Source organism: Hippocampus zosterae, chromosome 2 (assembly GCF_025434085.1).
Source record: "Hippocampus zosterae strain Florida chromosome 2, ASM2543408v3, whole genome shotgun sequence".
Classification (NCBI taxonomy): domain Eukaryota; kingdom Metazoa; phylum Chordata; class Actinopteri; order Syngnathiformes; family Syngnathidae; genus Hippocampus; species Hippocampus zosterae.
The window spans coordinates 32,820,393-32,892,481 of record NC_067452.1 but is presented as its reverse complement, the minus strand read 5'-3'; the positions used below and the strand labels follow the sequence as shown (position 1 = coordinate 32,892,481).

At 42.9% G+C, this 72,089-nt stretch overlaps 3 protein-coding genes and 1 long non-coding RNA gene across 6 annotated transcripts; 2 read left to right on the top strand and 2 right to left on the bottom strand.

The window, feature by feature from the left end:
* Nucleotides 1–12,987: 12,987 nt before the first annotated feature.
* Nucleotides 12,988–14,267, top strand: LOC127596868 (forkhead box protein E4-like). The gene has a single exon (XM_052059838.1). It carries the CDS (start codon nt 13,378–13,380, stop codon nt 14,026–14,028), a length of 651 nt encoding a protein of 216 aa, XP_051915798.1. The 5' UTR covers nt 12,988–13,377; the 3' UTR covers nt 14,029–14,267.
* A 1,154-nt stretch (nt 14,268–15,421) lies between these two features.
* tmem201 (transmembrane protein 201) lies at nt 15,422–30,059 on the top strand. The gene is made up of 11 exons (XM_052059779.1): nt 15,422–15,669; nt 17,381–17,501; nt 17,594–17,788; nt 17,861–18,040; nt 18,685–19,022; nt 19,094–19,291; nt 23,937–24,154; nt 25,396–25,458; nt 26,181–26,471; nt 27,193–27,312; nt 28,277–30,059. The coding sequence occupies exons 1-11, from the start codon at nt 15,569–15,571 to the stop codon at nt 28,420–28,422; spliced, it is 1,971 nt and encodes a 656-aa protein (XP_051915739.1). The 5' UTR covers nt 15,422–15,568; the 3' UTR covers nt 28,423–30,059.
* LOC127596878 (uncharacterized) lies at nt 18,137–19,925 on the bottom strand. Of its 2 annotated transcripts, none has more exons than XR_007961575.1 (2): nt 19,761–19,925; nt 18,137–19,358 (listed from the first exon to the last, which is right to left on the bottom strand). It is a non-coding gene; the product is annotated as an uncharacterized LOC127596878 (long non-coding RNA). The 2 variants fall into 2 exon arrangements; XR_007961574.1 differs by having other exon boundaries at nt 18,137–19,260.
* Nucleotides 30,060–41,303: 11,244 nt separating the features above from the next.
* On the bottom strand, nt 41,304–60,976 carry LOC127596855 (carbohydrate sulfotransferase 11-like). Of its 2 annotated transcripts, none has more exons than XM_052059816.1 (4): nt 60,429–60,976; nt 46,039–46,115; nt 45,584–45,748; nt 41,304–43,517 (listed from the first exon to the last, which is right to left on the bottom strand). In XM_052059816.1, exons 1-4 carry the CDS (start codon nt 60,520–60,522, stop codon nt 42,837–42,839), a joined length of 1,017 nt encoding a protein of 338 aa, XP_051915776.1. In that variant the 5' UTR covers nt 60,523–60,976; the 3' UTR covers nt 41,304–42,836. The 2 variants fall into 2 exon arrangements, with proteins under 2 accessions (XP_051915776.1, XP_051915777.1); XM_052059817.1 differs by having other exon boundaries at nt 45,584–45,745.
* Nucleotides 60,977–72,089: the final 11,113 nt, after the last annotated feature.

Genomic DNA, 72,089 nt, shown 5'->3' with positions numbered 1-72,089 from the left:
GAATGAATGAATGAAAATAAATACAAAACTCAACAATACACAACAACAGCAGCAGGAGTGGTAGTGTGGCTGAGGCTTCTATTGCACACAGGACACATATTGGTCCACCCAGGACAGGCAACCTACCACCCCCTTGCAAGCACCTTAAATGGACAAAAAAAACAAAACAATGTAAGACAATCCAAATGCTAATTGATTGTGATTGCTCATGGGTTATTTTCACCAAGGAAATTGCTTCTTTGTTAGCAGCATTTTACTTCATCTTTCTTCATTTCTAGATCCATCCATCTATTTTCCGATCCGCTTATCCTCACATGGGTGGCGGGGGTGCTGGAGCCTATCCCAGCCATCTTCGGGCAGTAGGCGGGGGACACCCTGAACCGGTTGCCAGTGAATTGCAGGGCACACAAAGATGACCAACCATTCACGCTCACACTCACACCACGCGACAATTTTGAGTGTTCAAACAGCCTGCCATGCATGCTTTTTGGAATGTGGGAGGAAACCGGAGTACCCGGAGAAAACCCACACAGGCCCGGGGAGAACATGCAAACTCCACACAGGGAGGTCGCAGCTGGAATTCAACCCGGTACCTATGCACTGTGAGGTTGATCATTTCTAGATTTCTAAGAAAATATTTCTTAAATCGCGAGTCATTCTAACTTTGTAGAAGTCCGAGTTTTGGTCACAAATAACAAACAACCCCACCACACAAACTCCTGGGTAGTATTTTGAATTCCCTCACAGATTAGGTTAAAAAAAAGTTCCTTGTTCCTCACCTTCCTTCTTTTCCTTCTTTTTTGTCTCACTCTCGGTCTCTCTCATACACACACATGCACACAGTTGGATGTGGTTGAGTGGATATGTATAGAAAGTTAAGCCTGTGCGCTTAAGTAGGTGGTTAAATCTCCCATTAGCATCAGAATGGCCAAATATTCCTGCCGTAAGTCAACATTGGTTCAGTAGTCAGTACTCATTGGTGGACTGACCAAAAACTGAGCACGCTTCTTACAGTTGCACTTTGTCAATAGTTCCACACATATTTGTGTAGCTTTCATATGCATACCCGATTTGCAGGCATTTAGATTTGAACATTTCTGAAGGTTCTTCTATAGCTAGTTTTGCGCCTAGCTGTTTAAGCAGCGATCATGATTTTTTTTTATGTAGGTGGCTAATGTCAAGTGACTGTCCGTATTATCCTGTTACGTCACAATGAAGTAGTTCACATTTGGCAAAAAAATAAAATAAAAATTTGCCCAAAAAAATTATCCTGAAGACATTTTTAGTGTTCCGATTGAAGTCTTTTGCAAGTCCACAAACCAGCACAACAAAATGGCAGCGCTGTTTCCAGTTATGTCCAGAAGTATTTCATTGACTGATTTTATGTTTTTTGCCCATATGGGAATAATTTTTAAGCTTTAATTGAACCCTTTCAGGGACAGCGGTTACTAGAGTGGACAGCTATTCAAATGTTGTTTTCTCTTATATTCATGACTCTTAATGTCACAGTTGTCCATCCAAGGTGATTTTTTTTCATGCCTAAAGACGAATAAAAACACAAAATTGTCCACGAAAGGGTTAAGATGTTCCAGCAAAAATATGCAAATCACCAATTTGTAACTACTCCCATACTCAGCTGAGTGCTTCCATTTTCAGGGGCAATTGACCAAATTGTAAATCTAAAATCAAACCCAGCAGTTTTTGCTGTTTCTCCTGCGAGGTCTCCCACACGTCCAGACGCAAGTTAGCTGATTTTTATTCCCCTAACCCCAGTGTGTGTCACAGCAGAAGCATTAGTGACGCTGCAATATATCTTTTATATCGAATACAGAGAAGTAACTCAACTTCCAATTAAAGCGTCAACTTTAGGCTTGTCGTTTCCCTGGCATATCGTCCGATTGGCTTTTGAAGTTGTCCTGTGTACTCCAAGTGTGTCACGAGGAGGCAGCATGCGGTGGTGTGCAGGTTGCGTGCCCTTTCCAGCAGGGTCCCAGCTGCGGAGCGCATTGGTGAGCGGCCCTCCATATGCTAAGGTCTGGGATGCGGCCCTTCAGCGTAACGCTCCAGCCTGTGGAGGGCGGTTGGGGGGGTGGGGAGAGGCGGGTAGCATTGTAGTAGGAGGACAAGAGCCGAGTAAGACCCAGCAGGAGAGTTGAGGGGCCTTTTCTAAAGAGCTACCAACTGGAGCTCCCTTTTCTCACAGCCCGTTCACGTCGTGTATTTCGCCTCCTCGCCCGCCTTCTTTCCACAACCCCCCCCCCCCCCCCTTTTCCTTTTCCTCATCAGATTGATGCGATGGGCCAAATGTTCTTGTCTTCCAATGAAAACCACACACACACACACCCCTCCAACAATCCATGGTGTGCCGGAATCTACGTTGCTTTGTTTTTCAGTCATCTTGTGTACATCCAAGTCACTCACGAGAGGTTGACAAAAAGACGGAAAGGCGCCGTGGATAAAACAAAGCATATTTGGTTTGCCCATCACACAATACTTCAGATTTGAATATAGTGCAGATCATCAGTCTTCAATGGCGCCTCTGATGACGTGTTGTTTTTATTGCTCCTCACATTAATTCTAAAGAACCCCGGGATATATTTTCCTCTTTTTGTTTTGGACTTCAAAGTTCGTTCTGGGACATGTAAGAAAAAAGAAACAGCGTAGTGACGTTGGCCATTGTTTTGAAGTTGTTTCCCAACCTTAGCTGTGGAGTCACCACAGGGGTTTTTCTTTCCATGACTCAAACAAAATGACGCAAAAAAAAAGTTTAAACAATCACTGAAAAAGTGACTAAAAGATTAACCTAAATCACTTCTCCTTATTGTTTACACATAAAACAACAAACATGCGATGAATTCATCAGAAAAATGCCCAAAACATTGCATTGATGCAATATAAGATGTTTATATACAAACAAGATATATATACAGAACGTTAGCTTTAAAACGACTTAACGACATCTCTGCTGATTTGTAGTTCTCAAGAACATTCCAACACATGTACTGCACCTTTGTGTTCAGCCTGAGCCGTATAAGTCTGATCAGTGGGAGTCTGCTGCCCTCTGCTGGTCAATGCTAAATATATTTTAAAAAACGACGCCCGTTCAAATCTACGGGTCAATGAATGATAGACAAGAAATCAGAAAACTTGTTTTCAAGTCAAAGATAGATAGATAGATAGATAGATAGATAGATAGATAGATAGATAGATAGATAGATAGATAGATAGATAGATAGATAGATAGATAGATAGATAGATAGATAGATAGATAGATAGATAGATAGATAGATAGATAGATAGATAGATGTGCAAACTTTGTTACTGAAGGGACACGTTTTATTTTTGAAATGCACAGATGGGCCAGCTCATTCACAGAAGAGGTATAAAAATAAGATGTCACATATTATTTTAATAATAACAATTTTAATTCTGTGTTAATAATTTTGTCACGTTGAGCCCGAGGCGATGAGAAATCGCCTCGTGCACAACAGAAAAAACGAGGTGGATCCCCGGAGAAGCAGACAACGAAAAGATCTTGTGAAAACAAAGGGGTTTTAATAAAGAACAAAAGGAGCCCGAACAGGGAAAACGGTAACAGAAAACGCTGGTCAAATAAGGACCAGGGAAAAATAAGGAAGACAACCGAAAACGCTCGCGAAACGATAAAGGGCGAGGAACTACCGAGATAACAATATGATCACAATAAGAAGTACGCAAAGATAGAGGCCGTAAGGCAATAGGGCAGCGAGAAATTGTCAAACGACGAGAATAGCAAATAGAGCGCAATGGCACGGTAAGGAATTCTCCGGCAGTGAGGTGACTGCCGGAGTCGCCTAATAAAGGCAGGTAATCAGCCCGAAATAACGGGCAGGTGTGCCGAACAGGCGGAGGGAAAAACCCGCCACCTGCTGGCGAGCACGCGACGTGACAAATTTAAGTATTTTTAATTAAGTGATTTAAAAAAATAAGTGGTATGATGGTAAATATGTTTTTGCTTACCAATACTTTTCATTATATTATTTACATTAAATCAATTACTGGCAACTGATTTTGAATGAAATCAATGAACTCAAATCAGTTACAAATGAATAAATACATTTTCATTAATTAATTTTGGGGGGAAAGACGGCTAAATGAATGACGGCTAAATTTTACAGGATTCTCGATAATGTCAATGTTCAGTGGGCCGGATAAAAGAAAAAGCCCGTACAGTATGTGGTTCTTGGGCAATCCTTTGCCAACCATATTTTCGATGGATGCCGTCCACTTTGGTAATCAACAAGCTGTACAGAAAATGACTTCAAACTATCATCTAGAATTTTTGTCAGTTATGATTTAAGCAGCTTGGTATTCGTTTCTTGGTGCGGCCCCTTATCATAAGATCAACTGAATTCCAACATGGAGCAGCCAAGCTGAGTTCATCATTTGCCATTGTGGGGCCAACCATTTTACGTTTTTTTTTCCTTTTTTTTTTTTACACCAACAGGATGATGGCGATCTTCAAGAGGGCATCACAATACTAATTGACTGTTTACTGCGATTTTGATTTGATACTGATCGAGTAATAGTTGTTTACATTTCAAAAAGGGCCTTTGGCAAAAGCCTGCTTGTCAGGATATTCAGGACCGCACAAAGCAATACTTGTTCGTGGAGGAGGTATGGGTTAGCTGCAGTGCCAAACAGCAAGTGTCTGAGTTACGCCGAAGAAGGAGAATTCGATCTGCTATTTAAATAGCAGTGTGAAAGCTATGAGGTCGCCATGCTTAGAATGAAGTATGCAGCAAATAAGCTTTCAAATGATTGAATGAATCAAACATATGTTTTGATCTTGACATAATATTCATCATTCGTTTTGTTGCATTCATGAATTTCTCAATAGGGATGGGATGCGAAAACCAGTTCCTGTCCAGAGTTTCAATTTCTTGACATCTTTTGCCGTTCTTATCAAAAAAATTCCCTTATCAGTTCCCGTCCATCAACACGTAGCAACGTTCTTTAGTTGCACAGCTTGCCAGAAACATGACATCGAACGCTCACTCGAAAGTTTGTTTACATTTTACAAGAAAGGATAACAACTTGCAACTGCTAGCAACTTGGACGGGATGCTGGTTCAATATGATGCCATTTTTTTTTGTCATGATCTGTTTTTGTTGTTCAGAATTGCATTTGTCTTTGTCTCATGTTCTTTTGTGGTTCATGTCTTGTCCAGGGTGTATGTCTGTCTTCGTCGTTTTTTTGTATTTGCTGTCTTGGTATAAGTCAAGTCCAGTCCAGGATTGGCACCAGGATTTTTTTTCTTTTTTTCTTTCTTTAGCAAAATAAGGGCTTGACCAATATGAGGCTGGGCTGAAAAAAATATATACATTTTTTAATGACTTACTTGAAAGATTGTCAAAGATTTTTGAGAATAAATGTACTGTATAATACAAAGTAGTGGTGCATGGTAGAGACGTGTATTCTGAAGGCGGGCAAGACAGATTTCTTATGGGGCTGGAGCCCCATAACCCCCCACCCCAGCTGTAGCCGTGTGCATACATTTATGTCATATTCTAATGCTTCTTTGTTACTTTGAATTTTGTTGATAGACTTCATGTTGCCCGACCATTCTTACCATCCATCGATTTTCTGATCCGCTTTATCCTCACAAGGGTTGCGGGGGTGCTGAAGCCTATCCCAGCCGTCTTCGGGCAATAGGCGGGGGACACCCTGAACTGGTTGCCATCCAATCGCAGGGCACACACAGAGACGAACAACCATCTGCGCTCACACTCACACCCAGGGACACTTTAGAGCTGTCAATCAACCTGCCATGCATGTTTTTAGAATGTGGGAGGAAACTGGACTACCCGGAGAAAACCCACGCAGGCAAAGGGAGAACATGCAAACTCCACACAGGGAAGCCGGCACTGGAATTGAACCCGGTACCTCTGCACTGTGAGGTCGACGCGCTAACCCCTTGATCACGGGCCACCCCTATTATCACCATTTTAACTATATTTTTCTAGATTCAAGCTTTTCCGATTCTAAAAATGCCCCAGGTTTACATCCATCCATCCATCCATCATCTACCGCTTATCCGGGGCCGGGTCGCAACAGCTTTAGCAGGGAAGCCCAGACTTCCCTCTCCCTAGCTATTTCTTCCAGCTCTCCCCGGGGGATCCCGAGTCGTTCCCAGGCAAGCTGGGTGACATAGTCTCTCCAGCGTGTCCTGGGTCTTCCTCGGGGTCTCCTCCCGGTGGGACATGACCGGAACACCTCACCGGGGAGGCGCTCAGGAGGCATCCGAATCAGATGCCCAAGCCACCTCATCTGGCTCCTCTCGATGTGGAGGAGAAGCGGCTCGACTCTGAGCCCCTCACGGATGACTGAGCTTCTCACCTTATCTCTAAGGGAGAGCCCTGACACCCTGCGGAGAAAACTCATTTCAGCCGCTTGTATCCGGGATCTCGTTCTTTCGGTCATGACCCATAGCTCGTGACCATAGGTGAGGGTTGGGACGTAGATCGACCGGTAAATTGAGAGCTTCGCCCTTTGGCTCAGCTCCTTCTTCACCACGACAGACCGATACAACGTCCGCATCACAGCAGACGCTGCACCGATCCGCCTGTCGATCTCCCGCTCCCTCCTACCCCCACTCGTGAACAAGACCCCAAGATACTTGAACTCCTCCACTTGGGGTAAGATCTCCTCCCCGACCCGGAGGGGGCACTCCACCCTATTCCGACTGAGGACCATGGTTTCAGATTTGGAGGTGCTGATTTTCATCCCAACTGCTTCACACTCGGCTGCGAAACGCTCCAGTGAGAGTTGGAGCCAACTCTCAGAGTTGGAGAGTTTGAAGGAGCCAACAGCACCACATCATCTGCAAAAAGCAGGGATGTAATACTGAGGCCCTCAAAACGGACCCCCTCAACGCTTCGGCTGCGCCTAGAAATTCTGTCCATAAAGGTTATGAACAGAATCGGCGACAAAGGGCAGCCTTGGCGAAGTCCTACCCCCACTGGAAACGATTCCGACTTACTGCCGGCAATGCGAACCAAACTCTGACATCGGTGGTATAGTGACCGAACAGCCCGTATCAGGGGGTTCGGTACCCCATACCCACGAAGCACCCCCCACAGAACTCTCCTGAGACGTCGGATGGTGGACCAGAATTTCCTCGAAGCCGTCCGTAAGTCGGCTTCCATGGCCTCACCGAACTCTTCCCACGCTCTGGTTTTTGCCTCGGCGACCACCGAAGCCGCGGTCCGCTTGGCCAGTCGATACCCGTCAGCTGCCTCTGGGGTCCCACAGGCCATAAAGGCTCGATAGGACTCCTTCTTCAGCTTGACGGCATCCCTTACTGCTGGTGTCCACCAGCGAGTACGGGGATTGCCGCCACGACAGGCACCAACCACCTTACGGCCACAACTCAGATTGGCCGCCTCAACAATAGAGGCACGGAACATGGTCCACTCGGACTCAATGTCCCCCGTCTCCCCCGGAACATGGGAAAAGCTCTGTCGGAGGTGGGAGTTGAAACTCCTTCTGACAGGGGATTCCGCCAGACGCTCCCAACAAACCCTCACTATACGTTTGGGTCTGCCAGGACGGACCGGCATCTTCCCCCACCATCGGAGCCTACTCACCACCAGGTGGTGATCAGTTGACAGCTCCGCCCCTCTCTTCACCCGAGTGTCCAGAACATGCGGCCGCAAATCCGATGATACAACTACAAAGTCGATCATCGAACTGCGGCCTAGGGTGTCCTGGTGCCAAGTGCACATATGGACACCCTTATGTTTGAACAAGGTGTTCGTTATGGACAATCCGTGACGAGCACAGAAGTCCAATAACAAAACACCACTCGGGTTTTGATCGGGGGGGGGCCGTTCCTCCCAATCACGCCCCTCCAGGTATCAATGTCATTGCCCACGTGAGCATTGAAGTCCCCCAGCAGAACAATGGAGTCCCCAGCAGGAGTACTCTCCAGCACACCCTCCAAGGACTCCAAAAAGGGTGGGTATGCTGAGCTGCTGTTTGGTGCATATGCACAAACAACAGTCAGGACCCGTCCACCCACCCGAAGGCGGAGGGAGGCAACCCTCTCGTCTACCGGTGTGAACCCCAATGTACAGGCACTGAGCCGGGGGGCAATGAGTATGCCCACACCTGCTCTGCGCCTCTCACCGTGAGCAACTCCAGAGTGGAAGAGAGTCCAACCCCTCTCGAGAGAACTGGTACCAGAACCCAGGCTGTGTGTGGAGGCAAGTCCGACTATATCCAGTCGGAAATTCTCTGCCTCACACACCAGCTCGGGCTCCTTCCCTGCCAGAGAGGTGACATTCCATGTCCCAAGAGCTAGCTTCTGCAGCCGAGGATCGGACCGCCAGGGTCCCCGCTTTTGGCTGCCGCCCAGCTCACATTGCACCCGACCCCTTTGGCCCCTCTCATGGGTGGTGAGCCCATGGGAAGGGGGACCCACATTGCCTCTTCGGGCTGTGCCCGGCCGGGCCCCATGGGTGTAAGCCCGGCCACCAGGCGCCTGCCAACGAGCCCCACCTCCAGGCCTGGCTCCAGAGGGGGGCCCCGGTGACCCGCGTCCGGGCAAGGGAAACCTAGATCCATTTATTTTTATCATCATTGGGGTCTTTTGAGCCGTGCTTTGTCTGGCCCCTCACCTAGAACCTGTTTGCCATGGGTGACCCTGCCAGGGGCATAAAGCCCCAGACAACTTAGCTTCTAGGATCATTGGGACACACAAACCCCTCCACCACGGTAAGGTGACGACTCACGGAGGGGCCCCAGGTTTACTAAATCCCTAATTTCGATTCTGCCACAAATTTTGATTTCTGCGATTCTGTCCCTTAGGTTTCTAGTCCCAGTCAGTTTCTGACGGGTTTTTCTTTTAATCATCACCAAGAGTCCATACGTTCATTTTTTTCCATCTGACCTTTATTTGAACCCTATTGAGCCAGCTATCTGGAAACTCCACATGGTGGCCAACGTAAGCGCCTAAAAAAAGAAAAAGATTCCACCTCCTTCTTCAATCTCAATCCTTTTTCCCAGCTAAACAATTCCAAATCTGTCCGCCAGCTCCTTCACCTCATCCAGGTGTTTTCCAATTCTCTTTCCCCTAATTCCTGTACACTCAGTCACTTTTACTACCCAACCAAAATGGCAATAGGCTGATGAGACCCAGGAACCTGTTCCTGCTTTTCAGCAGCTGCATGCTCCTGTTCCAGCTCCTAGGCAGCTTCAGGTTCCCGCTCCGGCAGGGCACGCCCTACGTCTGACACTCGTCCCTGCTCCGGGTGCGCACATCATGCTTCACCTCATGTGTGGCCGCTGCATGGTTAAGTGGTGCGCCACTGTTATTATTGTCATATTTTGGCTACGACATTCGTCAAAGGAGAAGTATCTGTGCTTGGTGTTTGCGTCTTCTCGGCAGCACGCCTGTGCCAGCACAAATTTTCATTGGGGAGGGATGTCGGCGCCATTGACTGTTGGGGCTGGACATACCTGGGGCGGTTGTGTTTTTTGCGCCTGTAATGGGCAGCATTTGTCACAACACCGTTTTGTTCAGTGGAGATGTCGGCGCTGTTGGATAGTCGGCGTTGGTGCGGCTGGATGGATGGCTGCTGAAGTTGAGGATGAGGAGAGAGGAGCGTTGGCGCAGAGCGCCAATGCGTATTTGGAACCAAGAGTCGCCGCTTGGAATTGAAATGGATTTCCATGGGACAGGAGAAGTGAACCAATCTCTTTTTTCGTCAATGGATGCTACAGCTTCCTGTTGACTTTGAAACTTAGCTTGTAGCCGACGTGTGCACATTTTGAAGATGACGTCTGCGATCCACTGGTTAAAGGACACTTTGAATCTCTCCTCTTTCATCTCAAACTGCTTCAAACAACAAAGCGTGTGACGGAAAAGTGGTTAGGACTGCACGACTGTCTGTGTTTTATGTTTTGTGTTGTGTTTATTTATTTTACTTTATGTGAACTGTTTTGTTAAGCGCTTTGTTACAGCTGCTGCTGTTGTGAAAGCGCTACATAAATTAGCATGTATTGTATTGTATATTGTGTTATTGATATTTCAACGTCGTGTTTGCTTTTCTTTCATGTTGTCTTGAGGTGCATGTCGTGTACAGTCCAGGGACCGCCTCCGCGCCCTTTGGGCTTGTTTCGTGGGCATCCCATGTGCCAGACATAGGATGCTTTCAAAAAAATATATATATATTCTGTCTGAAACCTTTTGGTAGTGACGCCAGAAAAGGGGTTCATTAATGGAGCATTGAGCAAAGACTGTGTGCAAGCAGTGTATCATGTGAATTGCAGTCTCATCGTGCAATCACTTTGTTATTATGAATGTTGAAGAAAACTGCCATGACTCGAAATGTATAGATCGAATTCCACCCATGAAAGTGGCTGGTGGGAGTGATGGCCTTCGCCACCACTGATGAAATTCACTTGCGCTTGGCGAGCACTCAGGTGTTTATGTCAAGCACCGATTATGACCTTTTTTTGAATCACACACAACAATGTGCCCCGTAAAGGACCTACTCCAGATTTTCACTTCCTGTGTGTGCATTAGATCATGGCGTCCCAATACTTATGCCCATAACATTTAGGTTGTTTCATTAAATCTTCCTTCTCCATCAAGAATAACTGGTTCGAACAAGTTGATCCGAAAAAAGATACCACTTTCGCCTTTGGATTTCAGACACACACGATGATAGCAGTTGTCATGTAAATCAATACCTCCTACTTTTGTTTTGATTGTCATTGTCTTGTGTGTGCAACATAGGAAGACGTTCTACAGTAGAAACAAAACTGACTTTCTCTTCTTAACGCGAGTCTTAAACGGAAAATAACTTAAAATAAGCCTTCGCATTTCTTGACGGGCAACTGCTCACATATGTGCAGTATGTTGTTGTCCTTCACACCTAAATGAAAACATGGAGGAAATAAAGTCGACTTCACTGTGTTATTTTTATGTTTGGGGAATCACATTGTGGAACACGTTACTAAAATGAAAGTTACAAACTATGGTCGCTTCTTTGACTGAACAATCTGCTTTTGGAATGGCTGTTTTCGCGGATTAAATCTGGGTAGTCAAGTTAATTTTTCAACACCGTGTCAGTGTGTCACTCTCTGCTACACTCCGCCAAGTCATATATTTAGACCACATTTGAACCCTGATTTAATGTGTGCAAAACAATTTATCGGCCCAGCGTTAAATATTATTTTGATGTGCGTAAGCACTGATAAGATAAGATAAGATATCCTTTATATGTCCCACACTGGGGAAATTTACAGTCTACAGCGGCAAAATTGGGAGTAGAAAGAAGAAAGACGAAAAACAAAGTGTTTGCATTCACAATAAAATGTTTCAGTTTCAATGTACACAGTTCAATTAAGTGCAATATCGATATAGATAAGGTGGCTGTGCTATTTACAATTTTTTTTCCACGTAATTTTATTTTTATTTTTTATTCAGCAGTCTGACAGCAGTCGGTAGGAACGAGCGGCGGGCGGTATCTCTCCTTCTTGCATCGCGGGTGTAACAGTCTCTGGTTGAAGGAGCTACCCAGTGCTGTCAGGGCGGCCTGGAGGGGTGGGTGGGGGGGACTTTCCATCATAGCTTTTAGCTTAGCTAGCATCCTCCTGTTGCCCCCACCTCCTCCAGAGTGTCCAAGGAGCAGCCCAGGACAGAACTGGCCCTCCTGATCAGTCACTCCAGTCTCTTTCTGTCCCGGGCCAAGATGCTGCCTGACCAGCAGACAATGCCATAATGGATGGCCGAAGCCACCACCGAGTCATAGAATGTCTTAAGGAGTGTCCCCTGAACCCCAAAAGACCTCAGTTTCCTGAGTAGGAAGAGTCAGCTCTGTCCCTTCCTAATCAGGGCGTCCGTGTTGGTAGACCAGTCCAATTTATTGTTTAGAAGAACACCTAGGTACTTGTAGGAGGTCACCCTCCTTGTTGTAGGCCCAAGAATGCAGTACGTGTTATTTGTTCGGCGGTGCGATATTATTGAGATTTTCTTTTTTTCATAGAACTGATCGAGAAAAAAAAAAGAAGCAGTATTGTCTTGGAAAAAGTATTGTGTGTGAAACTTTTGATTTGTTGGCTATTCTATTTGTTAAAATGAACGAAACACGTAAATATGCTGTGTGTGTCAATGTTTTCATTTGATGGTTAGCCCTGAGGCATATGAGTTGAGACAAAGGTTGCCCTGAACTGGTTGCCAGCCAATCGCGGGGCACACAAAGACAAACATCCAAAAGGTCACGCAGAGGCACTATTTCAGCGTTCAATTAACCTGCCATGTTTTTGGGCTGTGGGAATAAACAGATTAGTTTTTCAGTTTTTGGGGGATGAACTCACTCATCCCCCAATCAATCACCAGTTAGCAGCAGATCTTTTTTTTTTGTTCCAACACATACACACAATGAATTAGCTTTCTACTTTGGTCAAAAGGTCAATTACAAAGCACAAATGAGACAAATCATGAAACGAGGTCAAACCTAAAAGCACCCAGGAATAAATCAAGTACAGTATTCCCTTTTCAAAATGTGATAGCGTTTATTGAAAAGGGTCTCTAAAACGGTTGAAGATTTACTCGAGTTTAAAAGGTCAACGTTTCCGTACCCCCAATAATTGCTCTCACCAGTTAAGAGCTCATGTTTTGATGTTGAGTGGATGTCGAAATAGTTTATAATATGATTGTCTGCTTGCAGAGAGGAGCAAACGAGCTCCCATCTTTGAAGTTAATTGTCTCCAATATCTTTTTTTGCTCTCCTGGGAACAATTTATTGTATGAGAGCGGGAACAAGACTTGAGAAAACACTCATTGTCTTAAAAAAAAGGTGTGTGTAGGTACCAGCATGTACTATTTACCTCCAAGTAAAACATGAGAAGTGCATGGATCTATTCCCCCACCAAAAAATACAATAAATAAAAGCTCACCAGTGATGGGGAAACTGAGTTGGTTAAGAATTAAAACAGAAGAATTATAATTTCTTCAGTCAAACACATGCATACATTGCTGAGTATGTGTGAGCGTGTGTGTGCACACTTCTTTTGCACGTAAAAGTTAAAAAGAAGAAACCCGTGGACCGTCAATGTCTTTGATCAAGACATCCCCACCCTCGAACTAGACCGTGGGAACCTGTAGAGACATCTCGCGTCAAATATAAACAAGCAATTTAAAGAGGGGCCGCAACTTATTAAGGGCGGGTCGAGTGTGCGGCACCTGTGCTCAAACTTTATTTACCGCGCATTATTCCCTGTGGGCTTCGAAGACGCGTTACGCCACGGCAAATCGAGCAAAATTAGCAAATCGATACCGGACATCAGATTCACTTCGACCCGGCCTGTAAACCAAAGGTACCGGGCATGGAGGAGGAAAATTGCCGCGGGAAGAGGCCGCCCTATTCGTACGCTGCTCTCATCGCCATGGCCATTGATAACAGCTCCTTCAAGAGGGAAACTCTAAGCGGCATTTACGACTACATCACATCCAACTTCCCCTTTTATCAGAGCAACGAAAAAGGCTGGAAAAACAGCGTCCGACATAATTTGTCCCTGAATGACTGCTTCGTCAAGGTCCCAAGGAAGAGCTACGGGAAGAGGGGCAACTACTGGACGCTGGATCGACCCTTCGAGGACATATTCGAGGAGAGCAAGTTGCGGCGTCGTCGTCAGAGCGTGAGGAGACCTCTAAGTAACCTGTCGAGTTCGACCTACCCGAACTACCCGACGACGTACAGGAGCTCCTTGTGGACCGTGAGCCAGCCCACCTCCCCGCAACCGAGTTTCTACCAAACGGGTCAGCTGCTTCAGCACCACACCGGCTTCAGCGACTCCCCTCCGGTGAGCCCCTATTTAATGCCGCTTTCCTTCCCCTCTGTGCACTTCCCCGTCTACCACCAGCAGCCGGTTCTGCTGCCGCAGGACCTGTATCGGCACGGCACCGTGAACTCCACCTTCGACACGGAGATGGGGCAGTGGGTCTACCAATATTTCCCCGGCATGGGGCAACGTTGAGCAATTTGAGCAGTAAATGACCATTAAATGCTGACCCCCTCGGAAAATCAGTAGAACTGCCAAATGTTATTTTTGTATTTTTGTGCTTGGATTTTCGAAATGTTTTATAGCCAACTTTGTTCATATTCTGATGTTTATTTATGTTCGTTGGCTTCTGCGCAACGGTTTAAGCACACTTAAAAAGGTTTACTTGATGTAAAATTCATCGTCTGTTGAATAAACGTGTTTTTGGATAGTTACGGTTTACCTTTTTTGAATCACGCAGACCATCATTGAAACCTGTTACACACTTTACATTAATTTCTTTCTCTGTTCAACGTTTAGCACTATTAGACGGGTTAGTGGGGTATTAGTATTTATATTATTTTTCGGATTGAATGTACGAAAGATAATTGCAAGGTACAGTAATACCCCCCCCCCCATTCAAAAAAGGTCTATATACAGCCTAACCTCAGATTGAGTTTAATTTAAACACCGAGACAAGGAAGACGCAAATGCGTAACATTGGTTTTACTGAGTCCACAAGCAAAATACTCCTCCTTCAAATATAATTCCTTTTAAAGGAAGAACTTTGTGAGAGAATGCAATTTTCTTTTTCTTCCATGTTACCTTAGGGGCTCCGCAATATAGCTTGATTGATTCGATTCTTAATTATAATACAATGATTTAAAAATGTAATTATTGCAGCAAATATTTGAAATTGTGTACGTTTCATGATTGAAATAATCAAGTATCACGAATATTATTTTATTCGTCATACAGTTGATTCATTTTGACAATTCAGTCACACATACTTTGTCAAAATAACAACGAATGACAACAGACAAAAGAAATACAGTACAGTATATACAATCAATCAAGACATTCATTTCAATTACATCATAAAGAAAGATGACTCAGTAACAACATTTAAGTAAATGAACATTTTTAAACAAGTTATTTACAGATTTGAAATAAAAAACGCTGTTCATGTCAAAAGTCGTTTCGCTTTTCATATCTTTGAGGAAATGGGAGACTCAAATACAACAATCATGCTTCATCAAAAAATAACCTTAACGCATGGAAATTGGCTTTGTGAATATGAAATTTCCCTCACAGAATAACAAGACCAACAACATTGCAAATTTCTGCAACTTTGTAATCAACACAATATTTTTTTGATAATATTTTTACCTTCAATATGTATAATATTTTCCCCAGACCTTGCAGGTACTGTATACGAATGAGACAACCATAGAAAAGATGAGTTTCACGCTCTTGATGAATCTTAAATCTAATCTTAAATTAGTTGGTTATATGTTATGAACTAACTTCATTTTATACATGTGGAACAAACACGTTTTATGAACGTAGTTGGAATATCGGATCCTATTGGAAAGCGGCCTGGCGATGACGCATTTCCGTTTCCGTCACATGAGCCCTGACAAAAGGGAGGCTTTGTTGCCCCGATTTGATTTGGGGTGTTTCATACACATTAAAAACACTTAAACACAGACACGTCTACAATTTCTTTTTCCAAGCGTTTTTTTCTGTTCGTGCAATGGAGACGTTCAACGACCTTCTGCAGCTCTATCCTCAAGTGCTGTACAGCGCCACAGCGTTCGTGGCCGGCGGCGTGCTCATCTACAAGCTTGCTAACAGGTAACATGGCCCGACTTTGAACGTCCACTCGTTCTAACATGCAAATAACAAAGCTATTATTTTGAACATTAAGTTATGTTCATGTAGCTCAATAATGACTCTTTGACTGATGTTTATATTACCTTGTAGATTTATATGAGCTTGCGTCCTGTCACCATGATCGTGTGGAGATGAATTAAATGAGTGATTACCAACCAGTGTGCTGTCGCACATTAGTGCACCGTGAGAGGTGATCAAGTGTACCGTGGGAAAGTTTCCATTGCCAATTATTTAGACAGAAAAGGGTCCGTCAATGTCTTTGATCAAGACATCCCCACCCTCGAACTCGACCGTGGGAACCTGGAGAGACAACTCGCGTCAAATATAAACAAGCAATTTAAAGAGGGGCCGCAACTTATTAAGCGCGGGTCGAGTGTGTGTCACCTGTGCTCAAACTGTGCCACGATGAGAAAATCGATACCGGACACGTCCAAAAATGTTTTGTCAATCCATCTATACCAACCACATATAGTAACAGTCATAATACAATACAATGCAATACATGCTGATTTATATAGCGCTTTCACAACAGCGGCAGCTGTAACAAAGCGCTTAACAAAACAGTTAACATAAAGTAAAATGGTAAACACAACACATAACATAAAACACGGACAGTCGTGCAGTTCTAACCACTTTTCTATCACACGCTTTGTTGTTCGAAGCAGTTTGAGATGAAAGAGGAGAGAATCAAAGTTTCCTTTAACCGGTGGATCAGAGACGTCATGCTCAGAATGTGCACACGTCGGCTACAAGCTAAGTTTCAAAGTCAACAAGAAGCTGTAGCATTCATTGACGAAAAAAGAGATAGGTTCACCTCTCCTGTCCCATGGAAATCCATTTCAATTCCAAGCGGCGACTCGCGGTTACAAATGTGCATTTGTGCGCCAACGCTCCTCTCTCCTCATCCTCAACTTCAGCAGCCATCCATTCAGACGCACCAACGCCGACCGTCCAACAGCGCCGACATAGCCACTGAACAAAACGGGGTTGTGAAAAATGCTGCCCATTACAGGCGCAAAAAACACAAGCGCCCCAGGTCTGTCCAGCACCGACAGTCAATGGCGCAGACATCCCTCCCCAATGAAAATTTGTGCTGGCACAGGCGTGCTGCCGAGAAGACGCAACCACCAAGCCCAGATACTTCTCTTTTGACGAATGTCGTGGCCAAAAAACGCTGAAAACAGTCCATATCAGGTCCGCATGATGAAACCACAAACAACATGTGACAAAACAAAAGACAAAAACACCAAAAAAGAACAAAAAAGCAAGGCTCTTGAAGAGCACTTGCCAAAGGCTGCCTACTCGGGCACCATCTTGGGGAAAAAAAACAATCAAAGGTTCTCATACTAGATGACAGAAGATACATTTTTTAAACCCTTGTATCCACTTTCTTTTTCAATATCCAATGTGAAACATGTGCCTTGGCTCAGTCAAGATTGGCAAACACCGCATTGAATGATGAGATGAGGAGATGATAGAGAGTAATGTGTCTCCTTGTCTCTCCCCCACCCCCACACACAACAAAATGTTTACAAAGCAGCGAGCCATAGCCTTTAACCCTTTGAAACCAGAAACTTAACTCCAACAACTCCTTGCCATGTTTTATAGCCACAGGTTTCTGCTCTCTTTCCAATGGTGTCAACATGTTTTTCAAACTTTGATCAATTCATAGGAAAAAGCCCCGGAATGCTACAGTGAACTGTTGGTTCTGCAATCAGGACACAGTAGTTCCATACGGCAACAGGAACTGTTGGGACTGCCCCAGCTGTGACCAGTACAATGGATTTCAGGATGTAAGTTTCCCGCACGCTTCATAACACTCTTGGCACAAGAACTATAATTTGTAGGTGTTGTATTCCATAACATTTGTTTGTCCTGATATCAGAATGGCGACTACAACAAGCCCATTCCGGCCCAGTACACAGAGGATCTGAACCATGGAGTGTCTGGCAGTATTCCTACTCGGGTGTCTCTTGGCACCATGCAGTGGGTAAACTCCAAGATGCTCCTGTGCAGGAAGTGCAACCATAACCAGTCAACTAAAATCAGGCTGCTGGCTTCTTTCATACCAAAGGATGATGTATGTATTAAAATGCTGGCTTTGCTGTTGTCCAGCCTGGAGACATGAATCCTTTTGTTTTTAATTCGGTAGGGGAACTACGACGAGGAGATTGACGCTTACAAGTGTCACTTGGAGGAGCACTACAAACTATGCAGGCCTTGTCAGGCAGCTGTAGAATATTACATTAAATATCAGAACCGCCAGCTTCGGTCCATTGTGCTCACCAATCATCTTAGACACACTCAAGAGTCTCTGAAGGGCTTTATAAAGGTATGTGCAGACCATGAAAAATTAATGTGTCAATAGGTATGATCTAGAAATAGATTTACATTTCACATCCAAGTGCCCCGGTGCCTAAGATATATATTTTTGTTTTTTTTGGGGGGGGCTTCTATTTACAGTACATTTCAAGTGATCGGAGGTATAACACTGCTGTTTTTTTTTCTGGCACGGAATTAGTGAAACATCATTTTTGTTTAGTTTTTCACTGTTGTTCAGATGTAATTATGTTTGGGTTTACTATTTCAATGAAGTTTGCATTGACAAAGCGTTTCTTGCGCTCATCTCGGCAGGTATGCATTAAGTATAGGATTTTATCTACATTTGGAAGAGCCCTGATTCCAATGTAAAGATGTCACACTGCATTTGTAATTATGGCATCTGAACCCTATAGTGTAAATAAATCGAGGACACGTGTAAAATTTGAGACCCGTGAGCCGTATTTGTCCTGCCGATCTGTTTTGTGGCCTGCAAAAGGTGATTTTAAAATTGTGCTTGGTATCAGTTGGAAGCAGTTAAAGTTTTTACCTTTCGCAGGAAACGGGGCCATCTTTAAATTGTTAGCATCGTTACATTTCTGCCCTGGAAATTTGACTACTTATTTTCTAATCCATGAAGTTCTATCTCGCTTACAGGGCTCCCTCTCTGCATCCTGTCCTCTGGCTGTCGTCTTGCTCAGATGTCTCTCGTTCCTCGTTTGTGCTCTTCTGCTCGCTTTGACTTTCTCTGCTGACCAGCAGACTTCAAACGGAGGACTAAATCATTCCCAATCAATCGCCCACAACGTGTCCGCCACCAAAAATGGCAGCGATGGAGTCACACAGCCATGGCAGAGTCTGCTGGACCTCCTCCCGGTTACACTCGTAGACAATGCCAAGCTCTTGTTGCTCTTCGGACAAGCTCATCAGGTGGCGGTCATTTGTGTCGGCCTGTCATCGTGCCTCATTGGTCTCCTATTCGCAGGAGCGGCCAGGTTAGTATCACTCTGCTGCGAATATCTGTTTGAGGAGGAAAAGTCAACTTTTCATCTGGTGTGATTATCAGGTTGAGGAGAATTGATATTGTGTCTTCGGTGCTGTGGTTCCTGGTTTGTTGTTGGCACCTGTTGGCAGCGTACGTCGAGGATGACGCCTCCAGCTGGCCTGCCACACACGTCACCACCGTGTTGTGTTGCCTTGTCAGCTTTGCCGCCGCCGTAGCCACACGCAACCCTTTGAGTCAACGAAGAGGCAGACATCGAAGGTCAGAATCTGAGCGCTGATGTACTTTGCAAGATGGTTATTGTTGCTTCTTCGCATTCTTTCTTCATCTTTCACAAAACCAGAATCATGCAGAAATGTGGGTGACTTTTGAGTGGGACACAAAACAACCTCACCGTCAACCTTAAATACTCCTTGTGTAGATTACCCAATGTTTTTACAAATAGGACTTGCTGTAATTTTTGGACTAGAAGTTACTCCGGACTTTGAGCCACAACAGTAAAAAAACAAAAAAAAAGCATAAAGAAGAACATGGATCTGTATGTCACCCAGGACTATATCACATTTCTAGGGATTTTTTTTTTTTTTTACAAAAGAGCGAAAACATTCGCGCTTGAACTTGAGTCAAAAATTCCTGTTACTGAATTCTGTTGACCACAGTGAACAAGTTCTGGTTGGATTCAAAACTTTTGCTTCGAACACGTTTTTCTTTTTAGTTTAAAATGGCTTACCTTAACTAGGATCCCATGATGCATTGTGGCCAAAGGTCAAATCCTCATTGGTTTTTCTGCCATTTGGTGCTGTAAAGAGAAAATTCTAGCAAGATAGCTGGGAGAGAGACTCTCTTCATGTATTTCCGTGAGAAGCGGCAGCAAACTAACAACTTGCGTCACACATGGGTTGCCATGACTATTACAACTTCCGTTTCTTCTTCCTTTTTTCATTCCGTTTCTATTTCTGCTTTCTTTTGGCGATTGGCAAATTGCTTTGACGCATTACCACCGCCACCTTCTGAAATGGAGTGAGTGCGAGATTTGAATCTGAAAATTCGAATCATATTAATTGCACAAGTTGGACCTGAGTGCAAGTCGCAAAACCAGTCAAAATACAAAATAGATGGGACTTGTCCCAAAAATACGGTACTTAGAAATAGCAAATGACTTGAAGCTGTGCGTTGCTTGGTTTTTACATCATCAGCATCATCATGTGGAACAAACCTAGACACGCACAGAATGAAATAAATAGCTCGTAAACTTGTTATAAAGGGTGTGGTAACGAAGACGTCACCCAAATTTGTGAGCAAGTTAGAACATACAGCAGTAGACATAATCAGTAAATATTATTTTATAGTGCACTTGCCCTATTCCATAACAGCCCACCTCATGTCATTTAAAATCATTGTCAGCTTTGAGAATGTAATTTATTTTTAACATTTCTTGTAAGACCTGTAGCATTTTTACGCTCACTATAAAGTATTTGTGCCACATAATTTCCTTATGCCGTGAACTATAAATATCACCTTTTTTTGGGTGGGGGGGGTCGCCTTGTATCACTGTTCAAACACGACAATTGACCAGCGGCACCAGTGGAACAATATTTAATCCATAAATCACTCGTCGAGATAATAAGCATGGTATACGGAATTTCTGTTAATCAGAAACTTTGTTCTCCACGCGCGCCACTTAGCTCAATCTTTATGAAATGATGGAGGGGGAAAGCTTGTGATTGTAACAGCAGCTCATCTTTTAACGTATTCTGTAAAAATGCCACGTCAATTTAGTACTTTTAATTCTCACTGGAGTACCTTATATTATCTCTCCTGCGAATTTGCTGTTGATATTATGCTGCACTGTAGTTGAATAAAATGGTGATGTTGTTGGATCATCAGCATTTGAAAGCCTTTTGGAAAAGGAATTGATGTGTCCCTCTTTCTAGGCGCCCAGCAGTTTCTTTTTCTTTTCTTTTTTCTCTCCCCCCTCTTTACTGTTCAATGTCTGAATGTAGCCATGACTGTCTATTCATTGTGTCCTCCACATACCAGCCATTGCTTTGTAGCCACTTGGACTATTTTCTTTCCCCATCTGTTCATCGATGTAAAAATGAAAAACACTCACTGGGCACTTCATAAGGTCCAACCTGCTCAACCGATCATAAATGTGCATCAATATCTACTCAGCCAATCACATGGCACTGGTTTGCCACGTTCAGCATTGCAGCCATGATAAAGGCCATCCACCTTATGACCACGACATACTGTACTTCCCCCAATTTAATCAAACGCCACTCTTCAGAAATGGGTGGGACCTGTACAAAAATGGCCACTGCTGCCAAGTAACTCAACATAAAAAAAAATGTGGCCCATCAGGATAATTGTGTCATGGATGAGCAAAGCATCTCTACGGAGTGTTCCCTCAGCATTGTTCAATCTTTTGTCTGGGCAAATTGGGAGAAGAGAACCCAAGTGATAGGACTGTAACCCGAAAGCAATATTACAACGTGTACCTAATCACACACACCAAGTAGTACTTCAAAAAGCTGTGCAAGTGGGATTTCTAACCACAGGCACAGGTTGATCTTTTTATCACAATGGCTCCTTTGGCTGGTGTGTGCCTTCACTTTCAGCCCTTTGTCACTGTCCACTTGCTCGATTTTGATGTCACATGTTCCACTCTCCCCCGGTGCATACAATCTGAGGCAATGATTCCCAACCAAGGTGCTGCGGCACGCAAGTTAGCTGCGAGAGATCATCCGGGGTGCCTCAGGAAATGAACCAATTCCACCAAGTGTGGCCTGAAATGTACATCATGGATTGCAAGATATTTTTGGTCATCTATCGGTGCCAGCCACATACAGTGAAAGACAGAACCATGAAATGCTCTATTTATTCGATGACAGAATGCACAATCAACCTGTGTATCCACTTGTCGCCATTCATACGACAGACTCAATGTGGTGTGGCTTTTTGGAAGTATATTGGCTTGGTGTTCAAATAAACAGGCCGGCATAAGATACCGAGTAGTTCGATTCAGGAGGAAGGGGGAGGCGGGAATCATCATTATTTCAGGATTTTTAATTTTTTTTGTTTGGTCTTGTGAGAGTTAAGTCTTGAGACTTTTTTTTTTGTAAAATGGGTGCACTGGCTCAAAGGTTGGGAAACAATGACCTGAGGTAACACCGGTTTTAGTTGTGATGTTGTGTGGGATAAGCATGTGTCTTGAAATGCACTACTTTTTTCAAATGTAGCCACAGCTTCATAGGCCAATATTTGTGTTTTACTCTTTTTTTTTTTTTGTATAGCACTGTAACATGAATAGTCCAGAACATTATGTGAAGTCTTTTGGACACCCTGAAAATAAAGTAATATTTGTGTAAAGCAAGTGTCAAAATCCCACATATGAAGGGAAGTACGATGGTCTGAGACCCTCCTCGCAGCTGCTGTCTCTCGTGGCCTGCAATATATTGTTTTATTTTGAAATCATTTGCTGGACTTCAGTTATTGTTCTCAACTACGAGGCTTGGATCTTATTTTATTTTTCATAGTAACTTAATCCACAAATAATTATCATATTTATCATGTTTATTCATTCTTGCAAGAGTTGAACGTTCTCTCATAATATTTATTTATTTAAAGCAAGTAGTAAATTGGCAACAATGGAGCACTGTGATTGTTGGCTTGAAACAAACTCAAATGGGAGTCCAAAAAGTCTAAACATCTTGCTGGAATATGCGGTGTCACCGATTGTCAAGGCTTGTATTTTTCAGCTGTTTGGAAAGTGTTTGCACACTGAAGTCTGATTTATTAATTTTTTTCCAGTCTTCTGTTATTTAAGACTTTGTAGGATTTTTTTTGCTGTGTGTATATATAATAAACAGCTTATGTCAGTTCGTGTCCCCCTTTTTTTATTTTAATTTTTAAAGTCCGGTGTATGCAAATTCAAATAATTATTGAAAACATCAATTGGCGTCTTTGACTTGAGCTCAGACTTAACTGCCACCGAATAACGGTCACACGTGGCTTATTAGATGACCTCATTGTGTGATGCTGCTTTGATGTGCATGCACGTGCAGCTGCTGCTTTCTGGTTCACAGCTGCGGCGGCAACATTTGGCCCCTAACTTTTGCGCGATGCCTTTTGAGCATATGTTCAATATCCTTGACAGCTTTCTTTGAGACCCACTAATCTCTTTACGTCAATGGACGCGACAGCTTCGCGTTTGCTTTCAAAACTCAGCTTGTAGCAAACGTGCACATTTTCAGCATGACATCTCTGATCCACTGGTGAAATGACACTTTGTTCCTCTCCTCTTTCATCTATAACTGCTTCAGACAACAAAGTGTATGCAGAAAAGTGGTGATTGCACGACTGTCTGTGTCCAATGTGTCGTGTTGTGTTATTTTTATTTTCACTTCAAAATGGCACCGCGAGAGTGGCTGCCTTTCCAGCAGCTCCTATATTTTGTTGTTCTACTTCTTCCTTTCATAACTTTGCTGCTGTGAATTGGGAATTTTTCCATTACGAGATTAATAAAGGTTTTCTTATCTTATCTAATGCCCCTCACCCTCCCAAGTAAAACAATTCAGAGTTCGAGTAGGACAACCTGCCTTGTCTGTAACATTTTATGTCGTTTCTCGATATATCTGCATATTAGCAGGACACGTACTGCTACAAGTGAGACAGAACTATGTGAATTGACATCTGCGCACGCATAAAACAAATACTGTGTGCCAAAGTTGTCTTAGTAGTCTGCAGCAATTTCCTACAGTCGCAGGTCAAATGTTACGAGTAAGAAAGTACGACAAATAACCCAAACACTTTATTCTTTCTGCTCAATTCTATCAGTTGCCGCCCTATTTGGTTGACCGTTTCAGTTGCAGGTCAGTAGACTGTCACTGCTCTTGTTTTGCAGAAACCTCCCGGATTCCTCCATGCGCTCCCTGAGCAACGAGCCCGCTTTGCTTACCCCCGAAATGATCCGCTCCTTCATCCCCGCACCTCCTCCCAACATCTCCAAGCTCATAAACCACCAAAAGAGTCCCCCGAAGCCCAAGGGCTCGCTCTCCTCTCTGCCGCGCCGTCTCAAGAACGCCCTCTGCCTTGGTACCATCTCCACCTTCACCACGACGGGTAGCAATTTTTCCATTTTTATTTCACCTAAATGGGGTCCTCGATATATGGGCCAGTATCGGTACTGGTATCGGCAAATTTGTGCTCAAGTTGAAACATTCAGTCCAGGGGTCGGGAACCTATGGCTCGCGGGCCATATATGGCTCTTTGGCTCAGATTAAAAAAAATAAAAAATCTCGCTTGTTTATTAATGCATCCATCGATCGATTTTTCACGGCTCATTTCCTGTTCGGGCTGCAGTTGGCTCCAGGAGCCATTTTGATTGGATGATACTGGCCAACGTTGCCGTTGCTGTGGAAACACTTGGACGCCCCCTTTTGAATCAACCCGCTCGGCCATTAGCTCAAAGCTAATCCTAAGGGAATAAGATGGCGAAAAGAAAAAAAGATCACGAGTTTGGTAGACTTCAGGACGAATGGACCGAATTATTTGCCTTCCTGGAGAGAAGAGGTTCTACGGTGTTTATGATTTGCAATGACAAAATACCATCGATGAAACGGTCAAATGCAGAGCGGCACTGAGACACGCCCCGTGCAAAATACTGTGCGAGAGCAGAAAGGAAGCGTGCAAGTTACTGAGCAGTGTGCAAGCTTGCCGGCACTTTGTGTATCGACCCGGCAAGCTGACTTTCATTCCGATAGTTGTGCTGGATTTTTAGCAATCGTGAGGAACGGAAAACCATTCATATTAATGGTGAGTATTATCACAAACTAAATTTTAAAAATACATTCAGAGGCTTATTGTACTGAAATTTTGTTAAAATCACTTTTAAAATAGTTATATTTGGCTCTCACTGAAATACATTTCCAAATATTTTGCTTTGCCCTGCTGGTAGCCCCTCATTAACCCATGCTAACGCAACGGTAAAGTCCGAAATTTCTGTTACGTCTGGATGAAAATTATAGAACCCTCATGGAAAACCAGCAAGTACGGCAGTAACCGAGTATGCAGTGTGAAGATATATTTTTAGGTTGCTGCTCAAACTAGTTGACCGCATGAAGGTGTCTGTCCATCACCTCGACTTCCTGAATTTCAATCTGCTTCAGCAAGAAATGCTGAAATGCTGAAAGGCTGCATTATTTTGTTCTGCCACTAGGAGGGGTAAAAAGATTACATTTTGCCTGACCATCTCAACGTGTCCTGTCCACGTTGAAAACCTTGTTCCTGGAACCTATCACTATCACTAAGAACTGCTGAAAGTGAAGTGGTGACATTACAAAGGTCTCATTCTTGTTTTTCAGATTCAGGCTACTTGTTCAGCGGAAGCAGACCAGCCTCAGTCTACAAAGACTCCCCTCCCTCAGGTATTGAAAAGCAAAGGTAGACCATAGTCTCCTCTGCGGAGTTGGTTGATTTTGAGACAAAATGTTTTTCATTAGAAATAATGCAAATTCAAAGTCGCCAACTCCCCCATCATAAAACCTCTGTTAAATTCGTTTTCCATTTAAGACACTTAACAATTGTACAAGCAGATGGCTGTTAAGAATACAGGGCATCTTCAACTTCATTTTTCCGTTCTACTCTTTAAAAAAAACAATAATAATCCTTGAATGTGCCATTTTATTAAATGCCTTATTTCGGGCCATGCTTATTCCCAACTCCATTTATAGAGCACTTTAAAAATAACCATCACTGCATACAAAGTGCAGCTACCAACAATTAACCCCCCCACCCCCACCCCCCAAAAGACTCCAAATCCGGCTCATTTTCCCATGAAGAAGCTGCTATTCTTGTCCTGTCAAGTCGGCTGCTTTCTTTAAAAAGTGTCATGCAGCCTCCAAAGGCCAGGGGGCGCAGTTTCCCCATCGCAACAAGTTAGTATCCATCACCAATTGTGTGGTTGTGACTCTTCCTAGTTGTGTTAGTAGTTGTCAAGTTCAGCCGCGTTTGGGCTGCATGTGTGCAATGGGCTTGAGACCACAAGTTGCTTTTTCAGGGTCGTCAACTTGACATCAAGAAACTCGAGGGAGGACCATGACATGTCAATACGTTCATTTTGTTTTCTCGTCACCCCTGTTTGCTCCAGACTACTTTTCAATGAAATCATGGAGTCGCCCATCATCGCCCGGCCTCTCGCCGACTCCCTCGGTTGATGGCTCCTCGACATCCAGCTCGGGCTCGGACAGACACAGTCGTCCTCTCATCAGCCCGGCACGCCTCAACCTTCGTCGGAGTAAAGCCACGATGCACTCCAACAAGACGCCGTCCACTTTCAGGTCCCCGCCGGTGTCCCCGTCACAGGTTCTCCTCACGGACCAGACCTTGATTTACAGCAGTCGCCTTTCGCCAGATGTACCGCTTTTCTCGAGCCAGAGTGGTGAGTAGTGAGTAGAGCCAAAGCAGTGTTGGGCATTCATTCATTCAGACTCCTAGTGGACATTATAAAAGCACTGTTGCCATTTGAGGATAGTTTCATACACAACGGCTCACATTTTGTAGGCGTGTATCCCAGTGCCACATCTCATTCTGCATATTATTCATTCATTCATTTCTTACGATCCGCTTATCCTCACGAGGGTCACAGGGGGTGCTGCAGCCTATCCCTGCTGTCTTCGTGCAGTAGGCGGGGGGGGACACCCCTAACCGGTTGCCAGCCAATCGCAGGGTATACACAGACGAACAACCATCCGCGCTCACACTCACACCTAGGGATAATTTAAGAGTGTTCAATCAGCCTGCCATGCATGTTTTTGGAATGTGGGAGGAAACCGGAGTACCCAGAGAAAACCCACACAGCCCCGGGGAGAACATGCAAACTCCACACAGGGAGCTCAGAGCTGGAATTGAACCTGGTAGCTCTGCACTGTGAGGTCGACGCGCTAACCACTGGACCACCGGGTCGCATATAATAATGCAAAAAAAAAGAAAAGAAGCTATTTCTGGCGGCCGCGTTCAAAAACTCACCGTACAAGACGTGCGTAAGATTTTGATTAAATGTCTTGTTGTGTTATTTAGGGCCTGCCAAATGCCAATGGCTTGGTCTGCTAACAAAGGCTCATTTAAATACAAGTGACTGTCTTTATGTCATCCCGTTCCAGATTTGACTTCAATACACGAAGACAGCAGTGTGAAGGAGAAAGCCAGCAGCACTTCTGGGTCTTTAACGTCACTGGCTGGCTCGGTGACCGGGTTGCTAGAGAGCAGCCGCTCCTCACAAAGTAAGCTCATCAAGGACCTGATCTTGGTTTATTTATATATGTATTGATTTACAATACAATACAATACATGCTGATTTATATAGCGCTTTCACAACAGCAGCAGCTGTAACAAAGCGCTTTACAAAACAGTTAACATAAAGTAAAATAATAAAGACAACACATAACTTGAGATGAATGCCACCACTGGCACCAGCTAGTCTTCCAGTGGTCTAAAAAAATATTCCATCAAATGGCCGTTTTATTGTTGTTTTATGAAGGTTTGGAGTTGAAAAATAAAATAAAGCCAGGGTTCACACATGAGTGACTTTGTGGCTAACCCACTTACAACCCCCCCCCACCCCCCCAGAGTAACATAGACAAACGGGTATTAGGACAGTGCGTATGCACTTTTTTGGTCTTCTGTCTTGTCACAAACGATACAAATGGGAAGCCAAAAACAAGAGTAGAGATCAGTTAATCCGTTGGCCCTTACGGGCCTGAAATCTGCTCCACAGACATCTCAAGTTCTTCATCTTTTGGAATACGTGTTTCAAAAAACACACAGACAGAAAATTCTTTCAAGCTCTTTTCCGAAGGAGTTAGTCGCTCAAATTTGTTCTCTGTGTTGGTCTGCAGTAAATTCCAGTAGTCAAATGTTGTGGAGGTTGTACTAAATAGCTCAACTAAATTAAAAAAGAAAAGTTTCTTATGGAAAAATTTCCTCATTTACTGTCCAACTTGATCACAGAAGCAGCCTCTTAAATGTACAGTATGCAGTGGACCTGAGAATGTTGAATGTTTTATTTTTCTTCCCTACTCCAACTCATTTTCCCCATCGCTAAAAATGGCAATTGAAAGGAATGCATTGGCTGGGAGTAAGTTGAAAATAGCTCCCTTCTCGTTAAAGAGTTTGAACAATCTTGAGACCTGTCGTAAATCTCAGCACCTTATAATATTCAAGATTTATTTGCTTGGTCTTGCGCAGATACGACACGCTGTGTTTGGATGGTGCTTTTAGTCATCAGCCTGAGCACCAACCTGCTGTTTGCTGCGCTCTGGATGTCCTACAACTGGAGAGGAACACTGGACAACCTTCGACTCCTCTTCCCCTGGTCCAAAAGGTTTCAGTAACTTGCTTTGAAAAGGTTCTCGATTATCCCAAACCACGACTCATGCTTTAGGAGATGCGATGAAAATCGGCTTTTGCGTACGAGGGTTTCACCGGAAATAAATATGGACAGCGGTGATGTGTCGTGCAAGAATGTGCTTCGCTTGGCACTTCTCATGTGTGCAACGTTTTGGCACCATTGCTCCCTTATGGACCGTCACCTTCAGTGTGACCTGACCTGGTGCAATGTCACAGTGACTACTTGTGGAAACATCAGTTGCTCGGGTTTGTTTTGAATTGAGATGGGTTAAAAAAAAAAAAAAACAAAGAGGTTGGGGTTGTAGTCAGGGGTGTGTAAAAGCAGTGACCCGAAGGACTAGGAAATGGAATATTGCGCTCCACTTCAAGTCGGTCACCGCGCTTTAGTGCACTCAGAATAGGTCAGGCCAGCCTCTATTTGAAGTCGAGTCAGCAGCGGCCGCATCAAATGCTTGCGAGGGCCAACGGTGATCGCCGTCTTGTGGTGCCGCGGCTTCGACAGTCCGTTAAAATATGTCCGTACGTGAAAGCGGTCCTCTGCGTAAAAAAAAAGAAAAAAAAGAGTGGACACCTGCCCGAGAGAACCGTGCAAACAATTCAACAATTTTTTTTTTCAAAAGGGCCGATTGTGTTGAATTTCAACTTAATATCTTTTTATAAAAGCTTCCAAGCGCTATGTCGCTGTAATTAAAATATAAACGTTTTTTAAAATTTATATTAAAATGAGGTCAGCGGTGAACAAAATGGAGCATCTGCCTCTGCAATTCGCTACTCTGTAACGATTTGGGGATCTTTTTATGGACCCTCTCATCTGTTATTCACTGACAAATTTCACTTCACTGTTTTTATGCTCTGGACAAAGCACCGTCTAATGTAAAAGAAGTAAATTGCTTTTCATACACTCTTGTGGCATTTTGGTGCTATGAAACTACGTTCATGTGAGGGGAGAAAGTTCCTTTAGACAGGGTTTACACTATCTGAATGCGATTGCTCTCTCTTGCCCCTGTAAAGTGGTGAGTGTTGTCAAGCACTTGTCAGCTGCAACTGAAGTTGAGTGCAAAAAATTAACTGTTTTTGGATTCAGTCAACACCCGTTTTGGCTAGCCTGCAAATCCAGACTCAATCATTGCTTATAGACCCATCGCACATATTTTTGAGGCGGGGCAAACATGAGCAGACAGCGAAATCAGTGAAGAGCGGGCACGAAAAAAAAAAGTTTTAAAATTAACGCTTCCAGTGCCGTCGGCTGCTTATTCGTTTCTAGTTATTTAAAGCCGATTTTAATGCTGAATGATATTAACAAACCATTGTCTCTTGCGGAATGGACTTCCTCCACCGAAGCGTGGCCTTGTTCACAAAAATAAATACGTCACAGCAAATAGATAAAATTGATTGCACAGTTTTGAACTGGGCCTGAGCCGCAGTGCAGGGCTGGCTTTCCAGAACCACTTCCATTTGGAAGAAAGTGGCTTCGGCTTGCCAGGCTACATTTTGGCAGGAGTTGTCTGCCTCCAGAGTAAACGAAACACTTTCACGTTTGGAGTTTTCCGTTGTGAATGTATTTGCACTTGATAACCGTATTTTCCGGACGATAAGACGCGTCGGAGTATCAGGCGCACCTTCAATGACTGGCCTAATTTAAAACTGTTTTCATATATCGGGCACACCGCTTTATCATAGAATAGAAGTGACAATAGCAGCTGCGGTTGCGTTATGCATCCACTAGATGGAGCGACACTAAAGGAATACACTACACTACAACTTTATTTATATGGCACTTTCACAATGACTACAGTTGTAACAAGTGCTTTACAGAACATTTAAAATGTTACTTCCAAGAAACCAGAATGTTGATCCTTATAAGATAAGATAAGATATCCTTTATTCGTCCCACACTGGGGAAATTTACAGCCTCCAGCAGCAAGAATGTATGTAGAAAGAAGAAAGAGAAAAAAAAACAACAAACATCTTTCAATTAAATGCAATATGAACACAAAATGGATAAATCGCAGTACTATTTACAATTTTCCTTCACATGATTTAATTATTATTATGATAATTATTATTATGCAGTCGGTAGGAACGAGCGTCTGTATCTCTCCTTGCAGCGCAGGTGTAACAGTCTCTGGCTGAAGGAGCTACCAAGTGCTGTCAGGGCGGGCTGAAGGGGGTGGGAGGGACTGGCCATCATAGCTTTTAGCTTAGTTAGCATCCTTCTGTTGCCCACCTCCTCCAGAGTGTCAAGTGAGCAACCCAAGACAGAACTGGCCTTCCTGACCAGTCGCTCCAGTCTCTTTCTATCCCGGGCTGAGATGCTGCCTGACCAGCAGACAATGCCATAATGGATGGCTGAGGCCACCACCGAGTTATAGAACGTCTTAAGGAGTGACCCCTGAACCCCAAAAGACCTCAGTTTCCTGAGTAGGAAGAGTCGGCTCTGTCCTTTCCTAATCAGGGTGTCCGTGTTTGTAGACCAGTCCAGTTTGTCGTTCAGAAGAACAGGAGGAGGTCACCCTCTCTATGTCCATAACCTGGATGTTCATCTTTGCTGGTGAGGACTTTTTCCTGCAGAAATCCACAACCAACTCCTTAGTTTTCCTAGGGTTGATCTGGAGGAGATTCTGCTGGCACCAGTCCACAAAGTCCTTTGTCAGTCCCGATCGTCCCCTTCTGTAATGAGGCAAACAATCGCAGAGTCATCGGAGAACTTCTGAAGGTGGCAGTTTGGAGTGTCGTGTCTGAAGTCCGAGGTGTAGAGGATGAACAGGAATGGAGCCAGAACAGTCCCCTGCGGCGCTCCAGTGCTGCAGAGAAGCCGGTCCGACTCACAGCTCTGCAATCTCACGTACTGCGGCCGATTTGTGAGGTAGTCTATGATCCATGCTGTGAGATGGTGGTCCACTCCGGCGTTCTGCAGTTTGCCTCCCAGCAAATTGGGCTGGATGGTGTTGAAGGCACTGGAGAAATCAAAGAACATGATTCTCACAGTGCTCCCAGCCTTCTCCAAGTGTGACAGCACTGGCGTCTTCCACGCCGATGCCAGGCTGATAGGCAAACTGCAGCGGCTCCAGTGACGGGCTCACCAGCGGTCGAAGATGGGCGAGGATGAGTCTCCAGCGTCTTCATCAGGTGAGACGTCAGCGCCACCGGTCTGTAGCTGTTCAGCTCCTTAGGGTGGGGGGTCTTGGGCACTGGGACCAGGCACGAAGTTTTCCACAGCTGTGGAACTCTGCCCAGCTTCAGGCTCAGGTTGAAGATGTGCTGGACAATGTTACACAGCTGGTCAGAGCAGGTCTTGAGGAGCCGGGAACTGATCTTTTCCGGACCTGCTGGCTTCCTCACATTCATCTTCCTCAGTTGGTTCCTTACCTGCTCTGTTGTGACGGACAGGCAGGAACCAGGTGACATACTGGGTTGATGAGAGCTGGTCGAAAGAGGAGGGGGAGGAGAAGAAGTCCTCAGTGAGAGAGGTTGCAGTTTGTGGTTGGGGGAAGGGACAGACGACTGGTCGAAACGATTGAAAAAATGGTTCAGTCCATCTGCCCAGTCCTTGTCCTTCTCGATCACTGTCTTTGGGCTGTCATGGCCTGAGATTTGGTTTTCAGGCCCCTGCAGACACCAGTGACATTGCTGGCCTGTAACTGGTCCTCCAATTTCATCCTGTATATCTTCTTCCCCTCCCTGATCTTTCTTCTCAGCCGAATCTGCACGGCCTTCAGCTCCTCTCTGTTTCTCGACCGAAAAGCTCTCTTCTTCTCCTTCAGAAGGGTCTTTATGTCAGGATTAATCCATGGTTTGTTGTTGGAAAAACACCGCAGAGTTCTGGTGGGTACAGTGTTCTCCTCACAGAAGTTTATATAGTCCGTGATGGTGTCAGTGAGTGCATCAATGTCCTCCCCATGAACCTCGCTGAAGAGTTCCCACCTGGTTGTCGCGAAGCAGTCCCGCAGAGCATCTTCAGCTTCCGATGACCATTTCTTGACCATTCTGGTCACAGTTGGCTGCCTGTGCACCAGGGGTTTGTACACAGGCTCGAGAAATACCAAGTTGTGGTCTGCTCTTCCAAGAGGGGGGAGGGAGAGGGGTTTATATGCCTCCTTGGTATTGGCATAAAACAAGTCCAAAATATTATTGTCTCTAGTGGCACAGGTTACATACTGCTTGAAGGTTGAAAGGGAGGACGACAGAGAGACATGGTTGAAGTCCCCAGAGATGATCAGCAGGGCGTTGGGGGACTGTGTTTGCAGCCTGCTCACGACAGTCATCAGGGCATCACACGCTGGCTGCATCACTTTTAGCCGACGGGGGGATGTACACTGTCACGGCTATGACGTGTGAGAATTCCCTCGGGAGATAATGGGGCCTGAGGCTAATGGCTAGCAGCTCAATGTCCCGGTTGCAGAGTTTGTCTTTGATCGTGATATGCCCCGGATTGCACCATTTGTTGTTCACAAAAACAGCAAGTCCCCCACCTTTACTCTTTCCACTCCCTTCATTCCTGTCCGCACGTATGAGTTGGAAGCCTTCCAACTCAACATGTGTGTCCGGAGTGATCGCTGTTAGCCACGACTCTGTGAGTAGCATTAGGCTAGCCTCGCGGTACTCCCTTTGATGTCGCGTTAGCGCCGCCAGCTCATCCATCTTGTTAGGGAGCGATCTTACATTCTCCATGATGACGGACGGGAGGACATGTCTGTACTTTCTCCGCCTTGTGCGGCGGTCCTTCCCGGCTCGACACCCTCGTGTCCTCCTCTTCAACTCTCGTGGGATATCCGGTTTGTCACCGGCCAGTAGCCCGCTGTTAGCCCGTCATGCTAACAGCTGGTCCTTACTGTAAACAATGGAGTTGCGTGTGCTATCTGGATCTCCGTTCACAGGATACGTAAAAAGATTAAAGCAAATAAAGGAGATGAGTCAAGTCAAGTCAAGTCAAGTCAACAGTATTTATAGAGCACTTTCAAACAGCCATCGCTGCATACAAAGTGCTGTACATGGAGCGATTTAACATATACAATAAACAGTAAGACGAATCAGTAATAAGTAATAAGGCGGTAGAAAGCACCAAGCAGTAAAATCAAGAGCAAATCTAAGTCATGCTGAGTCAAACGCCAAAGAATACAAGTGAGTTTTGAGGAGGGCTTTAAAGATGGGCAGCGAGGAGGCTTGCCGAATGTTCAGTGGGAGGTCATTCCAGAGAGATGGACCAGCAACAGAAAAGGCTCGATCCCCTCTGAGCCTCAGTTTAGTTCTTGGTACGTCTAGCAAAGACTGGTCCACAGACCTGAGGCGCCGGGCAGGGGTGTAGGGGCGTATGAGCTCAGAGAGGTAAGGTGGCGCGAGATTATTCAGATTTGAAAACAAAGAGGAGGATCTTAAAAATAATTCTAAAATGAATGGGGAGCCAGTGAAGGGATGCCAAAGTAGGAGTTATATGCTCCCTCTTACGAGTACCAGTCAAGAGGCGAGCAGCGGCATTCTGTACCAGCTGAAGGCGCTTGATGGAGGACTGGCTGACTCCAAAGTACAGGGCGTTGCAGTAATCGAGCCGGGATGTGACAAAGGCATGAATTACTGTCTCAAAGTGTTCATGTGAGAGGAAAGGTTTTATTTTGGCCAGCTGTCTAAGGTGAAAGAAGCTGGATTTAACAACGGCACCAATTTGCCGATCGAGTTTGAAATCACTGTCCAGTTTAAGTCCCAAGTTTGAGACCGTTGATTTCAGATAAGGAGATTGGGGGCCCAAGTCTACAGGATGGAATGTACAAGGTCCACTGGGGCCAAACAATATCAACTCTGTCTTCTTTTCGTTGAACTTCAAGAAATTTTGTGCCATCCAGGTTTTGATTTCTTCCAGACAGGATAGGAGTGGCCTTAATGAGAAGGTGTCTTTCTTGCTCAGTGGGACATAGATCTGGCAGTCATCTGCATAGCAGTGGAAAGGAATACCATGTTTCCTTAAGATGGAACCCAATGGGAGCAGATACAGCGAGAACAGCAGAGGCCCCAGAATTGAGCCCTGTGGAACACCACATGACAGGGGAGCAGTGCGTGATTCAGAGCAGCCAAGGCTGACACAAAAGGTCCTGTCAGCTAGATAGGACCTAAACCAATCAAGAGCACTCCCGCCAATGCCCACCAAGTGCTGCAAACGAGTCAGCAGAATACTGTGATCCACTGTATCAAATGCTGCAGTTAAGTCCAATAAAACCAGACACACGTGGTCTCCAGAGTCATTTGCCAGGAGGATGTCATTAGAAACGCGTAACAGGGCTGACTCCGTGCTATGCATCGTCTTGAAACCTGACTGGAAGACCTCCAAGATGTTATGTTCATCCAAGAAAAGTTTCAACTGCATGTGCACCACTTTTTCCAGAATTTTGGAAATGAAAGGCAGTTTGGAAATGGGTCTGTAACTTGACAGCTCATCTGGATCAAGACCAGGTTTCTTGATCAAGGGTTGGACCACAGCATGTTTAAACTGTTGGGGAACTACACCAGAAGAAAGGCTGCTGTTGATGATATCCAGGACCGATGCACCAACACTCGGGAGAACCTCCTGAAAGAAGCGTGGGGGAAGAGAGTCGCAAGGGGAGCCAGATGGCTTCGTCTGGCGAACTACATCCTCCAAAAGTGCCAAGGACACAGTATCAAAAGAATTTAGGACAGCTGAACATGGAACATGGACAGAGGGGTCAGATGCGGTATTTGGGACCGGAATCCTAGCTGTAGAGACCTTATCAATAAAGAACTGAAGGAATCTGTTGCACATCTCGGCTGAAGAATCCGAGCAAGTAGGCAGAGGGGGTTTGAGTACAGAATCTATCGTTTTAAATAGTGCACGAGGGTTGTGACGGTTGGCTAGAATAAGGTCCGACAGATATTCTCTTTTGGCCTCTTTTACTGTGAGCTGGTAGTTACGCCAGCTGTCTTTCCAAATTTGAGAAGAGACATGCAATTTGTCTCTTTTCCACTTGCGTTCAGCTTTGCGACACTCCTGCCTAGCTGCGCGGGTAATGTCGTTAAACCATGGCTCGGGTTTAGGCTTTGGCTGCACAATTTTTGAAGGAGCCACCAAATCCAGGATGGCCCGGCATGACGAGTCGAACCAAGAGGTGAGTTCCTCTGTGTTAGACGAGGGTACGCAAAGGTTATTAAAGGCATCAGAGAAACGACTAGCAGTGTGAGGGTTAAAAATTCGGCGTTTACAACTAGGAGCGCCAGATTTCACAGCAGCATGCGATAAGACTACGTCAAATAAAACTGCCATGTGATCAGAAATTCAATTTTCAAGGACTTCCAGATTTGACACCGTTATACCATGAGCAAGGACAAGGTCTAAAATATGTCCTTGTTCGTGTGTCGGGCTGGTCACATACTGCACAAAATTAAGAGTCGATAAGTCTTAAGAAGTCTTTTGCTAGCGTTTTTTCCGGACAACATACATGGATATTAAAATCCCCCATTAGGAGAATACGATCATATCTCAGCCTGATTTCCGCAAGAAAGCTTGAAAAGTCGCTTAAAAAGTCTTTGTTGTATTTAGGAGGACAGTAAATGACAGCACAAAGCACCGGGAAAACACGACCAACTTCAAAGAAGGTTGCTTCAAAGCTGTTGGCAGATGTGGTGAATGTGCACCGTTTACATTTGAAATTGTTCTTAAAAATGCTTACCGTACCTCCACCACGTCCTGATGTCCTCGGGGTATCGAGGAAATCACAGTCAGGTGGTAACAATTCAATCAAAGCTTTGTACTCACCGGTACCTGCCCAAGTCTCCGTCAGACACAGAAAATCCAAGTCATTGGAAAGAAAATACTCCCTCAGAATATGGGTCTTGTTCGTCAGCGACCGGGCGTTTAACAACGCGATCCTTGTGGAAGTAGCAATGGGAGGGCTTCCCTCTGTCAATCGCCGAGCCCGGGGGAATTCCCTCAAAAGGTTTCGCTGAATTCCTCCCCGAGAAATGCGCGCAGGGTAGAAATGCCGTGGCACGATGGGAGAGCCAACGACTGTTAGCAAGCACGAGGCGACGGGGTCGAGGGCACACCACGCCGGAGCGATCGAAGTGCGTCTCAGATCCCGTTTCAGTTTCACGAGCTGACCACTGCGTTTGCCGCGGCGGCGGCGGCGCTTTCGTGAAGGGAGCGAGCGAACGCGGAAGAGATCAGCCGGCAGGTTAGCCAAGAACGGAGGTAGCGTCTTTCCACCACCGTCTTGCCAAAACGCGGCCGAATCTCCGACGTGTTGTTGAATCAATAACAACGATCGGCGATCATAAACCAACCGAGATGCTGTTAGGGAGGTAACAAGCATTGCGAAAAGTAAAAAAAACCGAAATGGCAGGAGCGTCGCCGAACACACTGGCGCACAAGCGGCCATCTTGGATTTTTTTTTTTTTTTTTTGAGGATACGTAAAAAGAGTAAAGCAAATAAAGGAGATGAGCATAAATGAAGCTGCCCCTCCCCCCCCCCCCCCCCCCCCCCCATGGGTTTGGGGTACAAAACCACCCAAAACAAAATGGGAAGAAGTAATAAAGTAAAAGGACGAAAAGAAACTCCAACAGGGATATGAGCTGCTGGAGAGGCAGCCACTCAGGGGGCACCATCATCAAAAAAAAAAAATAATAATAATATATACATATAAAATATAATGCACATTGGATTTTAAATTTTTTAAATAATAATAATAATAAATTTTATTTATAAGCTTCTTTCACGACACCCAAGGTTACAATAACAAAAACAACAAAACACAATACGGATTGAGCAGCGGCAGCCAACGCTCCAGCGTTCACTCAACCCGGAAGTCGGAAAGAAACCACAAGAGAGAGAGAGGGGGAGAAAAAAAACCACGCTCGAACTATCCTCATTATGAGGATAATTTGAGTTCGGCAAAAAAACTCCTGCACAAGCGTATAGCAGTTACAACAGGTCACAAGACATGAACAATGTCTTTCCGGTGCGCCTTATAGTGCGGAAAATACGGAAAATATTTTGTTTTTGTGTTTTCTTGAACAACGATATTACAGGAACGACCACAATATTGTTAATGAATAATGGTGATACAACACTGTTGGAACCTTGAAATGTAGAAGTATCCCTGTGTGTTTCTTTGCATGAGTTTGTTTTTGTTCCTGTAATTTGCATGTAAAAAATGTATTGGTGACTGTTTACTGCACGCAGCCAAATCATTTTACAATGATAATTTATTCGTACATTTTTGTTGTCAAAAGGAAATTCTGACCGGGACTTTTTTAGCTTCTGAAGGCTCTGGGATGATTTGTGTATATGTCATATGAATATTTGTGATGAATGTGAGCAAAGTGAATGGTTGTGTGCTTTACTGTGTGTTTTTGTCTTTTTTTTTTTTTTTTTTGCAGCGTGAATAAAATCTATTTTTCTAATGTGTACCAGTATTAATTCCTTACCTGCTTCACCCAGAAAGCTAATTTGATCCCATCTGAAATTAGATTATCACAATCAAAATGATGAGGATAGAAATTCGGTTGGAATTGGCCTTCGAAAAAGCCTTTTCTTGTGTATATTCCTCTTTTCGAACTGAAGTACTGAAAAGAAATTGCCAAATTATTCTCGAATGAGACCATTTCTACTCATCTTTTCGATCAGTACAATCCTACGAGCCACCTGATTGCACGTTTTAAATAAATCTATCCTCTTACACAGAAGAACCTTGCCAGAAGTTTGCACTTAACTATGTACTATTTCTTGTTTAGCAATCTCTCAGGTCACTTTCCCAGCTGAAATCATCTGAAGATGAAATGGTGCACGGTTCATGTTGGAAGTCTCTTCATCATACGCATTTGCAATTTTGTCTTGAAAAGCTGCAGCTCAGCACAACATCCTTTAAAAAAACTCCTCTCTTTGCGATTCATGACGAGCACGTCTCCCTCCGCAACGGTGATGTTGGCGGATTCCACCGCTTCAGGTCCCGGGTGGGCCGTAACAAGGGAAGCTCTGACCTGAGCTGGACTTCGCTCAAGCTTTGACCACAGTCGTGCCGTTGTTTATCCAGCGAAACTGCCCAGTCCTGAAACAGGCGGCAATATTGGAGGGATGGCAAACTTTTCCTGGAATTGGGGAGAGACCGTAACCTGAAATGGAAATGACTCAAGACGGGCAAGACACTGTGAACATGTCGTATAAGAGCGAATTTAAGGAGATGAGCAAATAAAACTTTTTTTATTTGGCATCAATTCATGTGCAAAAAAACACAACCGGCTCTATGTAAGAAATCCACACGACTCATTCAAACTCAGCACACAAATGTTATCAAACTCAGCACACAAATGTTATTAGTGGGACATAATATCGATATTGCAATCGTTATCTCCCATAGTACACGAGTATCGATAAACAGACGATTACATAAGAACATTGCAACTATCTGATGTCCAAGTATGTACTGATTATTGCCAATGTGTGTAATTTTATTATTTATTTTAATCTAAGGGAAGAAAAAGAAGAAAAATCATGTTTCATTGGCACTGGTGTGTGGAATACTCAAAATCACTTTTTTGGTTTTTTATTTTTATTTTTTGGTCAGACTGATAAACTAGTTGAGACTGAATTAAGAGCACTTCTACTGGTTGCAGCCAGTTACCTTTTGCACCAACAACTTCTAGTTGCACTTCATCATAAAATGGCCCAAACTGATTGATGAATAGTCAATGCATCCCAAATGTCATTTCAAATGACCCCCACCCCCAAATGATGTTATTGATGCAATATGGTTGCTCTTGCTGGCAAAAAAAAAAAAAAAAATCACAATGATATAAAATTGCATATTTCTCCACCCCTTGCTCATAAGACTACTTACATTTCTGTACAACAATAAATACCTGATGCATGGATGTGTATAATTTAGGGGGTCTTCGGATATCAGAGGTGCTTGGGAAAAACATTTCGTGTTCACAGTCAGTACCTCCGTGCGGGGAGGAGAAACTGCTCCTCAAAAATAACAAGGCTTCTCTCATCGGTCTTTGGCTCAGCAAGCCATACTCGAGTCATCCCAGTCAGCAAAGGCATGTGGCCCGGATTCGGCATGAAGATGGCACGAGCGCGCAAGGTTCAATCAGGCCCGCAGGATAATTTAAAAATGAAAAAATAAAATGCATAAAAAACACAGAATTAATATATTTAATAGGGTGCAATTTATTGAGTATCCACTAAGGGACACAGTTTTGACCAGAGAAGAAGACAACAGCAGTCTCAGTCCATCACTGAGACAGACCGATGACAGTAGACGCTATCAATAGTACTCTCACATTTACACATTTAATAGTACTCCTTAGTTTGTAAGGTGTAGGCAAGCATTACATTTAGATTTATATGCACGTGTAAATGGTTTAACACTTCCTTTCTTTATAAATCTTGTTTAATCATAAAGTGCAATAATATAGTTTTCAATACCAATTACTTGTTAAAGTTTGTACTATCAATGGGATCAGTTGCAATGCATTTATGTGAATGATAAAAGTAAATTGCATATTTGTTGAAGGAAATGCTTCATGAAATGTTTTGTAAAAGATACGTTCATTAAATTTCAACATTTTTTCAAATGTTCTTGTGCTTCTTTATACCAAAACAAAGGAAAGACATTGGTTTGATTGTTTATAGCAAAGTATGGTATCATTTTAATGGTCCGGCCCACTTGACATCTACCGAGGTCGTATGTGGCCCACCATGTGAAATGACTTTGACACCAGTGATGAATAGTATGGCGTTTTTAGCCGAAAAAACCAACCATGTACAGAAAAGCGTTTTTAGCCGAAAAAAAACGACCATTTACAGTAAGACGTTTTTCGAAGAAAAAAAACAAAATTTTTTCATGGTCGTTTTTTTTCGTCGAAAAACGCCTTATTATACATGGTCGCTATTTTCGTTGAAAAACGCCTTTCTATACATGGTTGTTTTTTTCGTCTAAAAACGCATTACTATACATGGTCATTTTTTTCGGCTAAAAGCGCCTTACTATACATGGTCATTTCTTTTTGGCTCAAAACACCTTCCTATACATGGTTGGTTTTTTTTTTTCCAGCTAAAAACGGCTCATCGTTCACTTCAAAGAGCCGGCTTTTTGTACCGGCTCGTTCGCGACCGACACATCACTTGTGAAAATGGCGGGGATTGAACAGTCAGAGGTGCTGCCAAAAAGAACCCTTTCTGCACTGAATTACAATGAAATTAATTTTGATTCCGTTTGCTGCAATACAAACCCGATACTTCATATTTGACCATAAAGTTAATTTAAAACTTAGTACCTCAATTCAAAAACAAAATCTGACGTTGAAAAAAATGTTGTTTTGTATTTGTAAGACTGAATATGAAAATAAACAGAATTTAATTTTCAGTGAGGATCAAATACAGTTTCAAAGAAAAAAAAAGTTTATCGTTTCAGATTGTACAATTCAGATTCAGTTATTCAATATGATTCAGAGTACAAATCCATCCATTATCCGAGCCACTGACCTTCAATTCACGTAATACAAATTCAGTGTAAACTAATTAAAAGTTATTCACGTTAGTTTTTGGTGGCAAATATTTCAGTTCTTACAGCCGCTGTGAGACCTAGCAACCTAACATCTTGGGCCTACGACCAGGAAATTAATGTCACAAACAAAAGATGGCTACATTTGGTTTTGATCAGGATGGTGACAGGAAGGAGAGCATGAGAAGAAAAGAGGACATGGAGAGCGCAACGATTTGATGGACAGAAAAATACCGTTCAAGAGTAAGCTGCATTCCAATTTGGACTTTGTGTTCGCTGTTAAATAAAGAAAAGTGCATTTTTCCAGTGTATGTGTAGTTATATGTGAGGTTCACACATTGTGACAATAAACGTATTTTTATAACAGTCGTTTTTGAGACTTTTTTTAATGTGGGTCAAATATGGGTCATGAAAGATGTGGCTTAGTTGAGGTTGAATTCAGGCTGATATCAGGAACCTGTTCTGGCCCAGCGTCGGGCCGGAGTAGGGCCACAAATTGTTTTACAATGCGGCTCAGATCTGGGCCGAATGCGACCCACATCATGGATGCCAGACGTGGGCCACTGCAGGACCGTCATTCATTGAGGGATGTGGGCCAAGTGTACGTGCCGTGTCTGCCCCAGAGCTGGGCCAGACCAATTTTGCTGACTGGGATGTTCGAAAGCAATACTACGGGGCCATGGAAAAAGTAGGGCTGGGCGATTAATTGATTTAATCGATGTCCTTCCTTTTGGGCTAGTATCATTTATTTATTTCCTCCCCAACCCCCCCAAAAATATATATATATTTGTTTAAATTCTCACAGAGAGCAGTGCTATATTCAAAGGCTGTCGAAACTAAAGACAGTAAGAACCCCCACTAAGACACACAACATGAGCAAAATGATTTCACAAGGAGCCTGGCCAGAAGTCAATCATGGAGCCCATTGTACTTGAAATCATCAAAGACAAGTGCCCATTTATACATTGCAAAACATTCATTCATCCACACACCGATCCACTTTAATGATGGTTAGCGGCTGTAACAATTAACTTTGTATCCGTTTTGTACTATAGCTTATCCAATTGCTTTAAAAACGTCACCTGGGGGGCAGCCCGTTGGTACAAGTGGTTAGCACATTGACCTCACAGAGCAGAGGTTGTACGTTCAATTCCAGCTCCGGCCTCCCTGGAGTTTAGATGTTGTCCACGGGCCTGCATGGATTTTCTCCGGGTAATGCAGTTTCCTCCCACATTCCAAAAATATGCATGGCAACAATCTAAATTGTCCCTAGGTGTGAGAATATGGATGGATAGATGGACTTCACCTGGGGTTTATTCCCATCAAGTCATCACATGTTTTTTTTTTGTTTGTTTTTTGTTTTTTTACCCGACTTCTGCTGGTGGGACTTCACAGTAAGACTGTCCAGAAGTCTACCAAACAGTGCAGCAGCATGAAATTAAACTTCCCACGGTTGAATACTATCGGCTAGAAATCGATCTCTCTCATTTGATGCCCCCTCAGAGATAATTTTGTAACATGTAACAAAAAGGTAATAACCTGATAAACTGAAGCTGTCCACTGTAGTAACCGCTGTCCCTGAAAGGGTTAAAAGACCATTATACCATTTTCTTTTATTGAAGGGGGTGGGGTGGATATCGATTCCTATCACCAGTCGGATTTTTTTTTTGGGGGGGGGGGGCGTTATAAGGGGATTTTACTTTTAGGCTGTGTCGCCCAGCCCTAGTACAAGTAAATCGACACCATAAAATTAAATAATTTTCTGCATATGAGGCTCATCATACAGCAACGAAGAGAAAGCTTCTAAGTCCACAGTGATGAAAAAGTGCAAATTGACCATCACGAAAACAGCAGAGTCGAGCTCACAAAGATCAAAGCCCCTCTCTCATCAAGTTCTCAGATACTCAGGAGTTGAGTAATTGAAGAGCAAGAAGTCCATACGATAGAGATTGAACAGTCTCTTGTGATAAAAAGGACTAATGTGCTTGAAGAAGCGAGCCGCCATGTCGCCATCAGTCCTGGTGCTTTTCCCGGGCGTTGGGAACTGAACTATGTCCTCCACCCCCGCCAACGAGAGCACAGCGCGGGCGTCCGGCTCCAGCGTCTCGTACTTGCCCACCACGTCGTAGTGGATCAGACACGGTTGGCAGAGCGAGTGCACCCTCTCCCAGTGCTCATTGAAAGGCTCCTCTCGTTGGGTCCGAGGGTCTACTAAATACTGGACAAACTCCTGGAAAGACACGTCGTTCCCTTTCTCCAGGGCCTCGGGATCCGGATCGGCGCGGTGCCGCCGGATGATCTTCGTCCCGTAGCGCTTGTGGAAAGCTGTGTTGTAGCTGCGCGTGAATTTATTGCGGTAAGCCGAAACCAGGCGCTCGAAAGGCTCCCTCACGAAGATGAACTTGAGGTAGCTGCGCAGGCGGCGGTTGATCTCGGGGACCGAGAACTCTGACAGCGTGCGCAGGTTGCCCGCGACGTGGGCCTCGTTGGCGGGGATGGCGAGGGGTTCGCTGTAGCGGCCGTCGCCGTTGAGGACCATGAGGATGCGCTTCCAGTTGGTGCAAGCCACCTGGAAGGGAAGACACAAGCGGACACTGATGAGCGGCAATACGATCTCAGCTGCAAGTTCAAGTACAGACTACAGGACGGTGTCGTGGACAAAACCCTGCTGTGAACAGCAAAAAATACATACAACAGTCAATTGAGAGAATCCTCTAAAAATGTTTCATATTATCGATAAAAATACTTTAAAATCTAATTTTACCAGAGAATAATATGCCCAAAACCGTTTAATGCAGTTTCAAATCAAACTTATGCCACTATGATTAGAACTACAGTGGTACCTCTACTTACGAAATTAATTGGTTCTGGAAGAAAATTCTCAACTTGAAAATTTTGTAAGTAGAGACGCTAGAGATTTCAATGTAAATGCCCTAATCCGATCCAAGCTGCCCCAAAATTCAGACATAAATGTTTTCTCAAGCATAAAAATGCATCAAAATATGGAACAAATAATGTAACAATGAGATTATTGCACAATAAATGAGTGTTGAGCATAATGTAAAAAACAAAGAATATCGTAAAGAATAAAGGCGGCCCGGTAGTCCAGTGGTTAGCACGTCGGCTTCGATTCCAGCTCCGGCCTCCCTGTGTGGAGTTTGCATGTTCTCCCCGGGCCTGCGTGGGTTTTCTCCGGGTGCTCCGGTTTCCTCCCACATTCCAAAAACATGCGTGGCAGGCTGACTGAACACTCTAAATTGTCCCTAGGTGTGAGTGTGAGTGCGAATGAGTGCGAATGGTTGTTCGTTTCTGTGTGCCCTGCGATTGGCTGGCAACCGATTCAGGGTGTCCCCCGCCTACTGCCCGAAGACAGCTGGGATAGGCTCCAGCACCCCCCGCGACCCTAGTGAGGATCAAGCGGCTCGGAAGATCGTAAAGAATAAAAATGATGGTCATTTAACTTTTAACTGCATCCTCATCGGTGGGGGTTTCTGCCCTCTTTAGTTACTGTTCTCTCGCAAAAGTGGGTTTTGCTTGGCGTTTTGTAAAGAACGGATCCAAGGACGTTTGCTTTTGTCAGCTTTTAACAATTCTTCGAAAACATCCAACATCAGTATAGTGAGTGATCACCGGAATGCTGAACACTTTACGTCAAACTATCGGAACACCTCATGGCTCGAGGGGTGAATGACGAGGATGCTGCGTAAACACATATCTATCTTTCGACACACATACGGTAGAGGTCCTTCTTAGCCAATGGGATGCCAGGACGATGCTCAGTAATCGCCAATGGCAGAACAGCTCCACGTATGTTGAGTTCAGGAAACTCAGAGCAGCAAACCATACTGTATTTTCACTTTTCGTATCTGGAAATGTCTTTCAGAACAAGAGGCAATGTTTACCTATTGAGGCATTTCGTAACTTTAAAATTTTGTATGAAAAGATGTTCGCAAGTAGAGGTGCCACTGTACACTGTATATGGTTTTGACGTAAAAAAAAACACACGAAACATGTACTTCCTTAACATGATTACTGTTTTTTGGGGGGTTGACGATTCTCAGTCTTGGTCCTTTGGTTCACTGTCGACTTGAGCATGAAGACAAACATCTATTTTCTATTTGCCTATCCTCATTATGGGTGAACTGGTGCCTCTCCCAGCTGTCTTTGGACCCGAGTTGGGGTCCACCCTGGAACGGTTTGCCAGACCAACACATATACAACCCATTTACACTCACACTGACAACTAATGAGGGTTGACAAACACGCAAACTCCACTCAGGAAAGCTGGAGTGGAGTTTTAAACCCAGAATATCTTAATTCTGTGGCAGACTTGCTAACTGCAAGGCCAACAGTAAGACAGTGTCCACTGATTTAAAGCAAAAACGTGGTGAAATCTTTCATTCTTATTTTGCCAGCTACTGTTTGCTTTTATAATGAACAATATTACAGCACGCTATTTCTCGTATTAAAAACACATGACCATTTTTGGAGGGGAAGGCTGGAATGGCATATCCGTTCGTTTCATTAAATACGTGATCTGAGTTATGGTGAAGTCATGGAACCAATTCAACTCTTATCTCAAGTGACCATTCTACCAAGGATATGAACAATACTAATTCAGTCATAGGAACCAACCTTGGGTACATAGCAGTAAATGAGGCTGTGTTTGTCGTCCACAATGAGGTGTTTGAGATCTTCCGGAGAAAGGACCCGCCGCTTCTTTGTATGACTCAGACAAGCCTGCTCCAGCAGCTCCCTGCGACCTTGAAGCGACTTCTGATCAGCCAACAACTGCAGCTGCTTGTAGGGTTAAAATGATAGAAGCAGGGGTGATTTTTTAAAACGCAGCACCGACTAGTTGCACAGTGGCGTGACCAGCTAGGCTGTACTACACAAATTTGTACTGAAGTCATGATTTCCAAGCTATCAATCTGAATTTGCTTTGTAAAAAAACTCTGATTCGCACTTGCAGAAGGTGGAACGGGGGACAGTTATTTTTGGTGGGCTTCACAAATTTCGACAATGGAAACACAACATAATGTACAATGTACCAACCAGAAGTAAATAGTATTTGACATTTGCGTTCTCACCTGGTCTCCACTGTAGAGGGTCTGCAATGGACTTCTCCTGCTTTTCTCTGGTCTGTTGCTGCTCGCAACACTGAGTTCTGCAATCAGACATTTTTAAGGTCACATTCGAACATATACTCACGAACGAACTCATTATCAATCCGATATCTATATGTCCGTCCATTTTCTGTTGCACTTTCTCTCATTTGAGGTCGTGGCTAAAAAGTTCCTGTCTCAGGTGATTTCGGCGAGAGGTGGCGCATCGGATTATAAGGGGCACTGACGGCTTATGAGAAAATTTAGGTTTTTAGGTGCGTCTTATGGTGCAGAAAATACGGTATCTTATGAAGATATTGACATTTGTTAAATCTTGGGCATCCAACTAACTTAACAATTAGGGTACCTTTAACATGTGAACCAGATTAGTTTCGATTCCCAGTACCTGGAAGTGGATACCGGTACTCGACGATACCAATTTTTCAACATATAAAATGTCACAAATAACAAAACATCATGAATGTAAAACAAATGAGCCAGTAAATGAACTGTATCACATTTTCCAATTAATTCATCAGAAATAATACAAACAAAAACATATTGCAAAATACACCAGAATTGTCATCCAGCAGCCTGTCCCCATTTACTTCAGCGTACAATATTCCCACGATTCAATCCAAAAGCGGAATTAGTAGTAGTGGCCTGGAGCAGGAACAGATAATGCCTAGATGAAGTGCTTGAGTTTAAAAAAAAGCATGTTTTAAAAGTTTGACAACAGTCAAAATGAATGATGTAGAGCCTGTAATGAAAAGTAAACACACATGACACAGTGGCTCCAAGAGCAGGGAATCAACTTGTTTAGCCAACACAAGGTCTTGATCTCTCTATCTTAACAAGTGACGTCTTGTCTCATCTTCAAGGGTGGCCATCACTTTTGAGACAGTTGACAAAAAAAAAAAAAATTTAAAAACTATTTCATAGCTGTCATACCCCAGTGGTTTAACGTGACCTTGTCTAACTGAGCAGAAGTTGAGTGAGTTTTTTTTGCCCATACCTGTTTAAAAATAACCCAAACTGATTGTGTTTTTAACTTCTTTGACCAAAATATGTTTGAAGTGGAAAAAGAATTGCCTAAAAGTGGATGTTAGATCATGCGGTGTTATCGTTGCATACATTCGGGATATTTGTCTGTTAGTTTACATTCAACAGCTCTTAGGGATCGTTCAAGAAAATGTTCTGAATTACGTTTCCCTAAAATAAAACGATAGGTTCACTTACAAGAAGCGAGTATGACACTTTTTAAAAAGAGTTTTATCAGCAGTTCCAAGCCTTCACGAGGAAGTTAGACAGTAAATCACATGAAAACACTAAAATACGTTTTTTTTTAATTGCAACACATTCTCAAAGGTTAAGTGGAATGCACTATGACGAATGAAGGGCAGGTCCAAGTGTGACATGTACATCGCTTCTTGAAAAGTGATTGTTGAATTTCACAATAATTATTTGTGGGTCATTGCATCAAACCTACCAAGAATTCGTAGTAATTCATGCTTTTTTTTCGCTGTATTGCTTCATCTGTATGGCTTTCTTAACTCACTTTTCATCAAGTCCTCAGGGTGCATTTAATAGTTGGAGAGCAAGTTACTTCAGCAGCAGTCGATGGGAAGCTGGAAAGCGAAACCGGTCTATCAAACGAGAGTGAAAGAGAGCCCGTGTCTGCTAGATGTCTTTTTTTCAAACCGGGCACTGCACACCAACTCGTTTGCAATGCACTTCCTTCAGCGATAATTACATTAGAAATGCCTTCTTGCACCTTGGCTCTCCTTTGTTGTGAATACAGTCGCAAACAGTCCATAGTTAAAATGATTAACTCAGTGGTGTGGGATGACTTAATCCTCCATCACGGTGCCAATAATTACCTGAGCCTGCACCCTGATAATGAGAATGTGAAATATTGGTAGAGGGAGTTTCATGCTTTTGTGTGTTCAAGAAAGGCTTTGTCCCTCATCTGCAAGGGATAGTGGTGGTCAGAAAGTGGGGAAGACAATTGTTGTGTTAAAAAAATGTGTTTAGAAAGGATGAATAGAACAGCGGGGCAGGTTGGAAAATGCTTTTGTCAAAAATTGGAGCTAGAGCCTCCGACAATGCACATCTAACAATTTGGTGGCAGAAACCCATCGAAACATCATTCCTGCTGCAATGAACCAGTTGACCACAGAGCCGCCTTATTCTCAACACAATATTTTTTAAATGTCCCAATGGCCAGAAACAATTAATTTCGTAAATAGAGGTACCACTGTACTTCAAAAACATTCGGTCCAGACTTGTAGATCTCCACCACTTGCACTGTTTGTGAATATCAGCTTATTTTGCAGTGTTTCACAATGAAGGAACATACAGTGAAAATCCTCTGCAACGAAATCATGTTTGCAGCAAGAAATTTTTCACAACAGCGGGGTTTTCACTGTAGCAAATTTGATCTCAGATGTAAACACACACACACACACGTATGGTACACGCACACACAAACATGTGTACTCTTTATTTTTATTCCAACAGTGCATAAGTACGAGCATACACTTATTTGACACTTCATATAGTCAATGTAGAAATAAAATAAAGGGAAAGAAATTGCGAAATTTACAATCAGCATTCACTTTCACTTACATCAATTTCTCAAATAATGTATTTTATTTTGCTTCCTGCGTCTTTCATTTTCAACACTTTTACCCTCTCTTCCAGCATCAGAGCTCTTCTTGTCTTAGCTGCATCCAAAGGTCCGTTTTGTAGCCATTTTAGCAATGCAACGTTCTTGCTGGTCTGAAACTAACAATAACAAATACTTCCTGGACTACTGCCCATATGTAAACCAGTGTGGTGGTTGCTGTTGCTGTTTCTGAAAGAAGCAATAGAGGTCGCTGTTGGAATAGACTTCGTTGTCAAGTCAACAAGTCAAGTCAACAGTATTTATAGAGCACTTTCAAACAGCCATCGCTGCATACAAAGTGCTATACATGGAGCGATTTAACATACACAATAAACAGTAAGACGAATCGGTAATAAAGGCGGTAGAAAGCACCAAGCAGTAAAATCAAGAACAACGAAACTCCTCTACAACGAAACCGCCCATGTCGGTTTCGTTGTAGAGGAGTTTCCCTGTATTCTCATGACGATGATCAAGATGTTGATTAAAAGCGGTTTGGATAAAAGGATGGATGATGTGCTCCTTGATCTAATGTAAACCATGGGCATGTAGACCCCTTTTGGGACATTTGTGATGAAGTGCTATAGAAATAAAGGTGATTTGGCTGTCATGTCATTTCTGCATAAACTGGAGTGAGTCTGAATCTCAGTTCATCGAACTTTGTCCTCCTGCTTCAATTAAATTGTTCCACTGTTTGTGCACGACATTCCAGCTGCAGCATGCCATTCCTGTCTGTCTGATTTCCCCCCCTGTTCAGCTTGATGCCGTCTGGGAGGCCAGTTAAGCGGTAAGCCTCATAAATTGTCACATTTTGCATTCAAATTTAATTTGGTTTTTTTTTGTTTTGTTTTGTTGAAGCAATATCATGTTCATTTTGGTCACTATAATCATGATTTGAAATTTCCACGCCATTTAATCTCTTGTGTGAACCCCGATGCACATAAAAAGGTAAAAGGTTTTACAGAGAGACATTTAAAAATCTGCCGTATTTTGAACCGTGTAAACTGTCTTTATCTGTGTCATATGATCTTTCACACCAGAAAACCACAACTTCCTCTCAGACCCAGGAAATGAAGCAATGCAGACGGTTGAAGTAGAGCCACAACACAAACAGGCTAATGTTCAGGGTCAGAGTTCGGGCTTTAGTGGTGTGCAGTGGTGTTGATACTTCATTCCCAAACAAACACATGTCCATTAAGCCAAAGTGACTTTACAAACAGGGGCAGCACGAGCTGAAAACAATTGGTGGGAGAAAGATGTTTGCTAATGTGTGCGCCGGTTCTTTCCATAGTCTTCCCTCATCCTAAAATCTCGGTCCTATTTGGAGAGCAAATTAGCTTCCCTGTTTAAAAAATCTTTTCCTCTCAGTGATCATGATAAAGGGATGAGAACATGAAGTGACATTGACTTAATAAACATTTACTTTGAGAAGTAAAACACTTGTGACCACTCAATCCTCTAAGTTTAGCGGTCCTCAACCTTTTTTGCCCCACGGACCGGTTTAATGTCAGACAATATTTTCAGGGACCGTCCTTACAACAAAATAATATGATACGACCTGCACGAAAACTGTGCTATTTTTTAAATATAATAATTAAACGAATTATGACACGGGGAATGTGTCCGAATCTGTCCGCAACACTCTCTGGTCGCTGAGGTAACGTTTAAACGTGCCTTCAAAATAAGATACAGCGCAAATACAAAATGCATGAAAAATACGACTCACCATCGGCGCATATTATGTAGAGTGGGCTTGGTGCATCGCAATCTCCCGCTGAGATAAATCCGTATTTTATGTAAGACTCCTGACACTGTCTATTAAATGTAGCCTTCTTTTTCTTGAAAGTTATAGGCTCCTCTTCTATCACCTGGCCGGACCTTTTCCCCTTCTCAAGACGTTAGTTTTTTACTTATTTTGCTAGCTCCTGGGTTTCATTTTAGCGGTAACCTGTCACGTGACGTCAAGAGTGACATACTGTAAACGGATGTAACAGAGAATCCGGTAATTTTTCAAAATAAAACATCTTTCAGGTTCCAAAATGTACAAAACTGAATTTATGTAGGTTATTCATTGTTTCTGTGCGACCCGATACCAAATGACCCACGGACCGGTACCGGTCCGCGGCCTGAGGGGTTGGGGGCCACTGCTCTTGTTAGCAAGGCGATGTACAGCAGAAAAGTCATTTTGCTCGGGGTACGTTATATCGTCACCTGGATCTTCCACAGTTTGAAAGTAAAAGCAGTAGAACGTATGGAGCCCGTACTGCCGGACTTGAAAGGGAAAAGGGAAAACAGCAAAACAAGAAACCTCCTTTTTATGAGCACAGCCACGTGAGCATGCCAAAGAGCTACATACGGTTGCAATTACACTGACGAGATGGTGTGAGCGTACACAAGGTGAAATCCTTTGTAAGGCTGAGCAGACGCTTCCTTTTAAAGTTCCTTTTAATGATAGGGCACACTCACACTCGGGTGGTTGTCCAGTGCCATGCTTAAGCGTGGCTAAATGTTCCCTGTCGTCTGCTGGCTTGCGCTCACGCTGTGCTTGCTTGAGTCATGCTTACCACATTCACACACGCTATCACTTTGTGATAGGACACTTTGAGAGTGTCGCTTATTTCTTCTATTCATTATGATTTATTTTTTTTCATGATGTACTGCGAAGGCTTTAATTATAATCTGCATGTGGAACGTTTGCATCCGATGTCCGAAATGTCTGCATACTGAGCACATGTCCCAACTGTGTTGAGGCCATGGAAATTCAGCACGCATGAGCAAGGCTCGCCGAACTCGCACTCGTCAAACAAACCACACTTTTTGGTGAAGTGTAATGAAGCATGGAATGACTTTCCCAGTCAAGTCAAGTCAAGTCAACAGTATTTATAGAGCACTTTCAAACAGCCATTGCTGTATACAAAGTGCTGTACATGGAGCGATTTTACATACACAATAAACAGTAAGACAAATCGGTAATAAAGGCGGTAGAAAGCACCAAGCAGTAAAATCAAGATCAAATCTAAGTCATGCTGAGTCGAACGCCAAAGAATACAAGTGAGTTTTGAGGAGGGCTTTAAAGATGGGCAGCGAGGAGGCTGTTTGCCCTTGAAGTGGTAGCTCACTGAGCGGCGAATGCTAAAGAAGGTAGCAAATGTTGGATTCGTCAACTCTTCGGATGAATGTTGGCGAAAATCAGGGGGTTGCCTCTATCACTGCATCATTTGCTACAGCTCAGTTATATTCACAACAAACACTCAGCTAATATTGCCATACGCCCTCCTTCATTTTCCAACCCACTTTCATCTACAAAAAGGGCACCACACCATTCCCACGTCCCTATCAGTTTCAGTCGGTCAGACAAAGCTTCATTTGCACCCGCAGTTTGCTGCGTCTTGATATCCTATTCACAAAGGATATTGCGCAAATGACATATTATCGCACATACACCCACAAAGTTTGACAGCTGACTGGAGTTTGCCCCTTTTTATATGCTGCTTTGCGGCAAGAACACCATGACGGTGGGAGAACAATGGCAGTTAGGAAGAGACTCGTTCACAAATCACAAGTCAAATCACACGTTTAAAACAGCCTGCTCAATCAACTGTCATTTTGCTCCTCCAAGTTTCCGCCAGCTTTTTCTTGCCGTTATTTGCGCCACTCGAACTGTGAATCAGTGAAACTCAATTTCCCCATCAAATATATGCATATGACCTCATTTCAATACGTGCAAATACCATTGACGCACGAGACACATTCTGTTTGGTTTCTCGGGGAATGACACATTTAACCTTCCGCCGTCCTTCGTGCAGCTAACGCTATCTGTTTATGCTATTTTAACGGTTTACACCACGCAAAGGCCACGCAATCCTTTCGGGAATTCGGCCTTCAGTTCTGCCAAAGTTTAGCATACACATTGACGCACACTCACACTCACCGCTGTAGATGACACACAGGCTGCTCCAGTCAGGAAGTCCAAACATGAGCATAGTTTATGCACACACTTATATTGTTTCCTCTTAGTTGTGCTCAATTACATGACACTGGTTGAAAAAGGTCAATTGCAGGTTTTGTACAAATGGACAGATTTTTGGGTTTGAGTCCAGTTTCAAATACTCCAGTGTGTGTGTGTGTGTGTGTGTATGCCTTCAGTAAGTTCATTCATTCATTCATCTTCCGTACCGCTTGATCCTCACGAGGGTCGCGGGGGGTGCTGGAGCCCATCCCAGCCGTCTTCGGGCAGTAGGCGGGGGACACCCTGAACCGGTTGCCAGCCAATCGCAGGGCACACAGAGACGAACAACCTTCCGCGCTCACGCTCACACCTAGGGACAATTTAGAGTGTTCAATCAGCCTGCCACGCATGGTTTTGGAATGTGGGAGGAAACCGGAGCACCCGGGGAAAACCCACGCAGGCCCAGGGAGAACATGCAAACTCCACACAGGGAGGCCGGAGCTGGAATCGAACCCGGTACCTCTGCACTGTGAACCCAACGTGCTAACCACTGGACTACCGGGCCGCCGCCTTCAGTAAGTGTGAGTTAGAATTAGCCACGGTGAACTGACTGACTCAGTAGACCTGAATGTCTTCGGTTTAGAGCTACGAGGAGAAGAGAGAAGAACCAACTTGAGTGGACTTTGCCTTGGGGAGCAAATTGTGGCGCACCAGTGAGAAATTTGTCTGGTGAAATTTGTCTGGTCCGGACATTTTGTAAATTGCATGCAATTATGTTGACTTGGTGATTCTGGTGGAGCTGTTAGCAAATTAGCAGACGGGAATGGACTCTTGTAAACATTCACAATGTGGCTTTGTTTTCCAAAAGTACACACATAGCAAATTGCAAAGCTTAGCACAATGTTGATACTTGGCATGATAACAAACTCAACTAACACACTGCACACCCATGCGACAAGTGAGTTGCTGACTCATTTTGGTCAAATAAAAACTTTAAGTGGGTAAACTTTTTCTTGGGCACATGCGTGTCACATCACGGATACGGTCCATTCACATTAGAAGTCACTTTTTAGACTTCTAATGTAGAAGTCACATTGTTTTTTTTGTAATGTGAATGAGTACATAAAAAGATCGGCTTTAACAAAAAAAAAATCTGAATTGGGCATCGGGCCCTGCAGTATCTAAAATATAGTATAAACGGTGCACATACAGTATATGGTGTTTTACCACATAACGGGAACATATTTATTGTTCACATGTAGTTATAAATAAAATAATGATACATGTGTGGGCACAAATGTATGTGCATTTCGCGTTTTAACCGTGAGAAAGGCGAGACAGGTTTCTGCATATCTTTCTTGACTTCCACGACCTTGTTGTGGATTAAAAAAGTCCTTGTACAATGTGTCATGTGGGATGGGGAGCACCATTCACATCAGCGGGAGTTCACACAACGTCAAGTGAGTTGTCAACTGTATTTTTTTTTTTTAGCCCCCCCACAGTTCCAAGTCAGGTTTGGAAGTATTGTACCCTGGGCGGTGGGCTTTCACACTAAATCTTCGTACCGGTAATTCGTCAAGCAAAATGCATGGACGGATTGGTCAAGAACAACACACGCTGATGTAGAAAACACACGCATACACGCAAACACAAGAAATCCTTCTGTTGCAGCATCCAATTATTTATCGTTAAAGCACAGCACAAAGTGAGTTCAGTTATTTTTGTAGAATGCATTCAACTTTGTTCATGTTGATGCCTGTCAGTAAATTTCTAATGAAAAAAATGCACTTGCCGCATCCATTTGGATTAATATTTAGCATTTTCTTAACCCCCAAAAAATCTTTGTTTTCACTTAACCCGTAGTAATTTCATGATTATATTGTTTTTGAGATATCTGGCAAAAATATGAAGATCCGAAATTATGTCCATATCACAAAGACCTTAAAATAGAGAAAAGAGATGAGCCCCTAAACTCAGGACTATACTTACTTCCGTAACTACATGATGCATTCTGCTCAAATTGGGCGGTCGCATTTGTTTTTCTAACATGAACAAATACATAAAAAGAAAAAATATAATTATTGCACATCACGAAATGCTCTGTAAACATAGCTTTTGAGTGCGGATGTAAAGTCTTTTTTTTTTGATTGAGAGTCAAACGAAATTCTCTTTGAGCAAATCAGCCACCACCCAAGACACGTTGGTCGACTGACATTTGTAGATAAAAGAACCAAAAAGCAATTACTATGACAAGACTGATGAGTTTATTTTGGCACACAAAATAGAGCTTGTATTTCTTTCCTGAGGGCCACCCTAAGGGTGTTAGCACAGGAAGTCTGACAATGGATGTAAAACAATAATATGCAACAAGCTTCCTGTACAGCAATGCAGGGTATGCCTGATTAGAAGGTAGAGTATGGATCTGTCGGATAATTGGATTTCCTAAAATAAATCATTAGGTGTCACGGTAAAGGCTAAGACAAACGTAAATAATGTGCCTCAACGTTATGATCCAAGACAGCCCGCAATACTTTGGACAGATCACCATAAAAGAGCTGTCTTTAAATATAAGTGGATATGAGCCATGAAACTGCACGTGTCCAAACATGCACCTTGACTTCCTATCAATCCTGTCACGTTATGCACGAAGCAGAAAAAGGGGACTGCTTCGTACGTAACGGAGAAAACGAAAACAAGCGGATGCCCGAAATAGCAGACACCGACAAGGACTTTGTAAAAATAATATTTATTACAAACAAAAATCCCGCCTAATAAACAACAGAAAACGCTGGTAAAAAACGAGAACCACTAAATAAGAAAACACGACAACAGAAAACGCTTGCAAAAAACAGCAAGGAACGTATGTATTCTTGCTGCTGGAGGATGTAAATTTCCCCAGTGTGGGACAAATAAAGGATATCTTAATGTTAACACAAATACTAGTTCACGCACGATAATATAAAGATTACCTTGGGACGACGAAAATGTAACTAACCGCGAATGGTATCGAACAATAATTTGTGTAATACGGGCAACAGCAGTGGCACGGCATGTAATACTCCAGCAATGGGTCCACCGCCGGAGCGACTAGCTATAGCAGGTGCAATCACTGGCAAATAGGCAGCAGGTGTGCAGGTGACAGAAGTGAACGCGTGCCACCTGCTGCCGAATAACATGACAAATCCATTTTGTCTGCTGCTTATAAGATAAGATAAGTTAAGAAAACCTTTATTAGTCTCACAATGGAGAAATTTCCAATTCACAGCAGCAAAGTTATGAAAGGAAGAAGTAGAACAACAAAATATAGGAGCTGCTGGAAAGGCAGCCACTCTCGCAGCGCCATTTTGAAGTCAAAATAACACAACAAAACACATAGGAGACAGACAGTCGGGCAATCTTCACCACTTTTATGCATACACTTTATTGTCTGAATCAGTTATAGATGAAAGAGGAGAGGATCAAAGTGTCCTTTCACCAGTGGATCAGAGATGTCATGCTGAAAATGTGCACACGTCTGCTACAAGCTACGTTTTCAAAGTAAACACGAAGCTGTAGCGTCCATTGACGAAAAGAGATCAGTTCACTTCTCCTGTCCCACGTAATCCGCTTCAAACTCCAAGCCGCAACTCCCAGTTCCAAATCCGCATCGGCGCTCCGCGCTAATGCTCCTTTCTTCTCATCGTCGGCTCCTCAAGCCTTACATCCATCTAGCCGCAGACCGTTCAACAGCACCGATCTCTCCGCTGAACAAAGCGGGGCTGTGAAAAATGCTGTCCATAACAGGCACAAGACACAAGCACCCCGGGACTGTCCAGCAACGACAATCAAATGACGCCGACATTCCTCCCAGTCAAAAACAGTGCTGGTATACCCATGCTGCCGAGAAGGCGCAACCACCAAGCAAAGAGTCTCCTCCTTGATGAATGTCGTGGCCAAAAAATGCTGAAAAAAGTCCACATCAGGTCCACACGACGCAACAACAAACACAAAGTGACAAAACAAACACAAAAACAACAAAATATTTATCCATGGGCAATGGAGTGCGGCTAATGTCTGTGTAACAACAATTTGGTAGTATAAACTGAGCCCGAAAGAGTAAAAAAAAGAAAAGAAAAAGATTTTTGATTCCAATTTCAAAGTAGAAGTTGGGAAAAACACACTATGACTGTTTCGAATCGTCATCGGTGACATTCACGTGTCAAACGCACATACTTCTAATTACATAAAGTAGACAAGTTCTTTCCTTAAGCACCAGCCAGATGATGAACAGATATGGATATAATAATAATAAAAAAGTCATCTTGTGCGTTGACATTCATCATGAACTTGACTGGGCCTCAAGTGGCTGCTGGCGAACCTGTACAGCAGACAAGCCCCGACAGGACAAGCAGCACGTGTGGTGTTGAACGCCTCCCTCGTGGCCTACATGCGCTACGGGCTATTCAGGTGTGTTGTGTCATGTGCCATCAAGGCTGCTCAAATTCAGAATTAACTTTTTCGGACATTGACATGCCGACTGTGATTACGTCTCTCTCTCTCGCTCCCTCGATGCATATACTGTGTGTGTGTGAGTCACTGATGGTGTAGTGGTTCACACGGCTGACTTGTGAGCAGTCCGCGTGGGATTGGTTCCCACTCAGTGGGTGTGAATGGTTGTTCGTTTCCATCCGTGCGCCGCGACTGACTGGCAACCAGTTCAGCTAAAGTTAGTTGGGATAGGCTCCCCAGCACTTTGGTCTTCATGAAAATGGTCTGAGCTGGCACTTGGAAAAATCGCTTCAAATCAAACCGGTACTCATTTTACCCTTTACATCCCTAGTCTATATGATGTATGATAGCGTGATGGTGCTACTGTTACAAATACACTCTGTAGAGATTGATTTTGAATCAGAGATTTGTTTCTCGATACATTATACATAGTTGAAGATCCATCCATCCATTTTCTGATCCGCTTTATCCTCACAAGCGTCACGTTGGATGCTGCTATCTATCTACCTATCTCAGCTGTCTTCGACGGGGGGACCCCCTGAATGGGTTGCCAGCCAATCGCAGGTCACACAGAGACAAACAACCATCCGCACCTAGGGACAATTTTGAGTGTTCAATCTGCCGAACATGCATGTTTTTGGAGCGTGGGAGGAAACTGGAGTATCTAGAGAAAACCCATGCAGGCCCGGAGAACATACAAACTCCGCCGGAGCTGGGATCGAACTGACAACCTCTGCAATGTGAGGTCGATGTACTAACCACTGGACCACCAGGCCGCCCATTGTTGAAGATATTTGGTGAAAATGTGTTAATACTGAGAACGACTGTACATAATACTCACTTTTTTTTCCTTTTCAGTATTAGGGACCAGCAACGCACTTGGCCCTCTGGCATGAGTTGCCCCTTCCCAACTCTAAAACAATTTGAGCGCCATCATTCACCTCATCCCACGTGATTGTGAGTCAATTAGTTCGAATTATTTGGCCCATTTATACCACTCTATTGTGACCTTTACTAGGTAGCTATGCCTAAACTCCGAAGATGCATCTTCTTCAGCTACCTCTATTTCAAGGAAAGCTTGGTGTCACTATTTGGATTCCGCAGCGTGATATATTTTGTTATTTACGCTACTGTAATATGTTGGAACGCAATCCATTCAGGGTGCATGAATAAGCAAAAGGTATGTGCTTAAATGTCTGACATGGAGTGTGACTCACAGACTGAGTTACGTGTGCCACCATGTTAAATAAACTGGTGACTTTCCCTTTAGTCTTTTTTTTTTTGTGGATCCACCCACTGATACATGGGCTAGTCCATTGCCAACATCTTTTGTTATGGCACAGAAAGACCCGGTGGGATATAATCCAGTCAACAGTGGATGAAGGGATGGTTGGATGGTTGGATGGAGGGAGGGAGGGAGGAAGGGAGGGAGGTAGGGAGGTAGGGAGGTAGGGAGGTAGGTAGGTAGGTAGGTAGGTAGGTAGGTAGGTAGGTAGGTAGGTAGGTAGGTAGGTAGGTAGGTAGGTAGGTAGGTAGGTAGGTAGGTAGGTAGGTAGATTATTTACTGTCATGTAATCTAAGCAAGAATAAAACAATGTATATGTTCCTTGGGTCCATGGCTCAAACATGTAAGGTTGTGAGGGATGTGTAGTCACACCAAAGATACTGGACATAGTGATAGGTGATTGACAGGTTGACAGTTGACAGTTGACAGCACGGTGTGGTTTCAGTGCATTCGAAGGACATCCCCACAGCGCTTGAGAGTGGAGATAAACATTTGATTTGTCACCATTTTGACGTCTCATTTTATGGACTTGGAGATTGTTTAAAACATTGACAGGGCTGTTGATAACACTGTTCTCTGCGGTGTGTCAAATTTACAAGACAATGATTTTGACTTTACAACAACTTTATATGGAAATGATGAAGTTTCCCGTTATAAACAGATGATACTGGTGACTTGCCAACATCTTCTGTTTATCTGTGGGTGGTTAGCATTGCACACTGAGCCTTTTAGAGTGTCCTGATTGTAATTCAAGTTTACAAAACAGGCATTTTTAAAATCAATCTCACGCACAACGTCATACGGTAAACCTTTACGTTTACATTTTGCTGCAGTCACTGACCAATTGAAAGAATGATGTCGCATGGTTTTCTTATGATGCATTTAAATTCTGATGAACTGAACTTGAAAGGGGAAACAGACCAAGTATACAAACTTTCAATGAATTATAACCAGAGAAAACAGACTCTCGTTACAGAATGTGAAAGCATCCGGGAATTCACATTGCTACAACTCTATTGACCCAATCCCCAGTATCTCGATTTTGCCTTTTCCTCGTTTCCCCACTTGTCTCATCTTTTGTACGATACAAATGTGGGGTGAAGCTGTACAGGCTCACATGCTCACTTGCTTAGCACCAACCAATCAAGGCCGACTTCCTGAAGCTTTCTAGTGTGTTTTGGGGTCTGATTCCTATCCCAGAGAACTCTGCTGTCCCACCGGGTAACAATATCTGCCTTCTAAAGTCCATGATGGGCTAAGACCAGCAAACAAAAGGAGAGGGGGTGAAGCAGAGGAATGCTGGGGGGTCTAAAACTTTTCACTTTCCACAGTGCCCTTATTCACACTTGACGTACATTCATTTCATTGGACATTCACTTCATTTCGTCTGCCCTCTGCAGATTTGCCACATGACATTGAAAGTAAACCTCACACACTCTTACACCACTGTGTAAGTTCTTGCTTTTGTATTTTTTTGATTCGTTAATCCACAAATTTTCCTGTTACAAAATTAGGGTACAGTATATGCAAAATGAAGGTAATCCAAACTACGATTGCATGGCCTTGGTGGAAGTCTCCTATCTGACACAGTTTAAGTCCAATATTTTTAATTATTATCGGTTGTAAAATGACAACACAGTGATCCATTCATGATTTTTTCCACTGGCTGATATGCAAATTCGTACATTTATTATTTCTGCACTGTAAGACTTAACTGTAAATGCTAGAATGAAGAATTCCAGCCAATTATTTCATAATTCGGGCAGACAGTTCCGCTTTTACTAAAAATGCAACATCTTAAAATAACTTTAGTACTTCGACGTCTACTGCAAACTGTCGGATGTTAACGTAGACGATTGAGCTCAAAAGCCGTCTTTCTTTCTTGCTTTACTTTAATGGAATTTGATCGAAAAAGAACGATTCTCTGTAGTTGTATTGAGTGTGAAATAAAGAAAGTTCTAAAATTGACTGAGGCCAGAGTCCCTTACCGGGCTTGCCGATATTCTGGAAGTAAAGTACCAGGACCACGAGAGATCCCAGGCACGTCGCCAGAAACAGGCGTCCTCCTCGGGGCATCCTCATTCTGACGCCCGGCCGGCTCAGCTGCTGGCGGCTTCCTCGTCGCGACCCCTCGCCGCTGTCCTCTTGCCTCGACCCGGCTCATAAAAAGAAGGCGCAACTGGCCGAGGAACCGTCAGCCTTTCGGGGGATGAAATGGTGCATTAGAACGGCAGTGAGCGGCCATCTGAGACAAGTGTGGACTGCGCTTTTTAACTGTTAAGTCTCCAAGTGTGGGACATGAGTGACTCACTCACTGACGCCGTCTATGCGAAAGACGTCAAGCTAAATCGCTTTTTCAGAATATATCTGTAATTGCTTTTACGGAACCGAACGGTTAAAAAGCACGACTCTTGTTCGCGAATACGGGTCGAAACGCCGAATTAGACGTTGGAGTCCAGTTTGTTCAAGTTTTAAGAACTACTTCTTCGTCAAAGATGGAGGGGCTGTGGGAGGTGACGTCACAGCAAATCTTGCGCGTACCCCCCTCTTGGAAACTTGTTGGAAAGTTGTAGCTCTGGTCTCATTACATCCAATATTATTCATCTACTGCCCTGTTTCAACAACCTTTGTTTCAAATCCTCCGTGTCCAGTGTGCCTTTATTGCATATATTTATAATATTGTAATTTCGTTCAGAATCTGTGGAATAATTTCGAAACGGAACTGAAAATTATTAAATCGCTTGCTGAGTTCAAAAACAAATTCAAAAAAATAGTACAAACAACCTACATCAATCAGAGTTCAAATGATAAATTCTAAAGATTAAATATAATGATAAATCAGAACTAAATTGATAAATAGAGCACGGTTTTGAAATATCCATTATGAATACAAGAGAAAATTGAGACAAGAGTGCCAGGGTGTGGATGTATATAATCCCGATACAAATCAAAAGTTTTAAAAATATCACAGTTAAGGGTAAATCATGAGCCTTAATTGAGACTTCTTTCTTCTCACTTTATTTCTTTTCTGATTGATATAAAAATGATTTATTAGATATAAACACATAACGGGGTAGGACTACATACGTTTTTTAGTTTTTCCTACTCCCTTGAACATAATAACTGTGTTAATGGAAGATTTCTTTCTTTTTTACTATTTTATTTACGTTATTTTCTGTCAAATTATTACTGTATATGTTTTATGTTCAATAAACAAACCAAACCAAAGCCAGAATAATCATCGCAGGGGGAAAAAAACCCTCTTAGGCTGAACCCAATGCGTTTTTTCAAACGTTACTTCGTTTGACTCTGAGGTGAGGAAACTCCCGTCAAATATTGTCACACTCTGACCATGATAAAACTCGGTGAACGTTGCAGGCAATTTCCTAACCTAACTAGTTTAACATTAGTTGAAGAAATATTGACGAACTATCAAAATAATTAAAGAAAAAAAGAAAACACTTTTGTGACCAGGTTAAATCTCAGGCAGCGTGTAATGAAACTGTGCGACATCGGCTGGATGCAGATCCGTCCATCCATCCATTATCTGAAGCGCTCAACTCAACTGTCAGTACTTTCAAACAGCCATTGCTGCATACAAAGTGCTGTACATGGAGCAATTTTCATATACAACAAACAGTAAAGCAAATCGGTAACAAAGAAGGTAGAACGCACCGAACAGCAAAACTAAACACTGTCTTCAAGCAGTCTGTGGAGTCCACCCTGAACTCTTTGCCAGCCAATCTCAGGGCATACATTGACAAACAACCACTCACAATCACACTGAGGGACAAGTCGAAGTGTTCCATTAACCTACAATGCATGTTCTTAGAATGCGGAAGGAAATTGGAGTACCCAGAGAAAACCCACTCACGCACGGGGAGAACATGAAAACTCTACACAGGAAGGCCGGAGCCCGGAATCGAAAACCACAGACCTCTTTACTGTGGGGTGGACGAGCTAAGTCATCTACCATGTCACCTGGACGCAGATACAATGTTGGTCATTTTGCAGACATGCAAATGCTGGCAGATCTGTGAGAGGGAGGGATGCACCTCAACGGAAAGCGTACCAGCTGCCTTCAATCATGTCCAATAATCATAATGGTAGTATTAGTAATAATGTGTTAAATAAATTCACTTCAACAATAATTCAGAGGATTTGATGACCGTTTCTCACTTATATATGAATGAAGTAAGTGTGCCATCGACCACAGATGTCCGCGTAGCTTACAATCTGTCTTGCCTATTCATTAGACCAGCTGTGACATTATTTTGACATGGTCTGAGTGGGTGTAATTTTATACTTTCTAACACCAAATAATCTCTCTGTCGGGCAGATCTACAAGGACACACCCTTACTTCACCGAAATGTCCAGCTTGATCCAGACAGTCCTCGAAATTGGCAAACACACGCGGCAAGCATTGCGCTTATATGAAAATCACTATAAGGCAGCATTTACATTCCACTGCAGATGTGCCTGTCTTTGAAAATAGGGGCCTCGGGGTCTCTTTATTCTCCCACAAATGCATAGGTGAAAATGGGTGCATTACATTATGTGCATCACATGGCTCTGCACTTCACATGCATCACATGCCACGCATACAACACAAAGTGTCGCATTGTGCAAATGCCGCGCGCATCATCTCTCGTGATTTGTCCGTTTTTGTGACATGCTGTGAAAACGTACTAAGCTTTCCCTGGCTCAGCACCTGGAGTCACTGTCTTCAGAAAGTCTGAAATCTTGAGGTGATAACAGACTCAGACACGACTTTCAGCAGTCATATCAAATCAATCATTAAAACAGCCTTTCATCAGCTGAAAAACAAATCCACACTGAAGGGTCACAGGCACCAAGCAGACGAGGAGAAATTTACCTGTGCTTTTATTCCAAGTAGACTTTTTAGATTTTTGTAACGGTCTTCTTAATGGTGTCCCTAAAAAGAGCATCAAAAAGCTTCAGCTCATTTAGGACTTTGCAGCTCCTGTTCACTGTCCTCTTTGTGTTGAAAGCAATTGTGGTTCTCCTGTCACCCATCTAATTATGTGAATATGGCAACCCGCAACAGCTGTGTGAAAGACATTGCACACTTCAGACATAGCAGTGTCCCGCTTTGGTGAGTTCTGTCTGAAAGGCACAGTCGTATTATTAACTGTGGTACAGTTTAAAAAAAAAATCTGTTTAACTGTGGAAAACCAGTGGAGCCTCACAACTATAATAAGCTACGTAGCTATATTGACTGTCTTATATGCTCATGTTATCATATAAAATGAACTTATAAGTCACACACAATTTCATTTTCAATATACCGTATTTTCCGGACTATAAGTCGCAATTTTTTCATAGTTTGGCTTGGGGTGCGAATTATACTTTGGAGCGATTTATGGGTGAAATTATTATATCATTTCACATGTTATTTTCATATTCAACCACAAGGGGACGCTCTATACCTGTGTTGATAAAACAACAATGAGTCTGATGTAAGCGACGTAGAAGAGGAAGCGCTGAATCTTCTACCTCCGGAGTTGGTGGAGTTGTTTTAAAGTGACACAGAGGACGAAGATTTCATTGGATTTAGTGATTTGGAGTGAAATTGATGGTTTGGTGAACTTGTTAGCATGTTCTTTATGTTATACTGTAGTTATCTGAATAACTCTTAATATGTTACTTGAATATACCAGGCACGTCCTCAGCTCGTTGTTTATGCGTCATGTGAGGTTAGCATGTTGTACACTTATTCAGCGTGTTGTTTTCTATTTTATTTTTATTTTAAATTGCCTTTCAAGATGGCATGTATGTTCTTGGTGTTGGATTTTATCAAATACATTTCCCCCCAAAATGCGACTTATACTCCAGTGTGACTTATACATGTTTTTTTGTTCTTTATTATGCATTTTATGGCGGGTGCGACGTATACTCAGGAGCGACTTATAGTCCGGAAAATATGGTAAACCTCACAAGTGAAATAAGATCTTAACTACAGTAGACACTGCAAAGTAATATTGACGGAAACAGAAAGTGAGCCACATTCTTTCGTTCCCGTGTATTTTCTCTTTGTTTATTTTGATTTGTAATAGTGCTGTGGAAAACTCCAAGAAGGTGACCAAAACAAAAATAAAACAATACGATGTAAAGGAGGGAACCACTGACAAAGAGATGTTGTGTGTACTGTGGATATGATTCCACATTAGTAATATGCGCAATACATGTAAAGCCTCCAATCAAATGAATCTGGTTTCACTTCGAATAAGGCGAATAGTCAAGTAAACAGCTTGTAACATATACTGTAGGCAAGTCTCAGCAAGCCAATACATAATGATGTAGGTTGGGTGATTCCGTATCAAGACATGTAATGAGGAGCCTTCAACTCACTTGTGAGTGATGGAATTTTTGAGTGGTAATGTGCAGTTTCCTATCTGAGATGCACAGGTTGTACGCTGCAGTTAAAATTTCACTCTAGCACAACTCTCTGATCTCATATGGGTTTCTATTTATGGGCCGGGATGGCTGACCCAGTGTTTAGACAGAACCAGCAAAGCTAAGAGACAATGATAGGGCCTTCAAACAGACTGAGCAACATGAAGGGACTCTTTCCCGTAAATGAAACTCGATTATTTTTAAATCTCAGAAAGTGATCACGAGCCAGTTGACTCGAGGCTGTAATACACTGACTGCATCGTATCAAAAATTCTCAAATGATTCAACTGCTCCAGGTCAAAACACATTTGTAAACGTCACATTTTATAATAACCTCTTTAGAAGTCTTCAGAACACGCGGTTGAAAAAGAAGTGACAATGACCTCACGACAGTTCTGAAAATGACAAAATACAGTACACACAAAAAAAGCCTTCCACAAACACCATAACAAGAAAAAAAAACACTCGCGGAAATGGCCGTGGAAATACACATACACCCACTAATCAGCATGACATCAATACAACCAAATGGCTCTGCGTAAGTCAACTTCTACGCAGTGAGAACAAGCTACATATGATTAGCCCTAATTCAAACGTGTCGAACAGGACCATACTTTCCCCTTATTACTAATCGAATGACTCACTATGTTTATCAGTTGGAGTTGGAGGTGATATACTGTAGGTAATTACCAGGCGAGTTGTTTCCATGACTGTATTTGCTGTTTTATGTCTTTTGTCATGATGGCGCAAAATCTGTGAGGGGCAGGGTACACCACTGGCTTGTTTTCTTAGCAGCAGATGCTTAAAAAAATATTCATTCAAAACTTTATCTCCTAGACATATTCATTACAGTTTATAGTTCAACATTGAAGTGGGCATTGTTTGTTGACAGTTTATTACAGACTTTAAATATTGCCATTGAGCAGAATGAAGACATGTATGACATGTACAATCTTCTGCGTGACATCACAACACCTATACAAAGTTGTGCTGCTCATCCTACTGGAGCCTTTCCCAGCTGTCTCCAGGGTACACCCTGAACTGGTTGCCAGCCAATCACGGGGCACACATTGGCAAACAACCACGCACAATCACGCCAAGGAGCAATTTAGGAACCTTTATGTGTTTTTGGAACGTGAGAGGAAACCGGAGTACCAAGAGAAATACTATATATCGTCTCGAGCACCTCCCTGACCGTGTTTGCAATGTTTGCACTGCCTAATATGTGTATATATATATATACCATATATATATGGTAAGATTTTTTTTTATATTTTAGGATAGTTAGGTGTAAAATATTTCTTGACAAATAAGGCAAAAAAAAAAAAAGATTTATGAGGTACTTCAATGATCTCAGTCTATATTTACAATTAATCTTGCTGTTATATTGCTTTAACACACATGTAAGGAAACATGTTTCAAGGGCTAACCTATTAAACGACAGAAAATTGTTACAGTCCTGACGCTATGCATTTGGTATTTTAACGTCTTCTTAAAGTCGGTGACTTGCTCGGACAGGTGCTAATACATGACCTCAACATTTTACGGCCCTGATTTGATGATGCACTGATGCTACATTTTCACACGTCTTCATCAAACAATGCACTGACATCAATGAAGTAGGTACGAACACGTTTTACTAGCCCGTTGGTAACCAAGACAAACAGTATTTCACAACAGCTGGCTCTTAAGTGAATGCAAATGGGCTATTAGGTGTCTGACATGTGAGCCCCAAGAAGCCATAAAAACAAAACAAGATGACAACAATTTGCTTCAAGATTTTATAATGTAATCGTCACTCGTCTGTAAGTATATTGCGAGGTTATATTTCTAGGCGCAGTTATCCACGCCTACCGCCTGAGGGCAGGATTGTCTACAATAAACAAAACAGGAAGAGATGCACAAAGACGGTGAATAGGACAAAAAGGAACAAACTAACATTCCACGTCATCGAAATAACTTCACAATTTCTTTTTAAATTTAATGTATTAAAACGTTTTAGATAACGTTCTTAAATTATGATAAATGCATTTAGTTTAACTTAATTTCGATTTTTTTAACATTAAAGCAAAAAGCTTTTTATTTTGAGAGAACTCCAATTGTCTATTTAATGTTGTTGCTCAACATGGGGTAATTTTATATATATATATATATATATATATATATATATATATATATAGATAGATAGATAGATAGATAGATAGATAGATAGATAGATAGATAGATAGATAGATAGATAAAGAGAGAGAGAGAGTTGTTATTTATACGGTGGGAACAGAGGTTGTCACAGTTTACTCTAGTTGAGGGAGTTATAGAATTTTAACATTTAAAGTCACTCAGTGCAGGTGGCATTGAGCGATCCGCCTCACAGTGCAAAGCTCAAGGGATCGATTCCGGGCTCCGGCCTTCCTGTGTGAAGTTTACATGCTCCCCCAGTGCTGTGTGGGTTTTCTCTGGGTACTCCGGTTTCCTCCCACATTCCAAGATCATGCGTGGTAGGTTGATTGAATGCTCTAAATTGACTCTGGGTGTGATTGTGAACGTGGAACTGTATAGGCTGGCAACGTTTCAGGGTATAGTCCGCCTACTGCCCGAAGACAGCGAACCTCGTGATGATAAGTGGCTCGGATAATGGATGGATGGATGTCTCTCAGCACACATTTACAGACACATTCTTATATATTTGTAAAAAATAGCAAATGACAAAAACACATTTGTGATTGCCGCTCCTGTCTAATAAAATTAAGAAATAAAAGTGCTGTTCACAGATCTGAGTTAGTTTGTGATGTTGACTGATGAAAATGTTCCACAGCAATCATCTTGTGTACGTCACTGCCACAGCAACCAGCAAAAAATAAAAATAAAACAAGACATCGATTTTTGTAGGTTTGTGAAGAGGACAGAAATGACAACATTCACAATAACTCTCATCTTCAATTGCTGCAAGGAAACAAGAGTTACAAACACCATGGCTATCAGTGGTTGCTTAGCAACAGATAAATCATTCTGGCCTTCCTGCAGGGACGGTTTCTCACCGAATGTTTGAACACAAAACAAAGTTACAGGCTCAGTCGACAAGGAACAATTTCTCAAGTTCATGCGGGAGAGACAATTGGTTCAATTATTTTGATGGTGTGAGTCATTTCAATACAGTAAGTATGACCATTTCTTTGAGCTGTTCTGTTTGCCGATTGAAACATTTGCTTTTGCTCAAAAAGTATGTGTGTCTTATTGGTAGATGAGAAACAAACATGCACAACATCGGTTTTGCTTATTTGACTGGTTGTCACCTGTTTTTTTACCCCGATAAAATGTACCTGGCATACCTTTTACCGCTATTGTCCTTATGATGGCGCCATTTCTTCATGTTAGAAACCACCTGTAGTCCAGGGTCAAATATCGGTGCAGAAAAAATGAGTCTTCTGACTTCAGCTTCGCAATATAGGGAGTTAACACACAACCAGGCTTCGGCATACACCATCACGTGGTGGCATGGAGACAACCCGAGCCGTTTGATGTGCATGAAACAGACTTTGGAAGCAGGTATCATTATTTGGGATTTAATAGAGTACCCGAGAGAGAGAAAACGCTCCATCAAAGCATGTGCGCTCTCCTTTGTCATGGAAACATTGGATGAAAGCTGCATGAAAACGGACATGTTGCAAAATGTAATTGAGTCTCACTGCGTTGTGGCAAAAATGAACATGTGTATATACATCCATAAGTGCGTATCAATTAACTCAACTAAGTTATATTAATACAGCACTTTAATATCAACCATTGATACATACAGAAGTAAAACCAGATACAGTATACTTACGAACGTGTCTTCAAATTACATTTTCAAGTTAATAATAGGAACATACAGTATATCCTTTTGTTCCAAAATAAATTTCAAGATTCAAAAGGTAAAAATATAGTATGTGCTGTTAATCGTTTCCTGAACGCAACATATTTACAGCTGCTCTGACATTGGCTGTTACCTAGCATCTTCCTGGCACCTACAAAAACAAAGATAGTGAAAAACAATCAATCGAACAATAAACACCATAAAACACTAGAACGATGCAGTCTCGTGCTGAGTCAAAAGCCACAGAATAAAAATGTGTTTCAAAGCAAAAACAAAACCAAAAACGGACAGAGAATGGCTTGCCTATTTGTGTAGCAGAATTTGAGTTTTGCAGTATTTTGGAGCAACTGTAGATGCTGAAAGGAGAACTGGCTGGCTCAAAATAAAGCATGTTACAGTAATCCAGTCGAAATGTAATGAAGACATTGATTACTATTCCCAAGTGCTGTTGAGAAAGGGGAGGCTTTTCCTCAGCCAGCCAGAAAAAAAAACAGATTCAGCAACATCTGTTATGAGCTGTTGTTGATTTGGTTTCTATTTTGATTTTTTCATGTTTTACTGGTGTTCCTTTTGTCAATGTCTGTCTTATTAAGTTATTGTGTCCACATGTGTTTGTTTACCCGATCCCTTCGTGTCTTGTACAGGTGTTCGTAGTTTTTCCAATAAACATCGATCGTGACGTCTTAAATATGAAACACAGATGGCATAACCGTTATAAGTGTTTGCATAAACTTAATATGCTCACAACCACCACAATCAATAACTGCTGTAGGGGGTTGTGATAAATGTGTCGTCTTTAACTTACCGGTACATATTTAATGCCATTTTAAAAATGATGTGTTCAGCATACAACAAGGTTCTAGTCATTTCATTTCTGATAAAATCCTCAGTGGTTCTAATTGGAAAAAGAATATCTTACAATATTAAGCAGAACAAGATAAGTTGCCAAGAGATTTTGTAAGGAATGCAAATGTAATTAATTGAAGAATAGGGTCATGAGATAGAGGGCGAAGCTAATTTTTCATTTTGAAATGCATTTGACCTGAATTCTTTGATTCAGAAAAACAAGGGTTTAAATGTTTGCATTAAAATCGGAAAAGTGTTTTGTGATCGTGCAGGCTGTTTTTCAGGATTATACGCTAAACGTAGCGCTCAGTACAGTGGAATGCATTTTAGAAAGCTGGTGAATTAACTTCAGTTTCCTTTACTCCAGAGTTGCCATCATAATACCTTTTCCTGGGCAAGCAATGTTTTCATTCACTTGACAGTCATATAAGTGTAAAAATCAATCAAAACTCAATCACATCGGATGCACGCCATTTTTTTAAAGTCATCCTCCAGATTTGTATGAGGTGCCAATTGGAAAATTTGGGACGACTCCAACTTTTCAAAAGTTCCATTGTATATAAATGACAAAGTTTACCTGGTTTGTTGCATGGAGCCGAGGAGCAGGGAATTCATGTTGGAATTCACAAGGCTATCTTGGAGCCTCCACTTGTTAATGCCCGGATTGAACAAGATCCAGAAGAGGGAAGCAATGAAGATAAAAACACGCTGGCAAAACAAGTGGAACCTTCAGGTTGTTTAAAACTCTCCCCTTATCCGATTGCTTTGCACTGAGTGTGACCTCTTATCAAACACTCATCTTTGAGCAACAGAAGGGACATTGAGGTTTATATAAATCAACACTCGGTTGCACCCCAGAGGAGATTATAAGAAGCCAGATCGCGTCCTCCATCTTTTCAATCTCGAGTGGACATTCAGAGGTTGAATTGTACTTGTTTGGGTGGTTGGCAGGAGGGGAGGTAACGGGACATGGAAACAATGCGGTGTTCACTCGCTTCATTTAGGTTGTGTTGCAATTTGTACCAAGTACCACGGTAGATAATGGTTACCATGTCCACCTGACTGTCACTGAACACTCGGTTCAAAGTTTGAAAATGTGTTTTCGCTCCAGCCAAATACACATTGAACACACTCAATGTTTTCTTCAGAACGTTGCCTTCCATTTTTTTTTTCAAATCGTGCCAAGAAATGTCAAAGCCATTCCTTCAACTCAAGGTTGCTTCCGCTTTCAATACCAATCAAATGGCTGCTATTGAAATCTTGGTTTCGAATTTTATTCACCAGACTTGAGGCAAACAAGGAAGGAGTTTTCAGTTTGTAAGGTATTCGTACATCGTGGAGAGCCTTTGCCACACAACTAAACTGTAATATTATTCACGTTGAAGTTCAAGTCAACTTCATTGTCAAATGTGCTCTTTGCGCAACATACAGCACAGATGAAATTTATTTCCTTTCAAGTGCGAACTTGAACTCTCCAGTGCACACACAGGAGAGAGAGGAGCCGCTGCGGGTGCCCGCACCGCGTAGTTACTGTGCAGTGTTGTGATATTGTGGTTCTGACATCACCGTTGGAAAATCGATGTGGTGTTTGCAGAATCTAGTACAAGATAAGTAGGTCAAAGAACAAGAATCATTTTGGACCGAGCAGACCATCCTCCACTTATTTACTACAGCTACTTCTTTTCCGTTGGAACAGACAGGCGAATAGTACGGCATGTTACTAAATGTGTGTATCATCACAAAGCAAAAGAAGGTGCACTGTTGAAGTAAAACACAGCACCGACCGCGGCTTAAGTGGCAGAACGCTTTGTCCGGCGATCGAAGGGTCCAGTGTTCTATCTGAGTAATGTGTCCTTGCGACTACATACATTGCTTCCACACACCGGAGTGTGACTGTGTGACTACTGAATAACTTGGGTGCTTTGAGAGTGTGACAGAAAAGTGCCATATGAATCAAATGCATTATTATGCATAAAAACTGCCATGTACTGTAAAAATTACAATAATCCAGTTGTCCGACCGTCATTAACTGTAATCCAAAACACAGTAGTGTACTGTAAGAATGAGTAATAGTAGGTGCATTGTAAAATAATAGTAAATTATTGGTGTTCCTGTTGCTAGTAACTTAGTTATTTTACAGAGAAATTCTTTACAATTCAATTTGTCTCATTTTATTTAGAGGTGTCAAATTATCACGTTAATTGAAAACATCATATTTAGCACGTTATGCATTTTAATTGCATTAATCTAAATTTTTATCTCTAACTTTATTATTTCTGTAGGTGGGTTGCCTTTTTATATTCTCCTTTTTATGTGTTGGCTTCCTGTGTTCGAGCTGTTGAGGTTGGGGAAACAGGTCAGTGACAGCCTGAAGTGGACAATGATTGGCTGTCATTTTGTTTGGGCTTGTTTAGCATAAGATGATAGGCTCCCATTGGAATTGGGGCGGCAGGGGGGGCGGGGGGTGTTCTATTTTATTTTCATTTTGTAATTACCGGTATTTGGAGGTTTACCAAAAAACTAAACAATGATATT

Excerpts from the sequence above, each read along its gene's own strand:
- LOC127596868 (XM_052059838.1), top strand. The coding sequence starts at position 13,378 with ATGGAGGAGGAAAATTGCCGCGGGAAGAGGCCGCCCTATTCGTACGCT.
- tmem201 (XM_052059779.1), top strand. The coding sequence starts at position 15,569 with ATGGAGACGTTCAACGACCTTCTGCAGCTCTATCCTCAAGTGCTGTAC. Across the intron at positions 17,502-17,593 it reads AGTACAATGGATTTCAGGAT|AATGGCGACTACAACAAGCC; the intron begins GTAAGTTTCCCG and ends TCCTGATATCAG. Across the intron at positions 26,472-27,192 it reads GCTTTTCTCGAGCCAGAGTG|ATTTGACTTCAATACACGAA; the intron begins GTGAGTAGTGAG and ends ATCCCGTTCCAG.
- LOC127596855 (XM_052059816.1), bottom strand. The coding sequence starts at position 60,522 with ATGAGGATGCCCCGAGGAGGACGCCTGTTTCTGGCGACGTGCCTGGGA. Across the intron at positions 45,749-46,038 it reads CCCTCTACAGTGGAGACCAG|CAGCTGCAGTTGTTGGCTGA; the intron begins GTGAGAACGCAA and ends TAACCCTACAAG. Across the intron at positions 43,518-45,583 it reads TTTACTGCTATGTACCCAAG|GTGGCTTGCACCAACTGGAA; the intron begins GTTGGTTCCTAT and ends CTTCCCTTCCAG.